Below are 72,089 nucleotides of genomic sequence, written 5' to 3'. Positions count from 1 at the left end.
GAAAGTCTTGAGAGTGCTTGAGCCTTGAGGAGGTGGACCAGGAAAGAAAGAGTCAAAGAAAAATGAAATTTGGAAGAAGACTAGGACTTACAATGCTTAGAGAGTAGAGAACCACTAGTCTAGGAAAGAAATGACTCTTATTTGCCTATTTGGTGTAAAGGTCCTTAGAAAGTAGGGAACCTCTCTTTTAATATTTCCAAAAATGCAAAAAACCAATCTTTCTAAAGGTGTGTAGGGACTAGGGACTAGGGATTTTGCTTGCCTTGCAATGCTTGCTATTAATGTCAATCCTAAAGACTACAAAAAATAGATAACTAAGTTAGTAACTAGAAAGAAGTAGGATAGAGATAACCTAGTTAGATAACTCGGTTTGGCTCGTTTTGGTTTTTATGTGTGAAAACTGAAACCAAACCGAATTATTGGTTTACCCATCTTTACAACCCAAAACCGACCAGAGGTGAAGAAAAACTGGCCAAATCGGATTGGGTCAGGCCGGGTTGGTCGGTTAGGCATTGTTTGTGAGTAGCCCTAACAAGTGCAATAGCATTATAAATTTTACATCGAGAATGAAGCTAGCTTAATGTCGCTCTCTCTGTCAATAACTCCTTCCTGAATTGAGCAAGATACTTTAATAGAAATGCCTACCAATGCAGATTTGTTTATTAACTCCTTCCTTAGCTAGTAAGTCAAATAGAAAGTTGGTTAACTGCAAAACCGAGAAAAAATGTAGTGCCAAAAGAGTTTGCTAGTTACTTTGCTTCTCAAATATGTGGATAGGCTTAAACTTGACAAAACTTGGTTAACCTAACCTTAGAGAGCAATAGCTAAGTAGTAGGTCTGGTTCTTAGGTGTTCTTAGACTCAAAAGGGTTTATTTTAATTTAAAAGCCTAAGAAAATGATTTTTAGACTCAAAAAGTGATAAGAAGGTGTTTGTGAGCAAGTGTCTTAAGAGCAAAAGAAATTTTTAACTAAATCAATTCTTTAGTGGGATGAAATGAGTAGCCTCTTGGTTTAATTGTTTCTAACGTCGAATCTTTTCAAGTGGTTGAGCTTGTAGATATTGTGCATACTATTGCATTGATATAGTTTGGTTAGTACTCGTAAGCCAAATGTTCAGGTTTAGTTGACACCCGAGAATTTAACTAGTTAAGGTCTTACGAACACCCGGAAACTTTATTGATTGTAAGGTTTAGTTAGCATTTAGAAGTCTAATCAGATTTAGTGGAATTATTAAAATGTTGTTGGGGGAAAGGGCATAAGCCTATGTTTGGCCAAACCTCTATAAAAATCGGTGTACTTTATTTTTCTAGGATCAATTACTTGTTCATTTTTATTTGATTGTTATATTGTTCTATTATTTTTATAGTATTCACACACACAACCTTCCATTCCATCATGTTTGCATTCATCATCTTAAAAGGCATTAGTTGAAGGAAATCTTTTTAATACCCAATTCATCACCCTCTTAGGCTAGGATATATGTGCAATACCTACTTCTTAAACAAAAACAAGATAAGAAATTCAAATATAACTATAAATTTCAAGTTGTGCATGGTCATTAGCCCTTCAGAAAATAACTACTGATAAGACTTCATGCACTTTAATGATTTAACCTAACTATCTTGCTCAACTACAAACTTCTCAAGCTTTTTAACATGACCCTTTTGGGTTTCTTTATCATTCATATATGAAGTAAGTTCTTTTGAATAGTTAATTAGATGAACCCATTTAGGATAATTGCATGGTTTGACATTTGGATGGTTCCCCTATATACAAGAATATGAAATTCAAGACAAGTAGCAACATAATTATCATGACCAGTTAGAGCATCCCAAATTATTATAACATTTATAAATTTGGTAGGATAAGTGTAAAATAGTTTTTGTGAATTGGACACTGTCTTGCACACTCTTATAATACAGTTCTTGCCACAGTAATAATGCTTTGCCTTAAACTTGAGATCGCTTGGTGAATGATGTTCACACGTTGTTTGAGAACTCATTTCTACCATGATAACAAATACATTAGAAAAAAATGCATGATGCTTTTGTATAATTTCATAAATTTGTTCAAACACATTAATTTGAAAAAATTAGAAAAAAAAAACAGAAACTTTGCTTTTATTAAGGAAAAACAAGGGTTGCAAAAATTATCTATTTTAGGGGGGCATTGGATTGATTATTGTGGTTTATAAATTTCTCCAAAAGATATCCACTCCTAATAACTATTATGTGCATGCATCCAACATAGTATAGAGGAATAATATTATGCACTGAGGCTTAGTTTGGAAAGAGTACAAATACAAATATGTACAGTGCAAATACATACAAAATACAAGGCTTTGCACTCTACATATTTGTATTTGCACTCCTTACCAACTGAGCTTAATTAAAGAATTAGAACTTATAGACAATGGTACACAATCCAACCTATAGTCTTAGAATAAATATTTTGAGAGATGCCTAAGATTGTGGGTCCTAAATACAAGTGGATAAAAGATAATATCCATATCTTTGTCTTAAGACCTTATTGAAAGCTATTTCGGTAGAGTGATGAACAACTCATTCATTTAAGTATTGAGATCTTAGAATTTTGATCCTATAATACATGAATTAATGTTGTTAAAAGGAATAGAAAATTAAGCCAATTTCACCATTCTCAAAATTAAGCTTTGTTTTTTTTTTTTTTCATTGTCACATATTCTTGTTTCTTGGTGAAAAAAAATGCAAAGTATTGATAAGTGCAAATTAGACAAGACGAATCATGCTAATACATCTAGAAAAAGAACAAGATTTATAAAAAAAAAAAGAAAAAAAAGTAGTAAAATTCATTAAATCTATGCATAAACTGCTAAATAGAAGCTTATCCTTGTAAAATCTATGTACAAATTTACCATACAAACTATTTTGAACCTTAAGAATTAGTAATTGTGTTACCTACATGAATTCTAACACTTGTTCTAAAATCATATTAAACTCAACAATATCAGAGTGGATGACCAAAACAAAAGTGTTGTTGAAGGATGCACCAAATTTAGCTTCCATCCAAGTGTATGTTGAAGGATATGCGCCTTGCTTGCTTAACTACAGACTTGTTCACAAGTTGGACTGTGTCAACTTTGGGTCGGGCTTTGTCTCTATATTAACAGAATACATTTAGGGCTGAGCCTAATCCCAGCTTGACCATCAGACCTAAGTCTTGATCCCGAGCTTGGCCCTCATATAAAGCTTGAAACTCGAGCCTAAACCTGAAGTCCAGCCAGAAATTTGGGATATATATATATATATATATATATATATAAAATAATTATTATCAAGTCAAGTTAGGCTTGAAAAAGCCTGAATATGACCCAAAATAGAGTCAGGCTTGGTGTTTTTGGCCCGAACACAAGCCTGTAGGCCCAAATTCATGTTTAAGGCCAACTTAGAATGGGTTAATACCTTTACATCTTGTTGTAGTTCAATTATGAGAAAGAAGAAAGGGAAGATATTTTTAAGGAAAGCTGCGTTTATCATAATTGCAAGTAATAGAGTAAAATCATTCAAATAAACAAGAAAATGGTGATTGTAATTGGCCTTTTAGTAATGGAGGGGGTGTTTGTCTAAAAGTGGAAGTTCATGAGGGGTAATTGTTACTGACCCCATGGTAAGGGGGTCACTACTTGGAAAGTTGGAATAGATTCGGCCATAGATGCTAGGGGTGCTCATAAAAACTAAAAAACCAATCTGAACTAAAGAAACTGGTAAAAAAATCCAGTTAACCAAATTGATTAGTTCAGTTTTAGTTTGGTTTTTTGGAAAACTAAAGGATCGATTTGGTTTTTTATTAACCTATCAAAAAACCGACAATTAATCAAACTTACAATGTTAAATATTCTAATTTTATTTCCCCTATCGAATCTCAATCGATATTTCCTATTTTCCCTCCCCCATTTACCTTTTCCAATTTTCTCAAACCCAAACCCAAAAAACCCTAGTTCGACTACTTGCTCGAGATTGTTCGGTGGTTCCCCCTAAATCTCTCACATATCTCTCACTCTCTCAAACTCTCAATCAACAATAAGCACTCACCCTTTTAATCTCTCATTTTCTTAATCGAAACTCACCCACTCATGCTTTAAAACTCTCATTTTCCAAACCGTTCCCCTAATCTCTCTCATCTCTCTATCTTTGAGATTCCTCCCCTAATTTCTTTGATCTCTTTCAGTCTCACTCTCCCGTCTCTTCTCTCAAACTAACTAGGGATGGCAATTTTCCCCATTTCCCCAATCCCCGTGGGATCTACCCTGGGTAGGGATGGGGATGAATTTCCCCCCACGGGGATGGGGATGGGGAAATTTTCATCCCCGTTAGCGAGGACGGGGAGAGCACTCCCCGGCCCACAGGGACCCCAACCCTCACCCCATAGGATCCCCACTAATATATATGTATATATGTATGCATGTGTTATATGTATATATGTACACATACATCTATATATTAATATTTAAAAAATATGTTTGAATATTTTCTAATAGGATTGTAAATTTTAATTATTTTAAATAAAATAAATAAACAAAATGGTTAACTTTATAAAAAATATCGAGGAATGGGGATCCCGTGGGGACGGGGATGGGGATAACTTTGTCCCCGTTAGTGGGGATTGAGATGGGGATTTTCTCGCGGGGACGGGCCCCGCTCCATTGCCATTCCTAGAACTAACAAATGAAGGAAACAAAGAGACAACTTAGACAAGCCAAAAAATGCAAGGAAAAAGGACCGACTGATCGAGTAAGGGACGGAAACATTGTTGGGCCTGGCTTGCCGCTCACCACTACCATTGCTCTATATCTTTGTATCTCTTAGGTAACTAACCTTTGCTTTGACATAGCTAATTTTATTTTTCTATTTAGTTCCAACAATCTAAAAAAAAACCATAGGCCTTAGTCAATTTTTCTTTGGTTGTAACATATCTAGAAACCCAAAATCGACTTACTATATTTATGTTATGCCTCTATTAGCTAAATGTATACCATTTTATCTATTCGATTATTCCATGTAATGACATAAATATTCTACATGGGATGGGATATATAGGAAACTATTTCTGAAAATGATCTTTTGTTGTTATTGATTTATGATGTAGTAGTAGCACAGATTAGTAGATTCTACACCACCTATGCTCCCATATAAAATGCCACCTTACCTTGATTAAGAGCATTATAATAGATTCTGGATTCTAATTTATATTTTTCCTTCTAAAATAGAAGCTTTTCACTTTATGAAGAAAAGACAATAGAAAATAAAACAAAAATAAAATGAAGATTTGTTAATATGCTCATTTACAATTATTGATTAAACATTATATAAAGCATCCCATAAGAGTTAATCTATGGGATGGACCAAGGTTATGAAATAATCCATGGCATTATGGCAAAGTGGTTGGATTCCCCAAGTTTTGAAAAACAAAAATGAAAACTATACATATTCATATTTACACACATCACACATGTGAAACTTATATTATGTTAAAATAGGCCTTAATATATTTTTAACATATAGCAATAGCAAATGTATATGTATGTGTGTGTTTGCCTTCATATTTAGTTGTATGCATTGTTAGACAGTGTATGCCCTCAGTCCAATCAACATGATGTACATTATGACATTTATTGTAAATGAATAAAGTACATATTTGATTCATGTTATTATGGTGTATTTCTGTGTAATACCCTTAAACTGGACACATATGAGACTCGTGTTAATTTAGAATCTTCATATCTGTTGGATAGATCTGGGGAGATTTATCCTGCTAAGGCTGACACTGATGTATTGCCAAATTGGTTGGGGTGGCTTGTCTCAACTGCCAGGACGAGACCTAAGGTGCATACAGTGTGGGTTTTCCTGAAACTCTGAACCAGACCAAAATTCCAGTATTGCCCTGGACCTTGGAGATAGATGGGCAAAACTGGAATGTTACATTTGACCCCTAGACTCGATTATGATACTACACTAGATGTCGGATTGGGCTATCTTTGATATGCCAATCAGTGAGATCCTTAGAGGGGGTCAAAACCTAGGTATGTTGGGACAGTCCGAGAATTCATCTGAGTGGGTGATCATAGTGACAGGATCATCGCCTTTGTCGAACAAAGTGAATGATCGGGAATGCACTCTCTCTGATAGAAACATAAACTACCGGTAGTTGATTTCAACCGTTGAAATTTGTTTTGCAAAATATATTTATATAGAGACATACATATATATTATATATATTATATATATTATGGTTTCAAAATGTTTGCAAAAAGGTTTTAATTCCTAGGATCCATGTGAGTAGAAAGTGCAGCACTGTACCTTGCAGCTGAGGGAGAGGTCCTCTCTTGTCGGGCAGTGTTTGATCATTATGGGCTGAGAGGTCAAGTGTAAGACCATTGAGGGTTATACCTGATGGGCTAATTTTGCATCTACCCACAGTCCTTGGGCCTTCATAAGATGGCTGGACCCAATGACCATTTAGTGTAAATGCTGGGCCCATTAAGAGCCCATAGTGATAGACTCAGGGGTTCACTGTATTCAGTAGTGAATTCAGTTAGGCCTTGTAACAGAGGCTAGGATGAACCCATGTGACTGATGTGTAGATCAATGATAGGGTCCCACGCCATACAAAGAGAGCCAAGCTACCCAACATTAAAGTGAAAGTGAGCCTGAAAGCTTAATGGGCCTAACAGCCCATTTCGAACTGGGTTAATTAGATTAATTAAATAGGGGTAGATCTGGGATTTGGATCAACAGATAAGATAAGGAATTATCCTTATCAACTTAAAGAGTCCAGATCCAAATAAAGATTTGGATCAAAGAAACTCCTAATTTGATTAGAAAGGTTGATCTTTATCTACAGATAAGATAAGGGATTATCCTTATCACTTAAACAGTTTAGATCCAAATAAAAGATTTGGATAAGGAAACTCCTAATGAGATTAGGAAATTTTCTCTTTAAGGCTATAAATAAGAGAGCAGGGCGAACCTCCAAAGACACATTCGCTGAATATAGAGAGAAAACAACATAATTAGACAGCTCTTTTTTCTTCTTGCTCCTGCCGCCCTACCCTATTCGATCTCCAGTTCTTGGATTGGATCGAGATTTGATCTTGATATTGTTTCTTGCCAGAAGAAACAATTTAGAAGTTGTGCTCACTATCCCATTCGATTCTTGATGAAGAATCACAAGTTCTTGGTGAAGAACTATCTGTTGATCCTGCCTCATCCTAAGATATGTCATTTTCAGTGGAGGGAGGATTTGGTACTCTTTGGGCGTAAACACCTACGTTGGGATGAGCATTCTTGCGTGGATTTCGTATTAGGTATATCTCTCCCTTAATTTGGTTTCAGATTTGGTGCGATTTGGTTATAAGAACGAACCTTGAAAATGCAGTTTTCTAAACTGAGAATTTGATTCCTAGATGGGAGAAAAGAAATTTTTGAAATTTTGCCCAACCTTCCTGCAGGGTTCGGCCATCCATATGATGGATCTCACATCCCTTCATGCATACCTATTTTCATATTTGAAACATGATCTATGAAAAAACCATATTCTTTAGCTTTCTCATAGATTTCTTATTGAACATTTTACAATCATTGGGGCTTGATTACTTCTATTAATCGGCATATGTGGGCTTACTATTTGACCCTTCTATCAACTCTTGAGTTACATCATGAAACACCATATTCACACATTTTTCATGTTTGTAAATTTAAACCAGTCAAAGCCATAAATAATCAACCAAATTACATGTTATTGTTCAAGGTGTTTGGACTTGATTTTGGACATTAAATGTACTTTTTCTTTTTTCTGAAGTAGGATTAGACTTGGTTTTCCGTCCAAATGTTGTATTGAGAATGAAGTCTTGTAACAATTATTTGTGTTTCTTACTTCTATTATATTTGCAATTATATAAGGAATATAGTGTGTGATTGATTGGTTCATAGATAACACTTTATTATATTACTTTATTAAACATATAATTTTTTGTTTATCAAATGTCAAGTATGGGTGATAACAACACAATAACATGGAGTCAATGTACCAATCCTCCACCTAGAAATAATAGCACAAATCCTCATATACCTCTAAGAAGTGATGTTAATGCATCAAATCCACATATTCTAGATGTTGATTCAAAGGTTAGTGTTTCTTTTATTTCTAGGAAAAAAATCATGGGTGTGGGATCATTTCACTAAGATGGATTGTGAGGTTAAAAGTGATTAAAGAGCAGCTTATATGGTATTGACTTAGCTTATCCTAATGTAAGTGGTACTAGTTGCTTGATTAATCCCTTATCTAGATGTAAGAAATACCCTCTTAATGCGAACAAGAAACAAGAAACCTTAGAGGCTTAATGTCAAAATGTAAAAGAGGGGGGAAACACACTATCACTTGTGTCTTACAATTTTGACCAAAATGATTGTAGAAAAGCACTTGATAGGATGATTATTGTAGATGAATTGTCCTTTAAGCATGTGGAACAAAGGGGTTCTGTGACTTTTGTGGCATGATGCAACTATGATTTGTAGTTCCTTCATGTTACATAGTAACTAGGGATTGTTATGAACTCTTTATAGATAAAAAGAGGAAGTTGAATAATTATTTTAAAATTTTCATCAAGGATCTGCCTCACTACAAGCATAAGGACATCATGTTATTAAAATATGCTTGTTTGATTAATTAAGGCATTTAAAGGGCTTTCATTGTAATAGTAGACAATGCAAGATCAAATGATATGGGGATTAAGTACTTGAAAAACATACTCAATAGTTAAAAGAGATGTGTCTTGAAGATTGAGTTCTTACACACGAGATGTGGTGCACATATTTTGAGTCTAATTGTCAATGAGGGATTGTTTAAGTTGAACGATTCTATTTTCAGGATTTGTTCTACAATGAAATATGAAAAGTCTTCTCCATCACGATTCCAAAGGTTTAAGGATTATGTGTAGAGAAAGAAAAGATAATGAAAAGGATTCTTGTTGCTTAAATGTTGGAATTGGGTGGAATTCCACTTATTTGATGTTGTAATATGTTTTAGAATTTTAGAAGACATTTGATTTATTAGAGAATATTGATACTGAGTATATGCAAAAGATTACTAGTTCAAAAAATAAAAGTTTGCCTAGTGGTGATGATTGAGAATATGCTCATGGTTTGTTGCCATTTTTTAAAGTTTATATGAAACTACATTGAAATTGTTTGAATTACTTTATATAATTGGAAATGAATATAAAAAAGAAATTTATGATATTGGAATTGTCATTTCTAAGTGTAGTAGTGATGATTTCAGTATTAGTTTGATAGCTTCTAAGATGAAAAAGAAATTTGAAAAGTATTTGATAAATGTGAAAAATTCAATATCATGTTGTTCATTAGGGCTGTTCATAAGAATGCCCAACCCGACCAAACCGACCAACCCAACCCGAGTCGGCTGGGTTTTCATTAGTACCGGTCAGTTTTGAGTTGGGCCAATATATAAACCGATATATCGGGTTGGTTTCGGTTTTATTGTGTGAAAACCGAAACCAACCCGACCTAAACTAGTCTTCTACTAGTTCGGTAGTTCCTAGTTTGAGTAGTTTCCTACTTAACTATAACTAGTCTTCTACTAGAACTAGAAGGCCCATTAGGCAATTACAATTAGAATAGGTAATCTATCCTAGTTTCTAACTTTCTATAATCTTTTACACCAAATAGGCAACCCATTAGGCAATTACAATTAGAATTCAATTAGGTGTCATTTTGTACAAGAGCAAAACCGAAACTGACCCAAATTGACCCAACCCGACTCAAACCAACTTGGTTGGTTTGGCCTATTAGTGGGTCGGTTTCGGTTTCCACCTCAAGTAACCCGACCAGGTTGGGTCGGTTGGAAAAACCCCAATAAACCGACCCAACCCGACCCGTGAACATCCCTATTGTTCATTATGGTCATTCTTGACCCTCGATGTAAATTAGAGTACGTGGATTAAGTTATCAGTGAATCATATGATGTTGATAATGCTCAAGTGTTGAAAGAGAAAGTGAGATAAGTTTTAGTTTCCGTGTTTGAGTTTTATCATTCAACTAAGTCATCTCATAATATGTAATCAAGTAATCAAACTCAAGATACAAACGAGATGGAAGTTGATAGTGTGGAGGATGTTATTGATTTTATGAATACTCTATATAAAAAGCAAAAAGTGGGCCAATGAGGTGTAAATAACAAAACAGAATTGGATTGATATTTAGGAGAAGAATGTGAATATCTAAAAAATAAATCATTGAAATATTAACTTGGTGGAAAATTAATTCCTCTAGATATCAAGTGCTTTCTATGATGGCTCGAGATTTGTTAGCCATGACCGCATCTATAGTTAAATTTGAGTCAGCTTTTAGCACTAGAAGTTGTGTGCTTGATTTGTTTCATAGTTTTCTAACTCCAAGAATGGTGTGAGCTATCATTTGCGGACAAGATTGGCTACGAAGATCACAAGACTATCTTCATATAGAGGAAAGTTTAGATGAACTTGAAAGTATGGAACCAGGTAAAGTTTTTTGTTTTTTATTCTTTTTTCTTGTTCATGACCATCAGAATTTTGATGGCCCAAAAAGTATGGCTTTATTCATGGCTATCTTCATATACAGGAAGATTTTGATGGCTCAGAAAATATGGAATCACATGGATACCAAGCCTAATTTGCACTTTTCTTAATCTTTTTTTTGTAGAGTATTCATGTATCACTGAGGAACATCCTCTTGTTAATATTGATGATTGAGTGTTGGTGTAAAGAAACCAAAGTGATTCTTGTTGAATGTTTGATATTTAACTTGAATTTTATGGTTGTAGACCTTGATTAGTTTATTGGTTAGTGGTTACCAACTTATCACTTTTATGACATAAGTTTATTGGCTAATACTTTTATGATACAAGTTGAATGAATGAATGGTTAATACTTCTATGGTACAAACTGAATGGTTAATGCTTTTATGATATAGGTTGAATGGGTAATACTTTTATGATATAGGTTGAATAAGGGATTGAAATTGTACCCTACCCAGTGGGTATCTGCCCCTACCCTCCCAGACAGGGTGGTTTTTTTTTTTTTTTGTTTGAATGGCGGGTTTTGGATTCTACAACCTATACAAGTACATGTAGGGTACTGTATTAGGCTAAACCTGACCCTCCCTGACCCGCATATTGTTGAAAAGCATATAAACTTTATGTACTAGGTGCTGAATTTAATAATATTTTGAATTTTATGTGAAGGATAATTGATAGTTTATGTGTTTTCAACATGTCTTAATCAAATAATTGGAAATTTTGTTGTATATTTGTGTTATTTTACTTATTTATTGCTTATATGTGACAAGAAATAATAGGAAATTAGATGCGGGTTCTAAACCCAACCCACCCCTACCCTTGAATGCGGGAGGGAATAGTTGGGGAGGGCTTTGCATTTTCATGTGAGGAGGGTTTGGATTCTCAAAATCCAACCCACTATGGGTTTTGGGGCGGGTATGGGTTGGGAGTAGGGCTGTTCACACTAGTATAAAAACCGAACAAACCGACCCAAACCGATCCAACTCGAACCGATGGTGGTCGGTTCTCAAACAAGCCAGTTGGTTTCGATTTAGAAATAAGCATAACCTGATTGAATGGTTCGGTTGCAGTTTATAAATCTGTAAATCAAAATAAAACCGAACCGAACCGAGTACATGTTAATAATACATGTAACCTTAACTTAACCATTCCCATGTTTCAGTTCCCATTTCCCAATTCGTAAGAGGCAGTCAATTCTCATTTCCCAATTTGTAAGAGGCAATCAATTCCCACTTCCCAATTTGTAAGAGGCAGTTAATTATTGATTGGTGTGAAGGTCTGATCCTTAGGCATAGCCCCTAGACATTGTATAAGTGAGACCTAGCATAGCCCTTAGGCATTGTATAAGTGAGAAGTGACTTGACCCCTAGTCTCTAGGCATTATTATTCTCTTTCAAAAGTCAAACCTATTAGTTGTTCTCTCTCATATCTCATATTTATTCTTGATTTACTTAAAAAAATGATAATAATAATAATAATATGTTGTTTTGAGAGAGAGATTAATAATTAAATAATAATTAATTATAAAGCAATAATATTAGGTTTTTTAGGGGTGTATAGGTTGTACTCTCTACCCATTGTCTAAACTATTAACAAAAGAATAAAATATTTAGTTATTTACATGTTTAAACTCTGAAGAGATCAGTTTCCTTGGATTGTGGGCCAAATCAAATCAAGACTAAGGTAAAGAGTTACTCGGTTTGGTATAAACCGATCAAACCGACAAACCGAGACATACTATTATACTTCGGTTCTTGTTCTATTCCTGTTGGTTTCGATTGATGTAACAGTCAACCTGAGATGTTTGGTTCGGTTGGAAAATTTGTGTGCATCCGAACTGAACCAACCCATGTACAACCCTAGTTGGGAGGCTTAGGAAGGCAAGTAAGGTCTAGAATTTACAAAATCCTCTTCGAACTCGCCCTGTTGCCATCCCTAGGTTGAATGTTTAATGCTTTTATGATACAAGTTTATTGGTTTTGGGTTATATTGGTTAAATGTTAATGTATCATGTTCAACAATACAAGTTAATACATGTACCTGTTTGTTTTGTTAAATTGATTAAAATTGTGCATGCTGATTGATTTTTTTGGGCAAATTTCAAAAATTACTCCTACTATTTAGCTAAATTGAAAAATTATACAGTTATTGTTTCACTATTGTCTTAAACCACTCCTACTATTTCTTTCTCACAATTGAATAGTTCTACCCCATCATTAATGTTTGTTAATGTTTTGTCAAAATCCGTACAAATCCGACACCTCTTGACATATAAATCTTTTTTAAAACCCAATAATACCCTTCATCTCTCAGCCCAACCAAAATCACGAGCTTGTCCAAAGCCCTTCTCTTTTCCCTCTTTCTCCCCTCCTTCTCTATCGTAGCAAGGTGCCGAATATTAACAAGATGTTCATAAATAAGAGCTCCATCTGTTGATATTTCTGATTTGACTTTCTTGTTAAGAGATGGAGCCACTGACTTTAGATATGTTTGAATATCTGCAGTTCAAACAAGGAAATGATAGTAAAATGAAACGAAAGATCTGAAGCCTTCACGGGGATCATGAATTGGTGGACTCCGCCATCTTCTTTATTTTTATTTGCACCATTTTATTTGTAACAGGAAGCGCGATGAGCAGAGATGACGTTTTTGTAGGGGATGGATAGGAGGTTACGCTCCTCGGCCTCCACAGTGGCCGTCACCTTTTCCACGAACTTGACCATTTCTTCATATCGTTTTACTTGTTTGGTGAGTTTCACCATGTAAACGTTTTTCCTCACAGCGTGCATGAAAAGCAACAGACGCGACAACCATTGATGAGATCTGATCTGTGTATTTCACTCGGTTTGGTTTGAGAGAATGCGAGGAGGTTTTGCAGAAAAACGTAAAAGAGGAATGAGGTTAGAAGTAGAATGAGAGAATAGATAAATGGAGATGGGGTCCAAAATATAGACGCCACCACCAGTGTCGAGTGCTGATGGTAGATGTAACTAACTCGCTAAGACGTTAACCACCCTGTGTCTGGTCTGTGATGAACCCAAATATTGATAGAACAAGTTTAACCCAATTCAAAGTCGATTATGAGGGGAGATAGGAAATCAGTAATTTTTGGATTTAAATGCTTTCTCTACTATGTATTTGGGTTTTCTAGCTTTTAAATTTTCAGATCTATTAGTCAGGAAATCGTCACCCAAACCAATGGTTGGTTGGGTGTTGGGTATTGCACCGGCAGTGGCTGAACAGGGGAAGTGAAAGAGTTGGGGGGGGGGGGGGTTATGGTTTGGTTTTAATCATCTGGATTTTGGCTTGTATCTAAGGAAGAAGGAAGCTTTGGAATGAGTCATTTTGATGTCTAGGTGCTTGTTCATAATTGAATTCTGACTAAAAAAAGGAAAAAAAAAAAAAGCCAATCTTCTCATATGCGTATTTCTTATTTCATCAGAAGTCACTAATAAAAAGGTGGTCTATAGTTTAAACAACTACATGCATGCATCCAACAGTCCAAAATGAGCTAAGGTAAGACTCACATTCACCATGTATTGTACACCAAAAATTTTGTAAGTTTGAACAATCGGCTTTGTTGCTTCCCCTTTTGTCTTGAGCTCAACCCTAGTTCTACATCTATGTCAACCCTAGTTCTACATCTATGTCAACCCTAGTTCTCTCTTTCCCTTTTTCCTCTTTCATATTAAAAATTGAAGGATAATGGGTAAAGTAGTCTTTTTCGTCTCTCTGTTAACCGATGTTAATGGAAATGAGGTTTTTGACAATTCTCAAAAAATTTAGTATATGTTTGGCATCGATGCTGCAGATGCATTTGATGTGTGGTTGGAAGCACCGTTTTCTTTGCCTTTATTTTTGTTTGGAATGGTTGCTGCCAGGTAGGACATTACTTGGAGCAACAACAATTTTTTCTATTTGGTACCAATGCTTTAAGGAAACGTTTTCAGCACTGGTACCCAGTATCCAGTGCCACATCAGTGCCATATCACTGCCCTATTGGCAGCAATGAGCTATAGCTCCACGAAACGCCAAATTTAGCGTTGCTCCAAGCCATTGCTTTCCGATTTCCAAGGCGTGGCTTGGAGCACCAATTTTTAAGGAGAAACGGTTCCAAACAAATGCCCGTTTCTTAGAGCACTATTTTTTTCGATGTGGCACTGATGTGGCGCCGTTGCTCCAGGAAATGACAACGATGCCAAACATCCGCTTAGGGGATACTTTAAGACAAAATGTAAATAGTAAAGGCAGAGAGTTAGTCAGTTAACTAAGCCATAAGGATAGTTTAAGAAGTTTGCCCTTTTTTATGATATATATGTATCATGTACAACGATATAGGTTTCAATGATAAATGTATCATTAGATTCATTAGATGTTAATGGATGCATAGGTTTTTCATTTTTGGTTTAGATTGGTCAATGGATGATCATGGATGTAGAGGTTTTTTTGAGAGAATGATGAGGTTGATTGATTTTTTACGGAAAAATGTATCATATAAAGCAGGTTGATTTTTTCTGCTATTTTGGAATGAAAAAATTGATTTCAGGTGAATGGATTGGTTTATTTTAATAAAAATAAACCTGCTTGTTTCGGTTCGGTTTACCGTAAGAACCGGTGCATTCGAAAAAAAACAAAATTGTAAAACCGGTGCGATTAATCGAACCGTATAACCGAACCGTGAGTACCCCACTAGGCCACTACTAGACGCAGGCAATTTTGTACGTAGACGCTAATAACTGTCTATAAACCAACGACAGCAGCCACCAAAGCTTTCTTAGGGTTTTAGCTAGATTAGAGTACTCAGACATAAAACCACAAAACTGAGTCGGACGTTAAAGCAGAAGAATTTTTTTTTTACGTTCTACTGTTGCTGTTCACTTGTTCTTCCCAAAACCTGATCGAGCTCGCTTTGGTGTTTGTTTCCCGACTTCTTTCCATTTATTGCAGATTTTTATTGTGTCGACTCTGTGACTGGTTCTGGCTCGAGACGAGAACATGGTTAGTGACGTGATTGATTCTTGGCACAGAAAATCGAAACTCAGTTTCTAATTTTCTCAGTGCAAAACAGAAACTTAATCCTTTTTTCTCTAATTGTCAATCTGCAATTCTCTCAATTGTAGGTGGAACCAGGGGCCGAAGACCTTGAAAGAAAGAAAAAGAAGGAAGAGAAGGTCATCTACAATTCCCATGTTCATTTCTCGTACACTCACTATGTCATGTGCCTTTGTACACAAATTATATCTGCAATTGATTTCTGATTACATAGCTGTTGGTGTTTATTGTTTTTTGTCCTGAACTTATGGCTTTCTTATTGTTAATCAATAGTAAATTCAATAAAAGAAACTCATAAGCAATTTACCAGGATTATGCATCTATTATTTGTTATTCAAGATGTTTGAACACTAGCAATTTTAAGCACTAGATATTACATTTGCTATCCTTGTAAAATACCGTAGGTTTTTAGACCTACAAAAGTGAGCTGCTGAATTACGTTTGGATCAATTTTTATCTGAGTAGGCCAAGTGAAAAACCGATTCTGTGTTTTTTCTTGCTATGGGATCTGGGATTTGTATGGATTGCATATAGTAGGTGGAGGCACTGTCACACATTATCATATTTCCAATGTTCCTAAAACAGAGTCTGCAAAAGCCCCAATCCCCATTGATGACTTTCACATTTAAATAACCACTTAGCGTCTTAGAACTGCAATGACAGTTCAGAGTGCCAATAATTCTGATTGGACCCGTGGTTGCTTGTTTTGTGTATATTTTAAGTGTCTATATAATATATATTTCAATTGCAGCTATGTGATTGATGATGCGTCGCAATATTTTAACGAGGACAAAAATGGACAATATTTTGTGGATCAGATCTATCTGAGATGGATTTAGAATGTGCAATACCCTCAAACAAATGTCCGCTAGGTGTGGCATGTTCTGGAATCAACTGATACACAAAAAATTTACATTAGCAACCACACTCTAAGTGGTCTAGCATTACTTGGCTGTTATTTTACTATGATGTTTGCATTTAAATTGGCACTTAGGTCTTAGTAGCCCATAAATGTAACCGGACAAATCAATCTTTTGGGTTGAACCTGTGGTTGGTAATTCTATGTGTTTGATAATCAACATATCTTTCAACTGTAGATCTCTGATTGATTATTTTTTCTTTTTAGTGCTCTGTAATTACTTGGTTGTTGTTTTACTATGATCATCCACTTCAAAGTGACTATGATGTTTATTTCCATGGCAGGCAAAAGAGAAAGAATTGAAAAAACTAAAGGCTGCACAGAAAGCAGAAGCAGCTAAACTTCAGGTAAAGATAACATGTTTTATGATGTTTCCTATTATGGAATAACTTATGGTTCTGTGGCTTTCTGGATGGACATACCTTTAATTTAGAGCCTTTGATGTGGAAGTCACTGCCTTTATTGATTATTAAAAGCAACTTGTGTATTTGGTATTTATAATGGAACATGGATTATCCTTCTGTGGTATTGACCAGGCACAAAAGTCATCCAGTGCCCCAAAAAAGAGCGAACGGAGAAATCCAAAGAGAGATACAGGGGAAGAGAACCCTGAGGATTATTTTGATCCAGAGACTCCCATTGGTGAGAAGAAGAGACTTTCTCGTCAAATGGCAAAACAATACAGTCCAGCTGCAGTAGAGAAATCGTAAGTATCAAGTTATTCTCTTCCTTTTGTATGTTATATCAGCTCATGTTTGTAATCTCTTTTATTCCTTGTGGTCCCCTTTCAATGATCTAGATGGTATGCATGGTGGGAAAAATCAGACTTCTTTGTAGCAGATGCAAGCAGCTCCAAACCTGCATTTGTGATTGTAAGTGCTAGTACTTTTGGTTTGCATTATGATCTTAGATGGAATGCTGGACTTTTTGCATGCTGGAGGGGGTTGTTGAAAAACAAATCTGTGGCTAGAATCAAAATTGAAGATATGAACTGCCTATAGTTTTGTGAAGATGACATGAACATATTTTTAATGGGAGGGTACAGAGTGCTGCCACTCACCTTGTACATAATATTCTTTTTATTGAATTCATAGATAATCTTAGTTAACATTAAAAAATATTTTTACTAGGAGGTGCCCATGGAGGGCTATCATGACTATTTTCCCTTCTTTTTCACCACATATCATGTAAGACCTCATCATGTGATGAGATTTGAGAATAGTTGTGGTGGGGAGATGAACCTTTGTACTAGGCCTACACACTAGAATTTATGCCCTATCCACAAACAGAAATAAAAACATTTGTTTGATGCTTTTCTTTGCCAAAGGAGGTCTTTTTTGGGATTTGGTCTTAGAAGAGATTTGAGGGACTCTGAACATGTATGTCATTAATTTGTATGGTCTCATCATGGGGTTAATTGTGATATTTTTGGAAGACTTGTGGTGGGGAGATGAACCTCTGTGCCAGTATGCCCTACTCACAAACAAAAACAAGCAAAACCATTTTTTTTTGACAATTGCAAAACCATTTAGTTGATGGTTACCTTTGCCAATGAAGTCTTTCTTGGTGTTTTGGTCTTAGAAGAGATTTGGGGGATTCTGGTTTCAAGTCATTAGTTTGGTGGATAGAACAAAATCAGTGTTGAGAAAACCAGACTGGTTAAATGTGAGGGCCCTGGCCGGTTCGTTCACAGCCCAAGAACTGTAATAACTAAAAACCTGGTGAAAACCGGTTGACTGGCTGGTTTAACTGGAAAACTAGTAAACCAGTTCCGGTTTCATGAAACCGCTTGGGTCATTAAGTAGTTGAAATTTAAAATGTCTGTAACCAGTGATTTAAAAGGCGCGCCTAGGCACATAGGTGAGGCGCATTTTGGGGTATGCGCCTTGCCCAGGTCCTAGGTGCACCCCTTTCAAAAGGCGCACGCCTGGTGCGCCTAGGCGTGTGCCTGATGCGCCTTGCGCCTCAGCCCAGGTGTGCACGTTTTTAAAATTTTGCGCTTTTTGCTTTTTTTTTGAGTCTAATGGCTGGGCCGGGGGCTCCGCTCCTGGTGACAAGTTTAAGGCTGTTCCTTGTTTAGATCAGATTCAACAATAGGCTTCAGCCACAAGTATTAACAAACAAATAAAGAAGGGAAAATAGAAGAGGAAGCAAGACTTAATTCTACTATAGCTGCTGGCTGTGGCAGAACCAGAAAATAAAAGAATTCTTTATTCAATTCAATGGAATAGATTGCTTTTTTCAAGATCTGCTGATACCTTTTTATAGACACAAAGTAGCACTTCCAACTCGTAATTGGATTCTAAATTCCAACTCTTAGACTCCAAGGTTCTAACTCCTATTTGTATTCACACTTAAAACAAAAAGTAGAAAGCCTCCTTTTCAAACTAGGACACACTATAACTCCCTAATTCCACTAAGCATAAGAAACCCAAAATTACTAAAAATAATGTCATCTTTTACTATAAATAGTAATGACGAAAATTTCTATAAATATTGGTCAGGTTGTTGACTAAGACTTTGACCATGACTTTCATAACACAAAATCCAGCCAACTTGGTCTTTAGTTGGGGCACTTTCACATGTTAGATTGAGCTGAAATTCTACAGTATTGGAGTGTTAAAGTGTACTTTAATGCCACCCTTTGAACCAAATCAAACAATGTTTGACAGGTCAAATAGTCATTTCTTTTCTCGTTGATGATGTAGTCTACAAGGGTCTGTTTGATTGCTGAGAAAATTGGACTGAGAAAGGATGGGATGAGAGAAAGGTTGGGATGAGAAGAGGAAAATTTATTTTCTCAATTAGTTATGATGTGTTTGTTTGCTGAGAAAATTTTTGTGAGAAAATCCACTTTCCAGTGTTTGTTTTGCAAGAAAATTTATAGGAGAAAAATCATGCTAAACTATAAAAATGCATGTAATTTACTTTTATGACAACTTGCACCCCCCAAATGTATGACACATACGATTGAACTTGCCACGTGGCATGATAGTGTTATTAAACTTGCTCATTCAAAAATTTTACTTAAAAAGAGTAAGAAATGCTTCATTATTTGGACTTGCTCATTCATCATAGAATTTGTTCATAGGTCTATTCAATGTACTCATCCATAAAAAACTTGTGCATGCATTCATAAAAGAAACTACTAGAAACTAAAATTGCTCTATTATTTGGACCTGTTGGTACATCAAAGAAGTTGCATTCAATAACCTATTTCATTCAAAAAGTCATACATACATCAATAAATCATTTGAATTTGTCTTTAACCTGTAATTAATTCATCAATGCCAATAGTTCAACCTATTCATTCTATGTAGTCATAATCATCCATATACCAATAAATCCATTGTGGTAAAATATAACCATTCATTCCACCTAATACAAGTAGATTGACCATTGCAAAAAAAAGAGATAACAATCAAATTGCCAATGCATCCCCAAAAAATATACAAAATGGATGCAAAGGCTCAACCATCAAAACAAGCTTTTGTCATATATAATTAGTACCTAGTTTGTTAATAAATGTGAGTTATAATAGTTTAAGTCTTTTATCCATCCCTTCAATATGGAGGCCCTAACTTCATTTGAAGCCACGCCTTCCTCAAATGTGGCTCCACTCTGTAAAATGTCATAACTCGACTTTTAGACTCAGCTAAGAAGTCATTTGCTTTCATAAAAAATGCCACTGAACATCCTTCTAGGCTCATAACATTGGCATACACCTTTTCCTTGCTAAAAAAACCAAACCCTCTCTCAACTGCAGATGCAAGTTTCCCGAGATGTGCAGCAATGTCTTGCACTTGTTCAGCAACAATTGAAGCATATGACTTCCGTTTTCCTAAAATTCTTCCTTCTGAAAAACTACTTGCCTCCACCGGCCTTGCTTGAAGGTTAGGATTTCCAAAATTCTTAGCCTCATCAATGTCATCAAACACATGCTCAACATTCGGTGTTGCACTAGTGGCAGTTGCAGAAATTGCATCTTGCTTATTTAGCTCCTTGGCTGTAAAGGCGCCATTTCTAGTCACTTGATCATTTCCACATACCAATGCCAATTGGTCATAGTTTGGAATGCTTTTTCGTCTAAACTGCTTTGCCTCTGGATGTGCCTGCTCATTTACCATGGGAGTTCCATAATAAGTCACCTTCCGTACTAATAAGTCATCTTTCATATAATTTGTAAACCAAGTGTTTAGAGTAAGTGTTGTTAATCTATTCTACCTCAATATATGTAGCCCAAACATCAGGTGTTGCATCTATTGTCTTGGTTGAATCATTCCACGCAAAGCCACTTTGATTCAAAAGGTTTTTTAATATTGCAAAATTCCGCTTGATTGTTTTCAACCTATTTCGTATGTGTCCTTGAGTACATTCAATTGAAAACTTAGTGCTAATAGCACGCGCCGCTGCAGTGTAAGCCGGTGATTTGAAACTTTTGTCAACCTTGTTTTCAAGGTTGACCTGCTCAGCAAATGTGTCAATGAGTAAATTATCCATGTCCTGTGTCCAACTCATATTTGTTTTTCCATTCTTGTTTTTAGGACGAGAGCTAGAAGAGTCCATTTCTGTTTCATGCCAATCAAATGAATAATGCAAATCAACAATATATATCCATAACACTAATTAATACAAGGTATTTTTGTATAAATAGCAATAGGCAATTAATAAAGTCGAACATCATAATTAGTTAAAGAAGTGAGCGCATATAGAAAAAAAGTTATACAACAAAAGTTATATTAGAAAGAAAGAGTTAGACAACAGGAAGAAATTAATGTCGAGCCCTAGATCGATACAAGACGTAATCAGCCCACATTTGGGTAGCTATTTCTTCTCTGAGACGAATTCCTTCCCTTGATTGTTCATTTTTACTAGCTTGTTGAGATAGTTGGGAGATTTGTGTATTGTCTGCTCTATCATCATTTAAATCATCAATTCCTGCATCATCCTCAGTATCAACTGCTTCTCGATCATACTGACGCATGATGAAATCATACGGATTCACACCCATGACATGGTTGTGTAAGATGTAGCATGCAGACACAATCTTCACCTGTGACTTAAAAGGGTAATGTTGCTGAGATACCAAGATTGGAAAGCGTTTTTTCAATACCCCAAAAATCCGTTCAACGACTTTTCTAAGTGATGAGTGTCAAAGGTTGAACAGTTCTTTTGGGTTCTTAGGTTGATGTGCACCCCATTCCTTTAGATGGTATCGTGTGTTTCGATATGGTGTAATGAACCCAGTCTTTAATGAAAATCCTGCGTCTACAAGATAATATTTACCTATTTAAAATATAAAAAGTTAGAAAACATGTACATACTTACCTATTAAATAAAAATGTCTCTTGTGAGAGTTTATTACTACCTTGAGGGACCTCTAATTTGTGCTCTTTCCTCAGAGCATTGTTAAGCATGTGAGAGTCCGATGCGGCACCCTCCCAACCAGGTAATACATATGTGAACCGCAAATTGAAAGTGCATGCAACAAGGATGTTTTGTGTGGGATGAGATTTACGACCTCGAAACCTAGCAACATCAGTAGAAGGGACTTTCACAGGGAGGTGTGAGCCATCGATTGCCCCAACACAATCTTGCTAGTAGATTTAAGTTTTTTATTATTCATTTTATGGGTGTATATGTCATAAAGAAGACTTTATCACTTAATTACCTTGAAATATGGCCAAAAATCATGCCGGTTTCTAATTTCTGGAGGTGTTTCAGTACCACTTGGTTGAATCAAGTACCTATCCTCCAAGCTCAACAAAGCATTCAATACATTGTTGAAATGATGACTCAGTCTCACCAGACCGACTGAAATGAAAGCCCGCTGTTCTATTCCTAATGTTGTGTGCTAGTATGTGTAGGAAGCGTGCCACTTGTTCTTCTACCGTGCACCTCATTGTAGCATGTAGTCTTCCTGTCTCACGAATAATCTTGTATAGCCTTGCAAAGGCTGCTTTCCCCATTCTCAATTGGTTATAACAATCTATTTCTTTTTGTCCATATAATCTATGCAATAAATCCCTTCGTTCAAAATCCCGGTTCACAGATGGTTCCCTATCAATATAATCCACATATTCTTGCAACATTGAAAATGTAACTGCAACCGTAGCAGTTGCAGCCCCAACAATTGCATAAAGCAAATTTTGCTCCATCTATTTATAGAAAATAAATAAACAAACAAATAAATAAACAAATAAATAAACAAATAAATTGGGGAATTCATTCTAGAATGCCTATATAATTTACATGCTGGAAAAGTAGTCAATGAAAAAAAAAAGAGCAACCATTAACCATGAATAAGTTTACTTCTTTCACTGTTACTAATCAAAGCTACATGAAAGCACACATTACACTTTTTTTCTTTTTTGATAGCTAAATCATCATAATGATGCATACATACTCGTATACATGATAAAGAATTAGAGTCTCATTTCAGAATTTTTGATAGCTAATCTCATTAAGAACTGATAATCAATGAATTCCACAAATGCGCTAGAATTTAGTTATATAAACTAATAACTAGTATTTATTAACAAATTCAGTTACCGAAAATACCAGGGATGTCCTTCATAGTCATTCAAAATTTACTAATATGATTGCTGTTGCTGAGGCAGTGATTGAAGGGTAATGGGTTTGGCCACTCCATTATATTGTATGGGCCCTTTCTTGATAAAAACAACAAACAATGAACCATTTATTGTGTGGATTCTTAGAGCCTAAACCTTAGAATGTTCAATCAGAGATATGGTTCTATTATTTTCTTCCCTTTCCCTTGGCTGGATCTCATTGAGTCATGTCCTTTCCCCTTTACTTTTTTTTACCCTTCTTTCCTTCATTACTGAATAACAAACAATAATTGCATTTTTTAAGTAGATTGATTGCTTTCAACCTAAGAAAGATTATATGAAAGTAAAGAACTAAGGATCCCTACCTACATTTGCGTGTACAACAAGAAGTGGGGTGGGGTTCAATTATCTGCCATTCATGTGGCACTGTTTTAACTCAGTGGGTCAACTGGTGGTGGGCTCTTGTCCAATTGGAATAGTCTTGAATGAATGACTGCTGACAGTTGGAGTTGGACTTGGTAATTCATCTGAGTTACTCGTAGGACTCAGCCCTCCAGACCATTTTCCCAAATATTTTTATGCTCTTTGTTTTTCTTAGCTTCAAGCTTTATTCTTCCTTATTGGGTCATCACTGTTGCACACATGAATTTGTAACTAGTTAGGCATCGGTCCGGTCGAGTTAATATTTCCTTTCTTTGGTCAGACCGAGTTATTATTTCCTTTTCCCTAAACAAAAATCTGATTTGTGTTTAGAAATCAAAATATACAACAGTCTATGCACACCACCACAGATTGAGTGGTCTTCAGGGATATGGACCGGGTACTGTCCTAACCTTTGGCATTTTTTCGCACAAATTAGCCATCCTCGGACTCAAACCTATGTTCCCAGGCTTGCCAACCTGACCGACCACTGAAGTCTGAAATCAGCATACTCTTCCAAATTAACCAAATGCAATTAGTTTTCTTTATTACCTTGTAAACTTTTGTGGCACTGTTTGTTTCATTCCCTTATTAGTGGGTGAATTGTTTTTGTTTCATTTTGGGAGGGGGCTGTTTTTGTTTGCAGGGTCCAACAAACTGCCCTGTTTTTGTTTGCAGTGTCCAACAAACTGTAAAATAAATGTTTGCAAGATAATGAGTTTGTTTGTTTGTTTGCAAGATAATGAGTTAATGACATAAGAAATGCTCATTCCCATATATAAAACTCAGGTGGTCTCTCAGTCGAATGTAAATTAATGTTTCAAGTCTCATATTTCAGAAATGTGACATTCACTGTATAAGTGCAGATACTAACTACATAAGAAGGACATCATATATCTACTCTTACTATAATGAGTCCATTTATTTTCATTGAACTTCATTAGAAAACACCAAAAACCATATCATCCAACCTTGAACATTTTTCTACCCTTATAGAGAAAAAAGAAATAACTTCCATTTGATGATAACTAGATAAAGATGGAGAAAGTTAGTCTAATCAGATTAATTATTCCTTTTTTGTACAACTTCACTGCCTCTACTACATTGAAGGGTTATGGACAAATTCATCCATCAGATAAGGGATACACGTTCACTTTCCTAGTCCACACAAGACTTGTATCCTAGTCCACTGAAAATGCTTATTTTGAAAGCAGGGATTTTCTGATAAAATTGACCACATGAACAAGGGGAAGTAAGTTAAAAAACATTTGGCCATTTTGGAGACCCAAACAAATTTCTTTTTCATTTAAAGACTTTTCTAAATGACCAAATTAGCAAATGCAATGAGCAAATCATTACTTCCACTACAGTTGGATCCCCTTTTGTACCTATTTTTTGTTGTTAGTGTAAAATATTGAATTGTATTAACCAAAAGACACAGTTACAAAGACCCCTGTATACTAAGGCACCAAATATTGGGAATGTACAATAGGATCTATATGGCAGTATGCATTCCTGTTTACAGAAAGCACTTTACAAGAGGAAAATTCTCGACCCTCTGAAACTTTTATGAATAGACAGCCATGACTACAGCCTTCTCACCAGTTTCCTTGCCAACATATCCTCTGAGATGCACTATGTTCAAAGATGTGACTGTTCCTTTTGACCAAGAGGGTCCAACAAACTGCCAAAGGAGTCATGTTTTACACTGGTCTGCTTTCTTACTTAACCCCTGCCAAAGGAGTCATGTTTGCAGGAAAGGACTTTTTGTCTAGGCCCTGTAGACATTTAAACCATACTTAGCTAAGAAGTCAGCAGCCTTATTGGCACACCTAGGTACAACCTGTATAACCTTATTATCCCCTTCAACATACTCAGAAGAAAGACCAAGCTCCCAACCAAACTGAAGAGAAACAACTTCTGTTTCTAGAAAAATTGAGCTTAACAAATCCACCCAGAGGTCTACTCCTGGAAAAATTAAAAGAAAAAACACCAAAAAAAAATTGTGCAGTACACATCGGTTTGATTTGCATTAATCAAATCCTTGTGTTATGTAAACAGCAAACATGTAAAGATCATGGAGAAAATGATTTACATTTGGGTTCATAGTCAATCATAGAGACCACTGTACCAAGATAAATCACTATAATTCTGTACAAAAGCTACTGGTGCAAGTCTCTGAATACAAGCTGCTTCAGATCGGAAAATATTAATCATCCAAATATTTACATTTGGATGCCGATGATCAGAACAAGGGGACATAAGTCCATCAACAACTGCCAAGATAAAGTCAAAGAAACAATTAAAGGACTGAGCATCATGACTCATGATGCTTCCCAGAATAACCCCATGGTTAAGATGATTAATCATAACTCATGAACACTTTATTCAAGACAAAGCAAATGCAGCTCATGTTATCAAAACATTCAAATGGATTTATGAGTTTTGTTTTGCGAAAGAAATTTGAAAAGAGAAAAACTTCAATCATCAAAGTTTTCTTACTTCAGACAGAAATAGCGTTGTCCAAAGCTGGAGCAGAAGTGGAAGCTTCTTCACCTAGGAGGAAAACTGGCTCCTTCTGTATCCTAAACCGGATGAGAGGGAGAAACTTGGATTCTTCGTAAATCTTTCCTCAAGGTTGAAACTCAAAAAGAAAAAAAAGTAAATCAGTGAAACCAATTTCATTCTTTAGCACTTCACTTCTTACAAAAAATGAGAGAGAAAAAGAGTGAGTAACGGCATAAAGAAAATCTATTGGATTCGAAGTTTCAGTGATCTACGCAAATGGGGTTAAAATGTTAGATCTGGACATGGATGCATGCTCGTGGAGAGTGTGATTTTATTTCGGCAAAACCTTTGCCGGAGACAATGAAGAAAATGGCTGAGCTTCCAGCCACTGAGGGGAAAAACATGGGGTTGGGGAAGAAAGAACCATGGACCGAAAAACAACAAAAAAGGGTAGAACAGGACCGCTAGAGAGAGATATTCATGGATCTTGTGTTACCTTTCAGAGAGATGGCCGGAGAAGCTACCGGAGATATGGCCGTTGGATTACTACTTCGAAGGGAGAGGAGACTGTCGACTTCTTGCTTTGACAAAGCCCGAGCAATTTTCTTAGCTTTTTCTTTTCCCACCGGGGTCACACTGTTTTGGTGCGATCCCGCTCACTTCAGTTTGGGATCCCGTGTCCCTCTTGTTTCTCATCCCAAAACACTATTTACCAACAAACAAACACAAGAAAGGGAGAATCATTCGGGAATATTCCCTTTTCTCATCCCTTTCTCGGTAAACAAACAGACCCTAAGTGTACTATTTGACTCTTTTTCTTCAATTTATTTTGTTGAGGTTTACTTAAAATCTTCTTATAAGCAGTTGCATCAACAGGTAAGAGAAAGATAACATGGTTGACAGATAAAGTTCATTCGTATCCCTACTTTGCCCCTCCAGAACCAGCCTATCTTGGCTTTTTTGTGGAGATAATCCATTCTAAGCGTTTATTCAAAAATAAACTCCCTAAATTTCCCTACTTGTCTCAGTTTTTTTTCCCCTCCTGTTCTGCATATTTTCCAAGAGATAATGATAGAGATGAATGCAAACATTCATTTTTATTTTCAGCAAACCGTTTTATAACTTTTTGTTGAAGATTTCTTTTTTTACTGGATATTTTCTCATCATTTATTTTTGTGAGTATGAAAAGTCGAACATTTCATTAATAAAATGAGGAAAAAAACCACTACATAAAGGAGTATAGGATGGGCATATAAACAAAATGAAGCAATTCCATCAAAATCTATTCAAACATTACAACATGTACAGAGGTTATATGGTAATGATGGCCCACTATAATCTGCCAGCATTTTGCTCTGATCCCTAGAGATCTATCTAAAAATATGAAGGACAATTTCCAGGGATATTTAAAAGAAATGTGGTTTTGCAATTGGAAAAGAATTAATGATGGTAAAAATCTATCAGGGTTTTGAAGAAGTCTAATGTGGTTTGAAGATTTCAATAGCCAGAAAATTCCTCGAACAATCCAAATTTGAAAGGTGTTTTCAAGATTGAAGGGGGTTTGTTTGGAATTGGACCTACTAAGAAGATTAGCAGAAGATTTTCCTATTTAAGCTTGTGGAAAATTGAGGCTTTTTCTTTTGGTCTTTGTAATTTAAGGCTGCATGTGTGTGTCGTTGTGGTGTTTTTTGTTTGTTTTTTCTACGAGTCTTTGTATGGTGTGCTGGAATTGTAGGCCTTTTCTCTTCTATTGGGTGACTACCGGTCACCTTCCTTTGTCCTTTCTTTTTCTTTTTTAATAAAATATTTCTTTTTTTATTACCGTAAAACAACAATTTCCAAGGATCTTTGAAAGGCCCATCTAGGGGTGTCTGCAGAGTCTTCGTAGTTTCTAGTGACAGCCCTTCTAAGTCATTATCCCAACTTTCATGAAATCTACCTTCCATTGGGTGTCATATTTTTTTTGATGAATAAGGATAGTTTTATTACTTCAAAAGAAAAAGAAGATCTCATACAGCAGCCCGTGAAGATGCGCGTGCTGCATCCTCTCTCAACTGATTACAAAGAAACTTAAAAGGAAAAGGAAAAGATGAACATTATAGCTGAGCCCAAAACAAAACTTCCCTATTTGTCCCAAGCCATCAGCCAAAGCATTTGCTGATCTCCCCACCCATTGTGTACCATTAAGTATCCAGTTGGAGCATTCTTTTCTGTTAAATGCGTAATCGTTTTGTTTTTCTTTCTTAGATTGTTGAATGAAAGTATTTATTTGTTTTTGCCTGAAGGGTCCAATCAATTGTCCTTGACTTTTAATTTCTTTGATTACTGTTGCAGGTTTTACCACCTCCTAATGTAACTGGGGCCCTACATATTGGTCATGCTCTTACTGCTGCAATACAGGTCAAATAATTATCCCATTATTGTTTGTTTTGTTCTCTAGGGAAAGCTGTCTTAATACATATGTTCTTCTATTGTCTTTACTATATGCAGGATACAATTATCCGTTGGCGTAGAATGTCAGGTTACAATGCTTTGTGGGTGCCAGGAATGGATCATGCTGGGATAGCAACACAGGTTCTATTTTTTTATCAAGTTGAACTGGATTATTTTTTGGGATGGGCATGATAGTTGTACTTTTTCTTTACTTAATAAGTGTATCTCTTTGTATTAATCTCCTCTCCCCCATGGGTTGGGAAGGGGGTGGGGGGTGGGGGGTGGGGATGCCTTGTTTGGAAATTTGAATTAAATGATTTTGACCTCAGAACTTGTAGTCCAAAAAATAAAAAGGATGATATCAGAAATGAAGGCATTTGAAGGAACCTAGGAATTGCTTCAATAGGTGATAAAATGAGAAAAAGTAGACCAAGATGGTTGCTAACATGCATAGAAGACCATCTACAGTACCTGTAAGAAGAACCGGTTTGATGCAAGTTGAAGGGGCTAGAAGGGTTAGGGTAGAGGGCAGAGTAAAAAGGGACATGGGTTGGAATAGTAAGAAATGATACAAGTGCTCATATTTGTGTATTGACACTGAACAGAACAGAATAGCGAAACAGGGTTCATGTAGATGGTCTTATATAATTAGGACAAAGCTTAGATGATGAACTGCTTCCTCTCTATTCCTGGAAATGAAAATTGCATTTTTGCATGTCTGGATTATACTCTTGAGGATTATGTTATATAAACATATTATCTGTTTGTATGCATCTTTACAGATAAACTATGTTAGATATAGTATATTGTTTAATGATATAATGAGGGGCTGAGGGTTGCTAGGCAGAGGAGCAGGTGGTAATTGATGGAGAGTCAGAGCAAACTGAGCTTGGTTTGAGGGAGAAGATTGAGTCCACTGTTGCTGGACAGGTAGTAGGATTGGGGAGGGGATGGCTAGGGAGGAAGAAGTTAATAGTGAGAAGGACAATGGTGATACATCTCCAGGTGGTTTTGGATTGAGGGAGGTGCGCACAACAAATACTGAAAAAGGTTATTGTTACAGTGGAAGAGACAGAAAAGGTTGTAGGAGGAAGTTGCGACAAGGTCTATAGCAAGAAGAGAAGATACAGAACGAAACCTCTGAACAATGTTGTAGATAGTGACTCTAAAGCTGAGGATGAAGGAAACCAAGAGGAGGAGGTCATGATGGACGAAACACACATGGTAAGAAGCTCAGTAGACTTGGAAATAGAGAGAAAGAGAGAGGTAGAGGGAGGAGGGGAGTTGTGATTAAATATGGGGGAGATGTCTGACATTGAGGTTGTATTTTTTCTTTTTGTGGTGATATCTTATCGCCTATATGCTATGTTGTAATATCCTTCTACTCCTTTCTAATAAATTTGCTTTTTAATTTATCTTAAAAAAAGACTAAACCCTCTCTTCCCTTCCTGAAACCTTCAATTTATCCTGTTGCAACTTCTCTATTCAACAGCTTGCTCAAAACTTCTGCAACCAACACAAATAACATTGGAGAAAGAGGAGGTCATGATGGACGAAACACACATGGTAAGAAGCTCAGTAGACTTGGAAATAGAGAGAAAGAGAGATGTAGAGGGAGGAGGGGAGTTGTGATTAAATATGGGGGGGATGTCTGACATTGAGGTTGTATTTTTTCTTTTTGTGGTGATATTTTATCACCTATATTGTAATATCCTTCTACTCCTTTCTAATAAATTTTCTTTTTAATTTATCTTAAAAAAAGACTAAACCCTCTCTTCCATTCCTGAAACCTTCAATTTATCCTGTTGCAACTTCTCTATTCAATTGCTTGCTCAAAACTTCTGCAACCAACACAAATAACATTGGAGAAATAGGATCCCCTTGCTCAAAATTTCTGTATTTTGATGGTAGCAGCCAAGGCAACCCTGGTCCTTCAGGAATTGGAGGGGTTATGAGAAATAAGGAAGGACAAATTGTTGCTTTGTATTTGGAACCAATGGGAGTGGGAGAGTTAGTAAGGGCTGAGATGATGGTGGTCTTGCAAGGTGTCCAGATTGCACATCAGCACATGAACTAAATATGGAAAATTTGGTAGTTGAAGGTGATTCTAAGTTGGTATTAGGATGGCTAAAAGAGCCAGAATAGCACTCTGAGGTTATAGAAATGAAATGAAGGAACTTAAGTGGCTGACAAGAAATATGCCATTAAGAATACAATGAGTGAGAAGGTCAGGTAATGCTTGTGCTACACTAGCCAAACAAGGGGTAAATAGGGGCTGTTTGTATTGGACTCGTGTTATTTTCTTGCTATAGAGTTTTGGGAGAGGCTGCAGCTTGCTCTTCTCCTTGGGATGCTTGTAATGCTTCAATTTTAAGATTAATGAAATTATCTTTTACTTATTGAGAAAAAAAGGATCCCATTGCCTCAACCCCTTTGATCATTCACTCGACAACCCATTGCCATTGAGCCATTTTGTATCGAATCTAGAGAATGAACTCCTTCCCCAAACAGATATACCATATCATCCCTACCTGTTCCATCCTCAGTGTATTACAAAGTAGGAAACTGATGTACCTGATTCACCCCTTAAACCTTACCTGAACCACTCAAGAATGACAGATTCTTACCTGAAGGCAACCAGCCATTTACCAATTGATTGAATAACATTCTCTTTTGACTGATCAGTATCCCTATCATCATTTATCAGTGAAGGTGACAGGTTATGGGGGTTTACCTCTTAAAGACTGAAACCATGCCTGAATTGCTCCCCCACATGAACACAAAACTCACACACATAATGCCCTCTATGTGCCCTGTGATATCTTATAGTCTATGCGTGTCCTTGTCTTCAGTCTGTTGAAGTAATTGGATAACTTTTCTATGCTATCCTTCGCTGCTTTTGATGCTTGCCTTCCATTCAACAGGTTGTTGTGGAGAAAAAGATAATGCGTGAGCGTAATTTAACAAGACATGATATTGGTCGGGAAAGATTTGTATCCGAAGTGAGTCTACATACAGTGAGTTAGTTTCAGCTTCATGAGAAATTTCAGTGTTGCTAATCATGTCTGCCTCAACATTCTTGTGGTGACTAGGTCTGGAGATGGAAGGATGAATATGGGGGAACCATTTTAAATCAGGAACGTCGGTTGGGTGCCTCTCTTGATTGGTCTCGTGAGGTTAGTGCTCAAAACTGTTTTTGAATGGAAAAGAATGTTTTAATTATAACTTGGACAAAGTAACTATTCTTTGGTGAGTTGTTTACAGTTTTACTAGATGCATTCTTGTTTATTGTTCTTTGCTTGATTATTACTAGTGCTTCACAATGGATGAGAAAAGATCAAAGGCAGTTACAGAGGCTTTTGTTCGTCTTTATAGAGAAGCTCTTATCTACAGGTATGAGGCATCTCTTTGCTATTTCTTTTTTTGAACATGCATGCATTTCTTAGTTCTGGTTGACTTAATCCTTAACATGTATATGATGGATTGAGGTTAATTGACAAAAGTAAAATAAAAAAAAAATCAAAAGATGGATTGTCTCAGTGCTTAATAATTACTTTTCAAAAAGAATCAATGCTTCATAATTACTGGAAAAGAAATAAAATGAAGGGACACTCCTCTTTTGTCATTATCTTCATTCTTCCTCATAGTTGTCAAGGCAATGCTTAGATGCTTTGGTCATACCCAGGTGACAAGGCACCCTTGGATGGTCACCTTGCTTAAGCATCTAGCTATTTTGTATATGGAACTGTAAAATATTTATATATTCTTTTGTTTTTTATATTGTATGAATAAAATGGACATTATTAAACAATTACTCCTTTTGTGTGTTTATATACTAATTTTTACTATTTTCTTATTTGATAGGGTTCAAACAACTCATATAATTGTTTATGCTAACTTAAATCCTTGGAAGACTTCAAAACCTGAATCAATAAGCAAAGAATGTAAAAATTTGTCAAATCAAGACATTCTTATCACCTACCCCATTGTAATACTTTCTTTTTTTAATAATATTTTACTTTGCTATCTTTTGCGTGAATAAGGATAAAGCCCCTGGACTAGATGGTTTCTGGATGACTTTCTTCCCAGAGTAGGAAATAATAATAGTTTGACCTTATGGATGTTTTTGAGGATTTTTTTTGACAGAGAAGTTATCAACATCGGGGTGAACTCGCATCCTTACAAGAACAATCCATTGGCTGAAAACATTAGATATATTTTGATGATTTCTCCTTTGATGACTTGTGGAGGAATTGGTTAATAATAGCTAACACTTCAACAAAGAAGAATAAAATCTTGTCAGAATGGGTTCTGCCTTTGGAAGGTGTCATCAAGTTGAATTTTGATGGAAACAGCCAAGGTAACCCCAAGCCTTCAGGTATAGGGGGTGTCCTGAGAAATAAGGACAGCAACATAATCTCCTTATTCTCAGGATGGTGGGAGTAGGGGACTCCACAAGGGCAGAAATCCTTGCTGCAGTACAAGGAATTCAGATTGCTAACCAGCTTGGGGTGGAGCATCTCCTAGTTGAAGGGGACTCTCAGGTGTTTACAGGATGACTTCTAAACCCAGATACTACCATTTGGGGCTACAAAGATTTCATCAAAAAAGTAAAGTGGTTAACCAGCAATATGAGAGTTGAGGTAAAATGGGTTAGCAGGTCTGCTAATTCTATGGCTGATTCTTTAGCCAAACAGGGGGTTTCCAGGGAAGGCCTTTTTTGTGCTACTTTGTAAACTATTAGTAATCTGGAATTTGTACTTAACTAGCCCGGAGAGGTTGCAACTTGTGTCTCTACTCGGGGACTTTGTACTATTGTCTATTGCTCATTAATAAACTTATTTCAATTATCAAAAAAAACATTGGGGTGAACTCCATGTTTATTGCTGTTATCCACTTATCCCTACGAAATTTGGAGCCACCCATTCAGGCCTATTAGCTTGGTTAGCAGCCCCTATAAGATAACTGCTAAGGGCCTGTCCCTTAGGCTGTGCTTGGTTTGAAGGAAGAACTATATCTCTCAAGGTGGATCTACCAAACTACTAGTTTTCTTCCTCTTGGTCTTGAAGGTTCTAGTTTCAGTGGCAAAAGATATAGAGAAAATCATGTGGATTTTTTTTTTTTGGGATCCAGGAGACTCAAAAAAAAGTGCCATCTCATAAATTGGGAGATAGTGAGTAGAAGGGAAGAGAATGAGGGTTAGGGAGTAGGAAAGTTTATATGGAGGAATCTTTCTCTTCTGGTAAATGGCTATGGGAATTTCCTCTAGATGTGGACAAACTGCAGCACATTGTGATCAAGACTCAAGAATACCTATGGGTTGGACCCAAAGGGATGGGATGCAAGGTCTGTGTCTAGGAGCTCATTCGCTGCCCCATGTATATCTATTTCCAAGATCTTACCTGATTTCTTAGCTCAAATCTATTATAATGTGTTAGATGGGAAAAAACCAGATTTTTGAAGGACCTTTGGTGGGGCAAGTCATCCTTGAGGGATACTCTTTCCTTGGTTTAAAAGAAATCTTTCATTGCTTGACCACTTTATTACCGAGCCCATTTGGGATCTAGATTTAAGAAGGGATCTTAGGGAAAATGAAGTCTCTGAGGCCATTGACATATTTTAATCTCTTTCTGGACTATGTTTGGGCCCTGACACTCCTGATAGCAGAATTTGCTCCAATCTCCTTCTGGATTGTTCTCTGGTGCTTTCTCTTTTCAGGTTCTGCTTCTCCCTTACCCTACTACCAGGGTTTTTCCAATGAAGTCAATTTGGCTTGGCCTTACTCCACCTAAAATAGGGCTTTCTGTTATGAGGTGTATCATCAAAAGATCAACACTTGCGAGGTTCTGGAGAGGAGTCCAAAGTGGTGCCGTTCACCTCATGTCTGTTGCCTATGTTGGTCAAGTGGAGAGACTACTCTACGCTTGCTAATCTCCCGCCCCTTTGTCTCTAGGATTTGGGGGCATTTTCTAAATCTTTTTGATATAGGTGGACTCCTCCAAATGGTGTGGCTAGTCTCTTTGATCATAGTTTCTTTTATCCAAGTACTAAAAGGGCTAAGATACTGTGGGGATGCACAAGAGTGGCCAGGATCTTTAAAGATGAGAACCATACAACAGAAGCTTTCATTGGAAACATTACTATTAAGGTGGTCTTTTAGATAAAAACAACAGCTCTCTTTGATCCTTTTCCTATGGGCAATATAATATGAGGCTCGAAACAGGTTGCATTATCCTCATTTGCCAAAATCCATAAGAACATGAATTTGGTTCCTTTCACCTCGAAATAGCATTGAACTAAACTTTGATGGGTGCAACCTGGGCAACCTTGGTGTTGCATGTATTGGAGGTGTTTTGAAGAATCATGAAGGTACAATTTGACAAACTACTTGTTTCCTATTGGCCAAGTTAACTCAGTTAAAGGTAGAATTGATAGCGCTAGTACTGTAGTAGTGCAAGGCTTGAGGCTTGGGAAAACATTATACTATAGTGATTTGGTAGTGGAAGTGACTACGCACGATCATTGGGTGGTTGAACAGAAACAACAAAGGTCCATGGTGCTATAGACACAGCATACGCGAAGCAATTGGGTTAGCAAGGGAGCTGGCATCGCATTCCATTAGATAAGCAGAACAGCTTATGGGATGGTTGATGCATTTGGCAAAACAAGGTGTCAGCAAGGGTGACTACATCTGAGGAACAGGAAAATGTTGTATATTTGTATCCTAAATAAAAAGAAGGGTTATGGGGAGGGAGTGCAGCTCTCCCTTTGCAGTGCTTTTGGCACACGCATCCGTGTACACATTTAATATTATTTTCTACAAAATCAATAAAGTTTTCAAGTTACCTATAAAAATATTTCTTTACCATAAAAAGCATATAATAAGATGTATCCAAGGTTCAAAGAATTGATACGTATCGGCCTGTAGATACCATGTCGATGGCTTACCGATATGCCCCTCCATGGGTTGTATTGGGTCAAACATTGGTTCAGAGGGTAGCCGGGCCTTAAACCGACCCCTCTGAACCGGTTTAAAAAAATTAAACTTAAAAAAAAGTACCGATACATGCCGATACGCCCTACTGGCATATTGTCCTGTGTCAATACTTTGAACCTTGGATGTATCTTCTGACATACTTATAGTATGCACTCATGGTGATATTTTATTTTTGAGATGTGATAAAATTTCAATGAGTTTCCCACCTTGTAATTTTTGTTGCATGGGATGGTTCCCACCTTATAACTTGTTTTCCAATAGTTCATTTGCCCTTCCCAGCACAATTGCTAGCCAGTTGAGGCATCTCCTCCACTGATATCTGAGAGGATAAACCTCCAAATTGGCTTCGAAAGGATGGGAGCATCTTCTCCTTCAACTCTTCTTGACTGGTGATCCTCCTACCGTTCTCATACTTTTTACCACCCAGACCCACTCACTGTCGTCTTGGGTCCCCCTAATTTTTGTTTGGTTGGTCCTAAAGGGATTAAACCCTTTCTTCATCGAAGAGAAAGAACTATTTTCAAAAATAATTCCAGAAAAACACCTTTAAATATTTATTTATTTATGATAAACTAATTGCATTTAGGCTAGGACTCCTTTCACCTTAGGGTGCCTTGTTTCCTATGGGACACCTAGGTGGTGCTAAGAGGCCCAGGACAACTTTGATTTGTACTAGAGTCCCTAATCTGGTCAAAGCTTTTATATGGTTGATCTTTGTTGATAAGGTGCTTACTATTGAGTATTTTAACAATAGGGGAATGAAAAGTCACAACTGTTTTTGTTTTTTTGATCAATAACAGAAACTTTTCATTGAAAAACTAAAGTTACAAACTAGGGAGAAATAAATTGTCTCAACTCTCCCCAAGAAGGTCAATAGGCAACAATTTTAATATATGCCAAACAAGTAAGAGTGGGCCCACACCATTCAGATTTGAGAATATGTGGCTGTCTCACCCTGGTTTTGTTGAGCTGGTTAAAAATTGGTGGAATGGCACTAATCCTATAACCAATTGGGAGGGTATGAAATTTCATTGGAAGTTGAAGGAGCTAAAAGCAAAGAATAAGGAGTGGAATATCCTTTAGTTTGGTAGGATTGAGGAGAGGAAACAAGTTTTGATTAATCAAATTGAGGAGTTGGATGCTAAGGAAAAGTGGGGGTACCCTTGGAGAGAGGGACAAGCAAGAGAGATGGGAGCTTAGGAAGTAGTTAGAGGACATTTTGTACAAAGAAGTTAGATGGAAACAAAACTCCAAACACAAGTGGGTGAAAGAGGGAGATAGAAAAACTAAATTTTTTCATGCAATGGCACTTTAAGTCAATTTATAGAAGGCCCTTAAATAAGAGAATTTGGTTAGAAGGTCTGGATTGGCCCAAACTATCTGAGGAGTCTAAGAAGTGGCTTGAAAGAAGATTTGAGGTGGAGAAAATAAGGGAAACAATTTTCTCAATGGAATGATCCAAAGCACCAGGATCATATGAATTTACTATGGCTTTTTACCAGGATTGTTGGGAAATATTGAAGCGGGATATTCTTAAAGTATTCAATGAATTTTTTCAAGGGGGGGGGAATAAATTTGGGGATGAACTCAACTTTTATTGCATTGGTCCTAAAGAATGTTGGAGCAAATCATCGAAGAGATTATAGACCTATCAGTTTGGTTAAAAGCTTGTACAAAATTATTGTGAAGGTCTTGTCTTGAAGAATTAGAGAGGTGCTTCCAAGTTTAATCTCACAGAATCAAGGGACATTTGTGGGAAGTAGATAGATTGTGGATCAAATTTTAATTGCTAATGAATGTATGGAGGATCTGAGGGGAACAAGGAAGAAAGGGACAAGTTGGATCTAGAGAAAGCTTATGGCATGGTAGATTGGTCCTTCTTAATGCAAGTGATGGGTTACTTTGGCTTTGGAGAGTAATGATGCAAATGGATCTTGGATGTATTGAGACATGTCATCATTCAATCTTGGTGAATAGAACAATAGGGGATCTCTTTCCGGCCATCAGGGGAATTAGACAAGGGGACCCCCTCTCTCCTTTTCTCTTTACTTTGATTGCAGAAGTTTTGGGGAGACTAATAAAGAAGGCGGATTCAAGGAACTTAGAAAGGGGAGATGGAGGGTTGGAAAAGATACCTATCACCCATCTACAGTTTGTTGATGATACAATTTTTTTTTTTTTTTTTCGTGAAGGGGAGGATATGAGGTAGGTTAGGAATTTGAAGTTGGTAGTTCAACTTCTTGGAAAAAATGTCAATTATGAAAGTGAATTTTGATAATAGTTGTGTGGTGGATTAATATGGAGGGGAGAGATATGATGGAAAGGGCTGAAATTATAGGATGTGTGGTGTCATAGTGGCCTATGAATTACTTGGGGATGCCTTTAGGGGCTTGGAAGAAGGTTAGCCTCTTGGAAGAAGAATTGTTTTATCTCTGGGTGGCAGAACCACTTTGATAAAGTCTACATTGTCTAGCTTGCTAGTGTATTATGTATCTGTTTTTAGGATCCTAGAAAGAATAAGTAGAGTGTTGGAAAAACTAATGAGAGATTTCTTGTGGGAGCTAGGGGAGGACGGGAAAGATCATAGGGTGAATTGGGAAATAACCACTAAGAGTAGAGCTGAAGGTGGCTTGGGATTATGTAATATTCGGAAGAAAAATGGAAAAATGAAGCTTTGTTGGGAAAATGGTTGTGGAGGTTTAAAGGGGATAGGATAAGTTGTGGACTTAAAGTAATTTTGAGTATTCATGGACAGGCTATTCTTGGAATCCATAGATGCCATTGTTCCATCCTTTCTGCAGCACATCAGGAATGACCTTTGTTCTAGGAATCAAGTAAAATTTTGGGAACACCTTTGGGTAGGTGATGTACATTTGAAAGATCAGTTTCCCTCCTTATTTTCCCTCTCCCAGTGTAAAGGGAAGTCTATGTCTGATTTTTTCTTTCCCTCTGAGGTTGTGGAGGTTTAAAGGGGATAGGATAAGTTGTGGACTTAAGGTAATTTTGAGTATTCATGGACAAGCTATTCTTGGAAATCCATACATGCCATTATTCCATCCTTTCTACAGTACATCGGGTATGACCTTTGTTCTTGGAATCAAGTAAAATTTTGTGAACACCATTGGGGGTAGGTGATGTACCTTTGAAAGATCAATTTCCCTCTTTATTTTCCCTCTCTTGGTATAAAGGGAAGTCTGTGTTTGGTTTTTCTTTCCCTCCGAGTCAAACTTTGGGTTTAATTGGGATTTGGGTTTTAGAAGAGGCCTTAGGGAGTCAGAATTTGGAAATGTTCTGGAACTAATTCAGTTTTTGAATGGGGTGGTATTGGATCCTTCAAAGAGGGATAGTAGAATTTGGACCTTATCCACCTCTAAGGCCTTCACCTGTGCTTCTTTCTTTAAGTCCCTGGTGCAACCTAACAACAACTTTGTACAAAGTTTTCCAATACTGGAAGTCTGGGGGTGAGTCGACCCATCCAAGGATTGGAGATTATTTGTTGGGAAGCCTTCCTGGAAAGATGTAATACTTGTGACTTACTTTAGAGAAAAAAGGCCTAATTGGTGCTTGTCTCCAAGTTGGTGCATCCTCGCTAATGGTGAAGGCTCCTACCACTTGTTAATCTTTTGCCCTTTTGTTTCTGATATATGGGACTGGTTTCTTTCTTTATTTGGTTGCAGGTGGATCCCTCCGCCAGATATACAAAGCTTGTTTGCTACTTCTTTCCTTAGATGGCCGAAGAAACGGGGTAGGATTATGTGGAGGTGTGTGAGGGCTGCCATATGCTGGACTTTATGGGAGGAAAGGAACTCAATGACCTTTTCTAATAAGGAAAGGAATAAAGAAAGTATCATTGAGGTAATAACAGTTAGGGTGGTGCACTGGTTAAAATCCTTGGACCTGTTTGTTGACGTCTCTAGGGATATTCTGCTGCAGTTGGTTGGAGGTGGCAAACTCTGCTCCTATTCCATCAATTGTCTGTCCTCTATGGTCACCACCAGCCCTGGGTTTATAAAATTAAATTTTGATAGTAGTAGTGAGGGCAATCTAGGGCCTTCAGGAACAGGAGGTGTGTTTAGAGATGGGAATGGGAAGGTGGTTGCATTGTATTGAGGCCCCACTGGGGTTGGTGACTCTTTCAGAGCTGAGGTATATGCCTTAATGGAAGGTCTAAGGAATATAAAGGAGCTGAATATCCAAAGGCTAGTTGTTGAAGGAGACTCAAAGTTGGTTTTAAGTTGGTTACAGAAGGACAATGGACTCTGGAAATATGCCAATGAGAGAAGGGAGGTTAAGTGGCTAACTAGGGGGTTGGAAGTTCAGATTCATTGGGTGTAGAGAACTGCAAATGCCTTTGCAGATACTTTGGCAAAGCAGGGGTTGGGAAGGGATCAAATGTTTTGGGCTATAGTGTAATTCATTTTCCTGTTCTATTGGGGAGAGTTAAGTCATTTTGTCTCTCCCCAGAGTGCTGTATTTATCTTTTCTCTTAATAAATTGAGTTTTTCTGTTATTGATAAAAAAATTATCCCAGACAGGTAAGGTTAGTTGAGAATCAGAGACTACCTAGGGATGATGGGATGCTTGGAAAAATCTCCTTCATATGGTATCCATTCTTCACTATGTCTTCAAGTAGAGGATGGTATACCACAAAGAAGGCTATAGGTTCTTTACTAAATCTCTCTGCTTTCATTCTTGTCAATAAAACCTCTTTTGACTTGTGAATAAGCCATTCTACAGGACTTTTAAGTGTTAACAATGATGAATTTGAAAATTTTTATTTCTGCATTAACTGGTCTTTGCCTATTTTGTACACACTGAGATCCTCAATTTATTGCTAATGGCAGTAATCTGATATTTTTATGTTCTTAGTAACTTTCTTCTGGATCATATAATACATTTTCAAAATTTTATATTTATAATATCATCTATGTTGCAGGGATCATCGGCTAGTGAACTGGGATTGCATCTTGCGAACAGCCATATCTGATATTGAGGTATTCTAAGAAACTTATATGTTTTGTGTTAATATTTCCTGCAGTTCTAATGGCTATTTGGTGGTTGTAGGTGGACTATAGGGACATCAAAGAAAGAACTCTGTTAAAAGTTCCTGGGTATGAAGATCCAGTGGAATTTGGTGTTCTGACATCTTTTGCTTACCCTCTAGAGGGAGGGCTGGGTGATATTGTTGTTGCTACAACCAGAGTGGAAACAATGCTTGGTGATACTGCAATTGCTATACATCCTGAGGACAAGCGGTACAGTCATTTACATGGGAAGTTTGCAATTCACCCATTTAATGGACGAAAGCTCCCTATAATTTGTGATGCCATACTTGTTGATCCAGAATTTGGTACTGGTGCTGTTAAGGTAAATGAAATCTGTTTTGGTCACTCACTACCATTATTGAGCCTTAAAGATAATTTTCTTCTGATTTCTTTTGGTTTTGATTTTGCATTGTCATTCACATACTTATTGCCTAAACATTCATGTCATGGGTTTTATCAGATCACCCCAGCACATGACCCAAATGATTTTGAGGTTGGAAAGCGACATAATCTTGAATTCATCAACATTTTCACTGATGATGGGAAAATAAATAGTAATGGTGGTTCGGAATTTGAAGGGATGCCACGGTTTAAAGCACGTACAGCTGTAATTGAAGCATTACAGAAGAAGGTATTAGTATTCTGATACACCAGAAGTTGCATATCTTTACATTCAGAATCAGTAATTATAATTTCAGGCATTACCTTTGGTTTCATGTTCTTCTATCTGTTTGCTTTGTTGACTAGCTGGGCAGGAGTGGAGGGGATTATCAATAGTTATAAATTAGCTGAAATCTGGATATGGTGTGCAGTGGGCTTTGCAAGTTTTAGTTAGACATACTAGAGTTTTGGGAATTAGTCTGAACTTCTTATTCAGGTGAATTCCCAGTTTTGCAAATAGTATGGTTGACTCTCTAGCTACGGTTGGAGTCTCCTGGGAAAACTTGTTTTGGGATGAGCCTGGATTGTAGGGATCCTTGTAAGGTAACTAGTTTAGAAGGCAGAGATGGAAGTGACTAGCTTTATGCTGTTTCTCTACTTTATATGACAATATCTTGTACAGTTCGTGGGTAGTTCTCATTGTTAACAAAATTATGAATTAATGTTTCACCTAATCAGACTGAATAATTTGCAATGCTTAACATTCCATTTTGTTTCATGGAGATCAATGTTTTGCTTATTGATGCATTGCATTTTGTTTTTGGTTTTTATTCACTCCTGTTAGCTCTGAAGTTTTCTAAAACTTTAAATCTTTGGTTTGTATATAGGGACTCTACCGGGGTGCTCAAAATAATGAGATGCGCCTGGGCCTTTGTTCGAGAAGCAATGATGTTGTAGAACCAATGATAAAACCACAGTGGTTTGTCAATTGTAACAGTATGGCAAAAGAGGCTCTTGATGCTGTTATGGATGATGGAAATAGAAAGGTGGAAATCATTCCAAAACAGTATGCTGCTGAATGGAGGAGGTGCGGTCACATACCATATTTCCATTGTTGGTGAAATTTTCTTCATTTTTCCATGGTGACACAAATATTCCACTTTCTGAAAATTGTGTCAGAGTCCATGTCATATTCATGAATTATAGGTTGTGCAAAATGGAAGGGTGCATCCAGAGTCTTATGTGACAGGGAAACACTACTTAGGCTCAAAGGAAAATTTTATGCATTGGTTGCAAGGCCAGCAGTGTTGTATGGAGCATTGTGTTGGGCTGTCAGGAAACAACATTCAGAAAACGAGAAGTAGAAATGCAAAACAAGATTCATGTAACTGACCCCATATAGTTCAGACAAAGCTTAGATAATGATGATGATGAGACCATGTCATTTTCAACTCTTAATCTCTTACTTATGTATCACATTATTGTTTTTACAGATTAATCTGTTCAAAGTACTTTATGATCATTCTTACATTGCAATATGAATATAAGTCATGACATATGAGAAGTGCTGATTTGGGCACATCGAATTTTTTGGTAATCTGGCACACCTCTTTAGAAAAGATGATAGATATCCCACTTTATAATGATTGAAAATTAGCACAAAACTAGTTGTTCCCATATACCTACCTAGAATAACTATAACTTATGGCTGGTTATACCTGCCACATTGATTTTCCACTAGTTTCTTTGTCAGACATCAGTATGGGAAGTGAAAACATGATTGTGTCCATGTTATCTAGATGCTACTGTTTAAAGATTAAGACACTTCCACGATTGTTCCTGAAAACTCCTATTCCTGAATTGTTTGGATTACTAATCTACAGTATTCAAGGCTCAGCTTGATAAGTTCATCCATAGGAGGGGATCGATGAAAGCACCAAGCTCTTAGCTGAGGAGGAACAGGGAACACTCTTCCAACATCTAATAATATATTCAGTAGAAAATGGACCAAACTCAGCCTTTGATTTAACCTAATCAATAAGTGCTTTGGGTTGTGTTTTTTCTTCATTTATCCTTGCATTCTTCTCTCTTACATTGTCTACAGTATTGCAGCCCTTGTGCATCTCCACATGAGTCTTCAGTAAAATTGAAGAAAACTCATCCATGGATTTCTTCTTCAAACATTGTCTAGTAATTACTAACTTGTTGCTGCTAAATATAACAGATGGTTGGAGAACATTCGGGATTGGTGCATCTCAAGGCAACTTTGGTGGGGCCACCGCATTCCAGCTTGGTATGTTTTGCTTGATGATGACCAACTGAAGGAGTTTGGTGCTTACAATGATCACTGGGTTGTTGCAAGAAATGAGGAAGAAGCTCTGTTAGAGGCAAACAAAATATTTTCTGGCAAAAAGTTTCAGATGACTCAAGATCCAGATGTACTAGATACTTGGTTTTCTTCTGGTCTCTTTCCATTATCTGTGCTGGGCTGGCCAGATGAAACGGAAGATTTGAAGACATTTTATCCAACTTCAGTTCTTGAAACTGGACATGACATATTATTTTTTTGGGTTGCTCGGATGGTGATGCTGGGAATGAAACTTGGAGGTGATGTACCTTTTAGAAAGGTGAGAAGAATTTATCTTCCATATATGCAGAACTAAAAGCAATCAAAATCGAGAGAGAGCAATTCTTTACATTTACAGGCTGATATATAAAACTGGATCAAAAAGTTCTGGACGATACATAAGCCTATTTGTTATTAAAATGGACTTACAGAATTTAAATGAAAGGGTTCTTAGAAAAAAAATTATTAATTGATCTTATTCCCAGCTGAGTGAATACAGAAATCAGCACACCTGAAGTTCAACCCGTCAACCCAACTAAAGCACCCCTTGTACTTAAAGAGCCCACTCTCCAAATACAATTCATTTCTAGCTTCCCATCCCTATGTGAGCATGCATTGTGGAGAGAGGATCCATTAATGTAGATTCAAAGAGACGGTTTTGTCCATCATTGTACATAGCATCTCATCTACACATTTTTTTGCCATATAATTCGGTTATATTTGCTTTTATTCTAAAAAAGATATGGCCTTTCAAAGTATATAATTACTTGTGGATTTGCATCAACAACCATGTTCTGCAGGTATGTTACATGGTAATTAGCAGCCAAAAGGATGTGTACCTAATTTAGGAACATACAGAGGGAATGAATTCCTTTAAGGTTTATTGAACCTCTAGATGCAAGCTTTAAGTCATTAGAGAAATGACTTTAAGAGATGGTTTTATCTGTTCAATTTTCTGTATGGCTCTTTCTTGTCCATGCATGAAACATCACATAACTTTTTTACCAATCAAAAAAAAAAAAAAAAAACAAAACATCACAAAACTTATTTTTTTTGGTGACGGATCTGTAATGGAAGTATAGTTTTTCATTTTCCATTGTACTTTACTCAATGACTAATATTTACTTTAGCATGCTTGTCTGCATGAAAGATCACACATCGTAGTATATTGGTTGGTTTTCCATGATAATTAAAGCAGAAACAAGGATTCACTTAGAAGTATTTGCAGGTTTACTTGCACCCAATGATTCGTGATGCACATGGCCGTAAAATGTCAAAATCCCTGGGAAATGTTATTGATCCACTTGAAGTAATAAATGGAATATCACTGAAAGGCCTCCATAAGAGGCTGGAGGAGGGTAACCTTGATCCAAATGAGCTGGCTATTGCCAAAGAAGGGCAAGAGAAAGACTTTCCAGATGGTATTGCTGAGTGTGGTGCGGATGCTCTCCGCTTTGCTCTTGTCTCATATACTGCACAGGTTGTCTTTTAAATTTATTTCTCCTAGGTTTATTTTGAATTTCCAATCAATTAAAACTTCTTATGCTTTCTTGCAGTCTGACAAGATAAATTTGGATATCCAAAGAGTTGTTAGCTACCGCCAGTGGTGCAATAAGCTGTGGAATGCTATCCGTTTTGCCATGGGAAAACTTGGAGAGGATTATGTACCTCCCATTAGTCTATCTCTTGAATCCATGCCATTCAGCTGCAAGTGGATACTTTCAGTTTTGAACAGTGCCATATCCAAAACTGTATCATCCCTTAATTCATATGAGTTCTCAGATGCAGCTACTGCCATATATTCATGGTGGCAGTACCAGTTATGTGATGTTTTTATTGAAACCATTAAACCCTATTTTTCTGGTGCTGATACAAAGTTCGACTCTGAAAGGATTGCTGCACGATATACTTTGTGGGTTTGCCTGGACAATGGTTTGCGTTTGCTCCACCCATTTATGCCCTTTGTTACAGAAGAACTGTGGCAACGCCTTCCTCAAGCAACAGGGGTTACCAAGAAAGAATCTGTCATGATATCCGAGTATCCATCAGTTGTTAAGGTAGGACCAATTTCCACAATTGATAAGAGAAAATCTAAGAGTTACTTAAGGACAATTAAGATCTGAGTCCAATTAAAATTCATATATATATGCAATAAAATTATGTATATAATATTATGATATTATATATAATTATAGAAAGTTTATAATTAATAAAAGAGGTCTTTGCCCAATATTGGTTTCTGCAATGTAGAGTCTTGGTTCTCTTGGAATGGATAGACTAGGTATGGTCCTGTCCTCAGACATGAACCTGCTTTCTAATGCATGGCAGCCCAAGATTTTATAGAAGTTTATAATTAATAAATTGATTCTTTTATATGTATATAAATTTATAAGTTTAAAAAATAATTATTATTTTTTGAATCTTTTAAAATTTTTGTTATTCTAAATGAATTCAGATTAAGTCGAAATCTGATCTAAGTCCTATAAATCAGATTTCAGATTTAAAGCTTCATTAATTGGACTGGATCCAGATGTGCTGGATCTGATCTGATTCTTACCCAATAAAAGTCCCAACTGCACTGCATCTTCTTGGGTTTTTCCTCTAGGATCTCATAGGTCAGCTAAAGATGATCACGGTGACTGAATGCTGAAGGGTGCAGGCAAAACTTTGGCAACTATATCCATTATGTAACCGATCGGATAGTGGGCCCTATCCTAGTTCATTTATATAGCATACACTATATGCTGTTACTAGGCCATCCTTGAGTGTCTCTTGGTTCTTAACTTATTTCTGGCTTTTGATTCCCCTATTGTTTGCTTTAATAGGAATGGACAAATGAAAGAATAGAACAAGAGGTGGATCTAATTGTGTCAATTGTGAAATCTCATAGATCACTCCGGTCGTCATTGCCTTCAAATCAAAGACTTGGAAGGTATATACCCAAATTTCTTTTTTGCCTACCTTAAAACAATTAATTTATCTTGTTCTTCACTTTATTCTTTATTAACTTTATTGGTTCCAAAAATAACTCTAATATTCCTTTCATCTTCAGACAACCGGCATTAGTGCTTTGCTTGAAGGATGAAGTTAAGGAGATCATTGAAGCTTACAAGCAGGATATTATAACACTTGCGAATTTGTCATCTTTGAAGGTATGTTTTGCAGATCTCATCTTATGCTTTTCTTGGACTTGTACTTTTTGATAAGTGTCCTTTTTATTAGTAGAAAATAGGATTTCACTATCATATGCATATAGTGATTTAAAAGGCACACCTAGGCCCACATGCAAGATGCATTTCAAGGTTTGTGCCTTGCCTAAGTCCAGGCGCAGCCCCTTTGAAATGGTGCATGCCTAGTGTGCCTTGTGCCTCAGTTAAATTTTGTACTTTTTTGAAGCATGGTGTCTGGGTATGGCATTCACCCCCCTACCATGCCCCTTGAGGCAAGCCCAACTGGAGTGGTGTAGAACCCCCTTATTGTTAATGTTCATTCATTCTTCTTAATACAACAAATTTTTTCAAATGTAATAAACTATAATTAGAACTATAAAACCTTTTTTTTTTGTACGGATTAAGACCCTAACATGGACTTGTTTGGGCTTACCACAAGGAGCTTGGTACAAATGTGGTTCATGAAATTAGGAATGAATTTAACATCACAGTAGCTATTTGAAGTAATATATTGATAAAAAAAGCTATTTGAAATAATATGATTGGGTAAGAAATAAAGAGTGGAAACTTTGGCATCCTTGAATTGTTGATTCTTGAATTATTACTGATAAAAAAAATGTTGATTCTTGAATATATTTTATATGTTTGTTTTTTTTTGTTTTTTTTTTTTTGCATTCTCTTTGAATTGTTATATATTTTAATTTGAGATAATAGGCTTTTAAAACATTTTCTTTAAAATCATTGTTTGCATTTTTTAACTTGGGCACAAAAGGACCTTTGCGCATTGCTCTTTTAAACCATTGATGCATAGAACTTATGGGAAAAATAACAGAGGTTAATGTGGAATTCATCTAGAGAAAAAATTTGTACTAAAAGACAAAGGTACTTATACACCCACGTCAAGGTTTCCCAGTCCAGTGAAAACTGTCCATTTGAAGATAATATATATCCATTAATGTTGTAAAGATCATAATCATATTGAGATGGTCGATTAAGTCAATTTGTGAACCATATTGCAAATCATAAAATTATTTCCTTGTTTCCCCTTTCCTCTTGCAAATCATAAAATTTTTTCTTTAGGGAAATTGTCAAAAACTCACCATGAGTTTTCAGTATTTCTCTTAAACTCAACTTTTCAAAACGTCTAAAACTCACCATGTCACTAACTTGATGTTAAAGAGACTAACGGCTGTTAATATATTACTATTTTAACCTTCATAGAAAAATATAAAATATATACATATATTTTAATATTTAGACATGAAAAAAAGGAAAAGTTCAAAAAATATTTTCAAATATAAAAACACAGAAATTACAAAAAATATAAAAAATTATAGAAATTGCACACAAAATAAAAAATTATTTTCAAATTATAGAAACTATAGAAATTGAAAGACAAAATCAGAAAATAAAAATTGTAGAAAAAACACCAAAAATTATAGAAAAATATGGAAATTTCAAATAAATAACAAAAAATACAGGAAATTTTATAGATGGTAGAAAATAGAAAAATGTAAAAAATAGAAAAATATAAAAAAACAGAAATTATAAAAAAAACATTAGAAATTATAACAAAACACTAAAAATGTAAAAAAAAAATAAAATTGAAAAATGAAAAAGACCCTTTTCCTCCAACTCGCCATTCAAGGGTGATTTGGTCATAAAAGTTGTTATTTATGCTGATGTGGACACCTCTGTTAATAAACATTAACGATGTACTAACGGAAGGTGAGTTTTGGAAAATAAAAACTTACTGACATGGTGAGTTTTAGATGTTTTGAAAAATTATGGTGAGTTTAAGAGAAATGCTGAAAACACATGGTGAGTTTTAGACAATTTCCCTTTTCTTTATGATTTGCAATATTATCAATAAGACCTCCCCTTTCAACTAATGTTATGCATCTTTATTCTTCTTAATATAAAAGATTTTTATTAAAAATAAAGAAAAAATGAGATCCCCCTTTCCTCTTTATCCTCCTCCTAACCCCCTCCTCTTAAGGAGGCTTATGCCTCTTGCGTTCTGAACTACACCTCATGCCTCTAGATAGTGGAATGCCTCACGTCATGCCTCTGTTTTAAAACATTGATATCAAGTGTAGTTCCTTTAGTGGTGTAGATATGGAGTCACTCAAACTAGTGTCATGGAATAACTATATAAGGGGTCTAAATTCAGGTCATAGGAGGGTGGCTGACAATGCGTTTTTGAAAAGATGAATAAAATTGTTTTGGGTATTGGGATGTAATGAGCAGAGAATTATATATATCCTCTGTTCAGTTTCCCATTGTACGGAGGTCTCATTGTATTTTGTCTTTTGATTTTTAATGAATACTTTACCTTACAGTCTAAAAAAATTGTATGTTTAAACAGTTATGATATCCTTGTCTATCTCTGGAGTTGGGATATGCATGTTTCAAAAATTCTTTCCACTGTTCCTGATTCCCCAAAACAATGCAAAATAACCATCTCTTGTGAACTTATTTTTTCATAACTTAATGTAGGAGAAGGCCACGACAACATTTTCATGAGTTGCCACTTCTTGTCTCTTGTTGCTCATGATCTGCTTTTGGGCAATGTTTTTGTTTTATTTGTATTCTAAACTAGACTTCTTATCAAGTTAAGTTGTGGGGGTTTTATAAAATGTTACATTTTCTTGTTAGCCCTGCTTCTCTCTAGTATATTTCTATTTGCTATAGATTCTTTATAACTGCAAAATACTTCTTGCAGGTTCTAAGAGAGCATGATGCCATGCTGGATGAATGTGCAGTTTCCATTGTAAATGAAAACCTTTCTGTCCACCTCCCATTACAAGGAACTCTTAATGCAGAAGTTGAACATGAAAAGCTAAAGAAAAAGAGAGAAGAGTTACTAAAGTGAGTCCTCTATGGTTTACAGCTGTCTGAAATTTTGTTTTAGTATATTCTTAACTTTTCTGAAGTGAAACTAGGGGTGCAACTCGGGTTGGCCCAAGTCAGCATTTTACACTGCTTTGGGCTCGAGCTTTGGGCCAGACCCATTGAAATTTTGACAAAAGCCTAACCTGAGCCTGCCCAAGTTGCACCTCCACTTCTGTGTGAAATTGATGACTTTTCCTCAGGCTCAGTTTGGAAAGAGAGTACAAATGCAAATATGTACAGCATAAATACATACAAAATATAAGGTTTTGCACTCTACATATTTGCATTTGTACTCCTTCCAAACTCAGCCTCAGCAACAAAATAGATGGTGGAAACTCTTACACATTAAGTGGAAAGTGTGCTTTGTTTACCAGTGGTAGAGTTGCATTATTTTGCGGTAGATATTTCAATTGAAGATCAGTCGTGTTAGATGACATAGCCATTGTGATATGACCTAAAACCAGATACACTGTTGTCATATGCAAAGATTTTCTCAACTGATTCATTTGGGTTCGACATTTCATCTCCTAATTCAGTACCGTTCAAATCTGTACTAAATTTCCTTTTGAGTGTTAAAGTGAGTCTTTCTCTATGGTTTATAGCTATCTGAAATTTTGTGTAGAGAGAATAAAAGAATCTTGTAGATGCAATGTGATAGATATTAAAGAGGGTATTCTGCCGCATCTTGGGCATTGATTCAAAAAGAACTTCATGTCATTAAGCATTGGGACATTTTTAAAAACCTCCTACAAGTTCTTTATCAGAAAAGTAGAAAAAAAATCCTACAAGCTTTAGAATCTTCTCTGTTCTCAAAAACTCCTATTAACTAAAATCAACTCCTTAGGTGAATTGTACCCCTTCGGAAACAGGGATTTATTGGAAGATAGAGATGGCAATATCATTTGGACTTTCAGGGAGCCAATTGGTAATTACCCTCGAAGCTAATTGAGATATAATTGTAATTGGCGTCTTATAATCATGTGATGAGATGGATCTCCAGGAATTTAAATGAAATTGCTGGTTTGACAAAAAAAAAATGAAATTGCTGATAGGCTAGCTAGGTCAGGGGTTAACAATGTACAGAGGGTTCACATTTCGATTGTCTTGTGGCTGTTCGTTTGATATTCATCCTAGACGCTATGATTAGAAGCCTAAAGAATTAGTATTCTTCTAGAAACAAAAAATTATGGCATGTGTTTGGGGATATTCAATTATTTTGTTGGGTATTCATGAATGTGAATTTTCCTTGCACTATTGCGTTCAACTATATAAAATGTTTATTTATATGTATATATATTTATGTATACTATTCATTTTCACCATGATTAGAAGCCTGTGTTGATTTCTGAAGGACTCGGTTGTAGATCACCTTGTGCTACTGTGGCCAAAAGTAAATTCAATTGGATGTTAGGTCCTAATTACTTGATAGCTGGGTATCTTCTATGTGAACTTGCATACTCTGCACCACCAATCAATATCAATCTGGCACACCAATGGTGTGACATCATCTAGAAAAAAGACTTTAAGTTTTGAAATGGGGAAGGACAGTCTAGTTGTGGCAGATTTCTATTGGTTTAGTGCAGAGGACGTAATTCTTCCTTCCATGCAACTCTTCAACATATGCATTGTCTTTGAGAAGAAAAATGCAGGTGTTATTCACATATAATGAATGACTGATAAAGATAATATTGGACAACATTATTATTGGATCGAAGCATAGCATGTGAAATTTTTACTTGTATAGTTTATCTATCTTCTATATTAATAACACCACATCGTCATTCAAATTTGTATTGGCAGGCAGCAGGAAAATTTAATGCAGATGATGAATAGTTCTGGTTACAAGGAGAAGGTACCAGTCCACATTCAAGAAGACAATGTGGCAAAGCTTAAAAAGCTGATGGAAGAACTTGACATAGTTGAAAAAGCAGATCGTAGGTTGGGTCGTGAAAATGCAAATGGCATTGAAGAAAACAAGGATAGTCTTTTCTCCAGCTGATAAATAGAAAATAGCACCAGAAAAGGATGTTTTTAAGAATACTGTGGCAGGCTGACAAATTGTGTTTTTTTTTCATGAACTTGTGCAATTTATTCAAGAGCTGGACTCTGGTGGTATTATTGTAGAGAAGAATCTCTGTAATTTTTTTTCTCAAAGAAAAAGGTCTCTGGGCATTTATTTCTAAATAAAAATGTTTGTGCATCCCTGTGCCGTGGGTGGGGTTGGGCAGTGGTAACTGGTAAGTCTAAATCAATGTTATCAAACTCGGACCAGACAACCATTTTAGGCTTTTAGCGACTGGGTGATGGGTCAAATGGGAGATCGGCTTCTATCAGGGCAAACTTGTATGGTTGGATTTGTTTAAATAGAAAAAAGTCTGTAATTTATTATGATTCTAGGATACCTTTAAAGTTGGTCGAAATCTGACCTGGATAACATTTCGTAGAACCTGGTTCTGTTCACCCCAGTTGTCTGCTACAGATGGCATCATTGTTTTGGTCTGTTTTTGGTCATAGGTTGAAGTATTTTGAAGCTCCAGGATGTATTGACCTGCATGAGAAGTTGGTAGATGCCAATCTAAGAAGAGGGTGGTTTTCCCTGTTGTGAACGCAGATACCATTGAAGTAATATGACTGTCAAACTTGCACAAGACTTGTGGGCCATTGGCCCTATTTCTATTATTTCTTTTGTGAACATTGGGTCTCACGACAGATCCCAACTTCTCTTGATTGAGTCCACTCCCTCGTAGTTGAGACAAGTGTCTCTAGGGTTTTTGATTCCTCCTAAGAGCCTTGCCACCAACCGTTGTTTCTATCTAAGTCAAGCGTTATGATAACATGGCCAGAGTCTAACAATCTTGATTCCCCATGCAATTTGAGTCAAAACATGTACATATAAATAGAAAATAATTTTATTTGGAATAAGAAAATAATAGTATTAACATATTTTGTGTTGTGTGTACATGGAGAAAACCCATCCAACGATGTAAGCTATATACATTGGCCAAATGACTTGCACAGTTGCACTCGAGGGCCTATGGCCACTCATCCCACCATCTCCCACTTGGCCATTAAGGCCCGAAAGATTTAAGGTGCTGACAGCCCCATTGAAGATATGTGCCCTCTAGGCTCTAAATTCCTTCACGGTAATGGGCTTTGTAAGTGGATCGGCAACTATATACTCTGACACCACTATTTCTTTTAATCTTTTCGCTGATAGACATAATGTAACTCAATGTGCTTCCCTTTGGGTCCTATTCACCATTCTTCATGGTCTGAACTGCTGCATGGTTCTCATTGAATAGTGTGACCGATCCTTGTGGAAAAGGTTCACTGTCGAAATATTGATGCAGGTTATCTAAAAAATACGAGAAAGTGGAAAAGGTTCATTGCAAGTAGGGGTGGATTCAAGCTGAGTCGAATGGCTAGCTATTCGAGCTCGGCTCCCCAAGGTAGTACAAGGTTCGACCACGAGCTTGGTTCGAGCTAGAACCTTGAACTCGAGCTCGGCTCGATTAATAAACGAGCCTGTAAATTGGGCTCAAGCTCAATTGAAACTGAATCAAGCCGAACTCGAATAGCTCGTGAAGAGCTCAGCTCGTTAAGAGCTCGGCTCGTGGCCACCCCTAACTGCAAGCTGAGTATAGTGATTTGATAGAGGTTGCACATGATACCATCAAATGAACTTGGAAAGAATAATCAAAACAAAAGCAAAAAAGAATCATCAGCGTGGTATTCTTGGGAACTCTTGAAGAAATGGTCAATCCAACTAGTAAATAGTTTCCCATGGTGGCTAGTATGAGGCACACTCCCCTTTAGGCTTTAGCTACTTGTCTTCCACCATAAGACGATCATAAATAGCCTTGGCGCGATCTTTCGAATGAGACTAGACATTAGACAAATAAACCACCGGGGCTTGACCGATATCATGGAGGCTAGTGAGAGTTCAGACATCCTCCAAAGTTATAAAAAACTTTCCCCAATTGGTGACAAAAGTGTCTCTAGAAAACTTATGTCATATCATTCACATGGTTTTCAAAACCGGACTGGATGGTCGGATCGGAAAACCGGGGGCTGGTCAGGTGACCGGTTCTGTTTTCCCCCAAACTGGATTTTTGTCAAAAAACGTTGATTTGATCAGCAAACCATTGACCCGGGCGGTTGAACCGTTCAACGGCTTTGACCAATTTTTGTTTTTCTATTTTTTTGTCAGAATGGGCTGACTGTTAGGTTTGAACTGCCAGACCATTCGACCCAAGAACCGGACCCCTGACCATCTCGTTGTCCGGGTCGGTTTTAAAAACCTTGATCACTCATTCAACTCTCATATGTGTGCTAAGTGATAGAATAGGGTCTAGCCTTGGTGAAAGTTGTGGAACACTTGGTGTCTTGAGATTAAGGAAATTGGCAATCAACTTTGGAGGAATTAAATTGAAAGGGAGCTTGCCAGTAGGTCCAACAGTGATATATAGAGGAAGATAGCGAATAAGAGAGTTTAGAAGATTAGAATTTTCACCAGACCAGCCTCGTCCAAGTTTTCAACAATAATAACAGGGTCTAGCAAGAAAATTCTAGATCCCAAAACATCATTAACAATGAAAAAGCTTGGAATGCGCCATGGTTGCAAATGTAAAGAACAAGTAGACAAACAAAGAAAACGAATGTACAGAATTTTGGGGTCTAAGACCCTTTCAAAAGCTCTTGAGATATTTGGGAGCTAATTTTTTGAAAATCTCTTCAAAATTGGCCAATTTGGGGGAAGGGCTAATCTTTCAAAAAATTCTTTAGAGGTTAGGCCTAAGCGGGATGGATCGGGGTAACCCAGGCCAAGGTTGGATCACACCTGGGCTATCCAAGCCCATCCGGAACTTAGATCAGTACTGAATTTTCTGGCGTAGGCCCAATCCTCAGCCCAAAAACTTAAGCCCAATCTATGGAAAACCTTAATTTGGACCCACCCAAGTTGAGGCTGTAGCTAGAATCCCTCACTCGTTTATTCTTAGATAATGTTATAAACATTGCAATCTTTATGGAATCTCAATGAGCCACACCGTCACATTTTCTAAAACAAATTGGCTATATTGCTCCATTGCCTTCAATAACTTCCCCATGAACATTACCTGAATTATCTCTTCTTCTTCTTCTTCTTCTTCTCATTATGAATTTTCAAAATATTAATTTAATCATCCACCATCTCCGGCTAGTAAAACATCAATCAAGATCATCATTCTTTACCAAAATAACAAAGACCACCAATTTTTTTTTTTTTTTTTTTTGTGATTCTAATTCCTTTTTTTAAGCTAATAAAAAATGAGCTGATATTAAATGAAAAACTACATAAAAGCGAAATAAATAAATAAAGTAGGAGGATACATGTAAGACACCTCACATGGGTTTTCCTGCCCAAATGATCATCAGATCACTAATGTGTTTCTGTGAAGATGATGAGTTCAAGAGGATGATTGCGTTTCATTTGTAGTTCTTCTAGTGGTCCCGTTTGTAGGAAGGTGGATTGTTGTGGTGGTTCAAATAATTTACTGATCTTCTAAGGGTGATAAGAATCTGGACCAGACATGTTGATGGGTCGGGCTTGGGTTGAAAATTTTCCAAAATTTAAATACGCCCGGCCTAAAATCCGAGCCCAAGGCAGTGTAAAGCCAAACTCATGGGCTTCCCACGAACAGGTCTAGTCTGGATCTGTTACCCACAACACTACTCACAAGTGACTACAATTGCATATTGGAAATATCTCAGTTGTCGTCGTTCATGGGAAGTTCACAATACATGGCTGTAGTGTCTTGTGGGTACATGTGTGTAAGTCCCGATATACCACCCACAAGATGCTTCCCATGCCCTACCCACAGGGACTATAGCCATATGCATCCAGAATATCTCCTTTACTTGTATGTTGTCATTCATAGCGTCTTGTAGGTACATGTGGGTAAGTCCCGATATGTTACCCACAAGATGCTTCCCATGCCCTACCCATAGGGACTATAGCCATGCATCCAGAATGTCTACTTTACTTGTATGTTGTCATTCATGAAACATATTCTCAATGTGGGGCTGTAGCGTCTTGTGGGTAGCAGATCCAAGCTCGAAATTGATTGATTGATATGTAAGAAGTTATATTATTGTTATTGTTAATGTAATAAAAAATTGGGCATTATTGATGATTATTAAAAAAAAAATGAACAAGATCGATGAAGTTGACTATTTTGATAATATGAAGATAGACACCGAATTTGATGGCTTGGAACACTAAAAAATAAAGATAAGATGGCTCCTCTAATGCATTATCTTTACTTAGCCTTAGGTAGATATATATGGATTTTTGGAAGCTCATTCAATAGATAAGAATGAGCTTCCCAAAAAGAGAAGATAAAGAGTGTGGGTTTTCTGTTTTTCTTTTTTTGAGAAAAAAGTAATGTGGGTTTGGATTGTATGTCAATTTATGTAGATGAGTGGCTGAATTAGTGTTTAGAAATAGTTAACCAAACATGATATGGTGATTTGGAATTCCACAATGAGAACTCATAAGGAATCATCCAAACAGCATTCTAAATTTTATAATCCAATTTCCCAAGATATAATTCTGAAAATGCTTAGAGCTAGCCTTTGTATCCCTCCTAGAATAGTAAGACTATAATGGATTGGATGGAATTCAGATAGTGGCATATACAAATCTGATTTGATAAGAACATTGGAGATCCGAATTTGATTCGATATATGAAGGAGGAGGTGTCAAATGCAGATTTGGAATCGGTTTATTTAGGGGATGTTCGATAACATGGTTGATTTTGTCTTTGAAAATATAAAACAACTGATGGCGATTGATTTTGTTTTCAAAAATAAAACCAACCATGTTATCGAACACCCCCTTATAGGAAGTTTCAAAAAAATCAAAACCATATGGTTTGAAAACAATTTGGTTCTTAAAACAAATACACAGAAAATGTGTTGTTCATCATATATTTGGTACCAAAAACAAATACACAGAAAATGTGTTATTCATCATATGCTTTTTTTTTAAAGCATATAAATTAATTTATTTTTGTTTTTGTTTGTTTTAAAAAGCATCACTTGTTAACATGAATTGCTTTTTTAAAAACAATAAAAAAAAACTTGTTTTTGTTTTTCAAAACAAAATTACAGTTGAAGAACATGTTTTTGTTTGAGATTTTGCATTACTGATGTGGCAATTTTGAAAGAAAAAAACTAAAAAAAAATGTTCATGTTGTAGAGAATCACCTCATGAATTTAAGGGTGGATGTCAGTGTTTTAAGGGTTCATGCAGAATTTTGTGGGGAGGAAATCAGGGCTCCATTTATCCCACTAACAAATCCATAGGATTAGCGGAAAGGCTGTCAATGGGTTGGTTCTGCCTGACTGCCCAAACCAAACCGAACTGATTATATTGGTCTGGTTTTATGTCATTTCTGGTTCTTGCTTGTCTTAAACCGATTGTCTTATTAAATTATATTGTTTTTCTGATTTTATTATCATATTTCATGTCTGAAATGGTAAATTTGGTAGATAGTATTCATTAAAAATGTTTAATTTATTAATATATAAACAATTTAGTACTTTACTATTATTAAGATTATATTATCAAAATTTATGTTTTAAGTGATTATTTAAATAAATAAAGTTTTCAGAATAATCGGGTCTATCGGGTAAGACCCAATAGGACCCGGCTATTAATGTAAACGGTTTTAAGTCCGTTTCTTTATCCTGATTAATAATTGGTTTGGAATTAGTTGTATCTAGAACCTACCCAGACCCGACCCATTGACAACCCTAATTAAGGGGGTGTTCAACAACATGGTTGGGTTTGTTTTTGAATGAGACGGTGTGGCTCCTGAAAGGGCTTTGAGGGTCTTAAAAAAATCACATAAATAAAAAGGACACTAGCTACCAAACACTCCCTTAATCATTTTGACCTGAACCCACGCTGCTTGTTCTAGGGGTTTCAATCAGTTTGTTGGACACTTGGACTCAAATCCAAACAAACTAGTGGATTTGAATTCCACGTCCTTTGAGTGGAAATTGAAAAAACTGCCTACAGAAAGGAATGTGTTTGCCTGAAGATTCCATGGCTGGAACGCCAGCCAGCAATGAGCGAGTCTTCTTTGTTCCTATCTCGTTCAATCCCTTTCTTTCTCTTGTCTTCTTTCCCGATTCCAATTCAAACTCTTGAGAAATGCCACGTGTCAGCAAGCGAAGAATATTGGAGTTATTTAAGAAACGTGTGGAGATGAGTGGAACGTTAGATTTTTAAAATCTCGGTGAGAATGAAACATGTCATGATTCATGAACTGAACTGAAAGGTCCACCCACTTTAACGTGTCGCTTTGTTGGTGATAGGCTTGATTTGTGATTAGAGATCAATTAATGTGTGATCCAGATCACGGGCTCAAATATTTTCACCTACCAGATCATTGCAATTGATATCGGAAAGTTTGGCCGATGACCCGTGCATATGCTCAATTGGTGAAACTGAAACCTCATACTTAAAAATTATACTGCACTCTATCTTAGAATTCTAAATTCCATTCTAGATCTATAACAATTTAAAACTTTAAATACATTCACCTATAACATCAGTACCCGCTCATGTATTGGTATTAATTTTGATTTAATTAATATCTACCTCAACTGTACGCTAAAGCTAAGATTTATTGGGGTGGATTGAACAATAAAAAAACCCTGCTTTTAATATGTGGTTAATGAGCCTCACATGCATCTGATTATATATATGGCTTCGGTTAGGGAAAATCCATGCCCACACCATTCTAACATCCTGACTGAAGCCAAACTCCAAATATGGGAGATGTTCTCCATGCACGCTGAGATGTATTTGTAGGGAATTTTTGGGACACATTCTGTAAAGAACAGATGTGAACTCCAAATCGAATATCCATCTTAGGCCCCTACTTGTGGGTAGTAGATCCAAACTCCCCTTGTTGGCAGCTGAATAACCACATGGATGTATGCATATAGGAAATCCACATCTGCGGTGAACAATTGCTAATAGCCAACACTATTCTGCCTATCGGCATTGGACAGATGTCCACTAAATATTGGGATGAATTACCCAATTTTGAACCAGTCCAAACAGCTGTCAAATGCTGATAGTTAACATGACATTCATATAATTGGGTTTCATTTATAAAAATCCAATTATCAGAAAAAAAGTTGGGTTCTATTTATAAAAATCCAATTATCAGAAAAAAAATACTTGTTTATCGAGTATATCGATATATAAACATTTCACTGTTTTACTGTACTTTTTATTAAAGTTATATTATAAAAAATGAAGCTTAGTCATATAGATTTCCAGTATAACTGGATTTAAACCAACCGGTCAGACTCTATTAGCATGATTAATAATTTGTTCAGTTCTGGATCTATCTTATAAAATCAATTCATGATTGGTTCAGGACTGATACACCTGTCCCAAACTAGACCCAAGCCATTGACAGTTCTAAAGTCATTATCTTAATTGTCTACCAATCTCCTCCATGAATTGTATGTTTCTCCTCTACTTCAAGATAGAGGTGTCATCTGATGATGTAAATCAAGTTTGAGATGAATGAAATTTGCCTTAAAGTCCTCTATGAAGAAAAATCTAAGCATATTTGAAGAAACCAGTGCTCAACCATTAATTAAATCAATATGCCAACTACACTAAAACCTAAATTTCTTACTAATCCGATTTTTTTTTTTTTTTGTGAGAAAAAATGATCTGTTTGATGCATAAAGTCATAAAATCAAGCTTTAGCCTTTACTGTGTTTTTGTGCTCAGTGGATCTCCTGTAAGGAGATCTACTTTTTCCATCTTTTCTGGTAATCTTTCTATGGTTTAGCTTAAAAATGTTTTTTTTTCCTTTTTTTTTTTAATTATTTCCACCCATTGTTTCAAGAAAACTAAGTGCACTCAAGGGCTAATTAATGTTTCTCCACTAAATCATATAGAACTATTCATCTAAATTAATGAGCCATGAAGAGAAACAATATTATTTTGTTCCACATACTTCCTCCTCTCTTTGCATAAACAATACTTTAATAAAAAAAAAAGAGGTAGTAGGGTTTACTTCCTTTTAGTTTCTTATTTTTCTTAATTCTATACTAAGATGTTCTATCTTATTTTTTCTACCAAAAAAAAAAGTTTTAAAGTAAACAATCTCAAATGCTGATCAATGTATGATCCATATTTGGTCTGCAGTGAGCATTATAAGCCAACTAGCACTGCCTCAATGAAAAGTGGTGGATGTGACACATTGTTCATTACTTTCATTTTTCTATGGTGGATGGCCATAAAAGACCCCTTTATATGATGGGAGAACTTTTTGATGTTAGATTGAAATCCAGACACCCTTTTCCCTATCTTGTATTGTCAATGTCCCTTCTGCAGCCAAGTTGTGTTTTGAGAGAGGCTTCTCATTAACTCACCACCCTTTTTCTTTTAACCTCAGCTAGCAGACAAACCAGTAATGTTCTATGGCTGAAATGGTTTCAATAAAGCTGAATCTAGGGCAATCTCAAATGTTGGGTGCTGGCTGATTTAATATCCATTTGATCTACATATGAGAATATGACTAATAGGAGGAAAATTTTTTCTTTCTTTTTCTTTTTTATCAACACATATGGACTTTTTTTTTTTCTCACAGTTAGATTTTTGCACTGGCAATACAAACTGCCTCATATTCTAAATACACATGTCACAATATAATAATGCATAGGAGGATGAATGGCTCCATTTTTTCTTCATAGAAGAGGCATAGAATTTTTCATTCTGAAATATTTCAACTATATATATTGTGAGGCAGGAGTAGGAGAAAGAAATTAGAGGAAAATTTTGTGATTTTTCAAACAGATTAGGACCCATGGTGTAATATACCAAAAGAAAAATAAATAAATAAATAATAGAAAAGAGTCTTTATTAGAACACATCCCACCAAACCAAACGGATTATATCAGTTCTGGTTCTATGATTTTGTCCTGATTAATAATTAGATCGTTTCTGATTCTTACTTAATAGAAATCGATTCAAATTCAAATTGATTATTTTTTAATAATATATAAAAAATTCCTAATTTTCTTATAAATTTTATTATATTTTATGTCTAAAATTATAAATTCGACAAATAATATATAAGATAATTTTAGTTAATCAGTTTACTCAGACCTGACCCATTGATAGACCTAGGGAACATATGCATTGAAAAGACAGGTAGACCCATGAACCCTGTTACCTTACTAGGGGGTAATATTGTCTTTCCACGAGGGATGTACCCCATCCATCAAAAACTGAGGGTGTGCCCTGATCAGGCAAGAGCAAAAGCCAAAAGGAGCTGAGCAAGACATTTTGACAAACACATGGATGAAAGGGGGGGGGGGGGTGTTTTAATAGAAACGTGCACACTTTTGTATCCACTTCATTGTGGGTTTGTTTGGCTATTACATCCAAGCAGCTGCATTCATGATTGGTGGCCGTATGGAAGCTACGTAAATGGGAGACAATATCATCACTGCTTCTGATCTGGTGATGACGATTAGTCATTTTGTGGTGCCCCTTTTGTCCACTCCATTCTTCATTTCGTGAAGGAAGCAACCAAGAGACCAGAGCTCCATTTGCACCAGCTTGGGTTGTTTCTGTCCAAAAGAGTCCAAACCAGAGAAGTTTTTTTTTTTTTTTCTCTTTTTTCTTCTGGGCGTGGACAATCGAGTGGCCTTACAATTGGATGATGAGAATTGATGGGCACGTCCGGATTCAACCCATTAAAATGAATTTGGTGGGGGTGGGTGTCCTAACAGCTGAATGGTTCAGATTGCTTTGTCCAAACTAGATGTGAATTCTTTTCTAGGGGTTGTCAATGGAATGGGTCCATTTAAAAGTTTTGATATGCCTGACAAATGCAGCCCAGATTCGAGTGATACGGATTGGTTTGGGTCTATTTGATTCGGTATTTTGGGAAAGGAAAAATTCACAGTATTCTTCAATTTTACTTTTTGAGTTATTTTCTCTATTCTGACTTGGGAAAAAACAGGGGGAAGATTGATTCTTTTTAAAATATTTTTTTAATTTATTTATTTTTTTTAATTGGGTAAATTGCTTAAACTTCTCTTGAAGTTTGAAAATTGCAATCATCTTCTTTGAACTTTATGACATAGTTGTAAGTGGACCCTCTTTGTTAAGAATATTCTGAAAAGAGGGTATGAAATTTCAAAATACCCCCCCCCCCCATGCAGTAACTTTTAACCAAAATGTATATTTCAAATTTTCTCTTTTTCATATGAATCACTAGCCCAGACCCTTCCAATCTTTTTTCTGAAATTGACTTATTTTTAAAATTTGCCCTTTCTATCAGTCACTAAGGTAAAGCTACAACTTTAACTCTACTTTTTTTGTTTGTTTATAAACTTTGTATTGTTTTTTTTTTATTATTATTTTTGTAGAAACCATTCTCAATGGTAATTACATGGGTATTTTGGACATTTTTGTACCTCTTGTCAGAGGATTCTAACAGAGGGGATCTACTTACAATTGTGCAAGAAAATTCAGGGGAAGTGATTGTACTTACGAAATTTTCAGGAAAGTTTCAGAAATTTCAGGAGAGGTTTCAGGAATTTACTTTACCCTTTTTAATTTCATTGTTGCTTTTTTTGCATTCATTAGTATTGGCTGCAGGTTAAATCCAAATTTCAATCAATCACATTAATGTCCTTGTACTCTTCATTTGTTCATATCACACCGGGGGCAAACGGAATTCAATCCTGGTCTTCATTACAACGAGTAGGAGACCTTACCAACTAGATGAATGGCATCTTGCACCTCCATTAGCATTACAACAGGAAAAAATAGATGAAAAATGTCCTTGTGCACATCATGTGATGTATAGACATTTTTAAATGCCCAAATTACCTTTTCCTTATATTCTTCATTTCATATTTAGGTAGAATAACATGGCTAAACCCAATTAAGTGAAATTATCTGCCCTATTTATTGAAAAAAAAAACACCCAGAAGGGTGATTTGAGGGACATTTTCATTACATTTTTTCTAAAGGAATTTTAATAGAGGTACTTATTTGCTTAACCTATTATATTTCAGGGGGGAATTTGGCAAAAATGAAGTTTAGGTAGTAAAATGAAACACCCCAATAGTATAGGGGGTATACAGAGTTTACCCCTTTTATTTCCTTTTAGAAATGAAATCAGAAACATGTGATTGAACTTTTGGTTTGGATTTGATATCATGTTTTAATAAGGAAATAATAATCAGATAGAGATTTTTATTAACTGGATATAATTCTCCTTTTTTTTCATTTTGTTTTTATTTGTAATTTGGACCCAAGTCAGTTTAGATGTGACCTGTGGTTTTGTGTGATCCACATTCTTTTAGTCCTAGTTTGGAAAGACTGCAAACACAAATATATATATATATATGGTATAAATATAAGGTTTAAATATCAGGCTCATTTTGGAAAGCGTATAGATATAAATATATACAGTATAAATACATACAAAATAATATAAAATATAAGGTTTTACATTCTACATATTAATATTTATACTCCTTCCAAACTGGGCCTTAAGCTGCGTTTGGAATCGATGCAAATGGAATATAAATCCTGATTCAGGATAAATTTGCACTCTGGTTCACTTTTGTCTGTATTTGGCAACATTATATTTTTGCATTGACAAATGATAGATCAATTCATATTTACATTGATAATAAGATGTAAAAGTACATCAATAAAAAAGAAGTAAATTTGCATTCAAATGGGCTTTTGATAAAAAAAATAATAAGAAGAAACATATGCTTTATTGGAATTCGTATTTGCATCAATTATAGTTAAAAGTCTGTTTGGTAAGAAGGTAATTTTGTCAATGCAAAACTAACCCAACTTTGCAATTTATATAAACCGTTTTACATTCTAATTTGCATTTACACATATTTGCATCACTTCCAAACGCAGCCTTAGGGATAAAACATGCAAAAGGGGATTAAAAATAATTTCATTGTGAACACACTGAATAATAGCCCGAATTTTCCTTTGAAAATTGAAAATTTTCCATAATTAAACCAACTTTTTCTTTTTGTTTCTTTTCATTTTGTTTTGAGAAAACAATAAAGTTTGAACATGTCATTGTATTTTTGGTTGACACTGTATTTTAAGAACAAGATAAACAAAAACATTCATGCCGAAGAATAATCCTGATCTTATCTTTTTCTTTTCTGTCTTCATGTTAAATTTGGATTGTATGCAAGAGAAAGCAACCAATCTTGCTAATGCTGCATGTGGCATTCCTTAAGAACTTATTTCCATTTTGTAATTAAAAACTCAGTTATTTTCATAGGGGCATTTTAACAATAAAAAGGAGATAAGTCTTAAAATAAGTTTTAAGGCAAGAATGAAATTGGATAATAAATAAGATAAATGTTTTGTCAAGGAAGCATGAAACAACAACGTTTACTTTATAATGTTAGTCCTCACCATAATGGGGTTTCAAGAAGGGTGCACTAGATACAAACACCTAAGCTGATAGTCCAATTTGGATGATCACTCGGTGTCCCTCCAAAAGAGGAGATATGGGATCAAACCCGTATAATTGCAAGCTCTCCATGACAAGATCAGTGGTCACATGCATAGGAGTGGCAACAGGGTGGGTTCGGGGTGGGGATCATCCCTATCCTTAATTCTGAAATTAACCCCCATCCCTGTCCTTGATCCCCACGAGGATCCGAATCCCTGAATTTTTTTAGATAACAGTATTTTTTTGAAAAATAAATTTAGTTAAAATAAATAAAAATTTTAAATTATAAATAATATTTTATATATGCTTTGTTATATATAATATAAATAAAAATTAATAGGAATGCTTGATCGGGGTGGGGACCTTAATCCCCATCCCCGACCTCAATCGGGGATTCCTATTAAACCCTATCCCTGTCCCCACCCCGCCAAAACAATCCCCATCCCTGACCCTATCAGGTCAGGGAAGTTGGGTCCCCGTTAGGGATGGGAAAAAGTGTCATCCCTACGCATGCACTCTCCATGATAAATACCAAAAAATGGCAAACCTAACCTTTGACCATTTTTTTGTGCCACCATTGAATCTCAAACTCGAACCCATATTCCCAAACTTGTTAGTCTTAGGCCATGTTTTGGAATGCTTAAAAACATGTGCTTATTTGGGCCATTAAGAACTTATTGGTATTTGGGAAATAAGCCCGAAATAAGTGCTTATTTTTAAAATAAGGGTGTATTTTTTAAGCCCAAATTTTCAGCTTTGTTTTAAGTGCTTATACAATACCCCTTATAAAATTATCCCTAGTTGAATTTTATGAAAGCACTTTTACAAAAGCACTTTTATAAAAATACTTTTGTAAAAGTGTTTTCGTAAGGGTACTTTCTTAAAAGTGCTTTCGTAAAAGTACTTTTGTAAAAGTATTTTTATAAAAGTGCTTTCATAAAACTACTTTTATAAAAGTACTTTCATAAAAATGCTTTCAAAGGGTATATTTTAAAATTTTGAAAGAAAATGAAAGACAAAATAGTCACAAATGCTTTTCAAAGGGTATATTTTAAAATTTTGAATAAGCACTTATGTTTGTGGCAATTGAATGCCATATGGCTAATAGAATTCATTCTCCTTCATTTTATTTTATTTTATTTTTTTATGCAGATAATGCAATGTTTTCATGTTCAATGCAAGGATGTTCTAAAAATGAATTCTGAATTAGAAGGAAAATTTTGTTACAAGGCAGGTTTTGAGGGGAGGAAGTAAGCAATAAGAATAACTTCAGTGGCTGTCTGTCTAAGCATCTCAACACTCGAACAAAACAGTGATTGATTAGGCCGGTGAGCGGGGTTAAGAAATTAAAGGAGATGGACAGGTCAACAAGTTTGACACGTGTCAAGATTTCATGGAGAAGAAGAAAGAAATTTTGTAGGCAGAAAAAGAAAGGGACGATGGACAGGCTTTCTGTCACATTATGTGTCAGATACATTGAAACTCTTTTGAAACATATATATATATATATATAATGATAACAAGTGTATCCTTGCGGCTCTGTCCCACTATTTTATTCAATTAACACAAACATATGGACGATACGAGAGCAATGACCAAGTCCCATAAGATATCGTCCAAAACTCTTTCTGCGGTGATTTGATTCTTCTCTCGCAACTTTAAATTGCATCCACAACTAATTCATGCCTCAAACAGACATTGACCTCATGTTGGTCATTTTTTTATTGAAGATTAATCACCCACCCTTAGACCTTATTGATATTTAATTTTTGAGGAAAGCGCTGGATTCCTAAAATATGTGGCCTTGATATGGTTGCTTGCGGAGAAGCCAACCGATAATAGAAAAAGAAGGAACTTTGTTTTATCGGGTTCCATGTTTTAAGTATGCCGAGAGGAGACGGTGCAACTTTTTAATCTAAGAGGGGCCGGGGCCCCTCGCGTGAGGTCGTGCCCTTCTTATATCGTCAAAGGTAACATTGAGCTGCTGCTTTCAACTCTGGCTTTCAAGGATTTTCATCCAACACATCTCTTCTAGGATGATTTCCGTGTAAAACCCACATTGCAAAGCAAGATGCCGCTGCATGAAAACCCATTTGGAGCCCTCGCAAATACCTCTAAAAATTTTATTTGGTGAAGATTCTATTAAACAACATAGGTCCTCTGCACGATAGAATTAATATGAAACTACTCTAACTAGCTTTATCCACAACACAGCTTGCCCCAAATACAAAAGCCATCCCAAACAGGAACTAAACTGAGGAATTCTGGATTGAATGTTAAGTTGGGTACCTGAGCTAAGGTTAGAGTTGGGGCTTCAAGTTTCAGCACTTGGCTTGGACTTTGGATTAGGTTGGATAAAAAAAAACTAACTATTATAACTGCTTATCAAACTATTAATCCATCACTCAGATCACCATCCAACAGAAAACAAGCATCTCTCATCTCATTAGCCTTCCAGATGTCATTCATCTACCAACCCAAATTCATGGTTTGACGGGACCCACTTAAAATTATCATCTCACCAGTCCAACACATTAGAGTGAAAAAAGCATATTCAATGTATTTGTTTCCATCCAAACACTCACATCCACCTACAGTGCACATACTTCACTCATCATATTTCTCCCCCAAAACCAAGCCACCAAAGTTAGTGAAAATTAAACAGAAAAAATAAAAAAAAAAGAAACAAATAATTACAAACAACACCTAAAGTCATGTGTGAGGACATTTTTGCCATTTTCTTTTCCTTCTTTTTCTTTTCCAAAATCTAAATAATATCCTGATATCTTCTTAATCTTACCCTCTAAATTAAGCATATCAAAGACACGTGATAAAGTGGGACTAGCACCTGCGAATCAATCGGAGCATTCGGCCCAACCTTCCTCCAGATCGTGCTGCTGAGACCTCTTGATCTTCAGCACCCGAGAGAGCTTCGCCTCGCCGAGTAGGATCAGCTTGGCGGGCACTCCGGATATCTCTTCCAGCCTCTTCAGATTTTGACACGTGGACGCAGATCTGCCCTCGCATAGCTTCAGCGAGAACCAGAGAGAAGCAGCCAGGGAGGCCCGGAAGGGTAATATGGTTAATTTACGTAGACAAATGCCGAAGGCGTGCGAAGCGAGACGGACGGAGCAGATATTCTTCAGCCCCAGTTTTCTGCACCAATTTACGAGAATGCCCTCCGCATTCACGTCGAGGCTTGCCGGAGCTCTCGATCTCGGTACCTTCGTTCTCTTCTTCATCGTTTTCTTCGACGACAAGTCGTCGCCGGAAACCTCCGTAACCGAGCTCAAGCAACCGATCTTGTCCTGCCGCCGTCGATCAAAATCGATCTTCTTGGGTGGTGCAACAGCGCGGGACTCAGAGCTGGAGATACAAGCCGAAGATGACGACGAAGATGAATACTCAGGATCCTCATCGCCCGTTTCCGGTGAACACGACCGGCAAACCGATTGCACGGGCCGGAATCCGACGCCAGAGACGCGTTTCCCGTCGAATCCTTTGCATTTGATGCAAACAGTCCGGCGGACATGCCGAGCAACCAAGAAATTCGCCTCGTGAACCCTGGCATCACAGTTCCAACACAGAAAGGCCGAGTCTGACGAGCAGTAGAGAGAAGCTTCTCCACTACACAACTCGCAGACGCTCTCTTTCATCTCCAAAAGAAACCCTAAGCCCACTTACACGCTGCAGCAAAACCCAAACCCCGAAACCGCCTACCAAGAACGCACCTTCGGACAAGTTTCCCGGCGATCTAGACGGGAAGAGCCGCCGAAATCCGCCAATGATCCGGCCAGAACACGGCGAATTGGAGAAGATCGCGGGAAAACGAGAGGAGAGATTCTAGGGTTCCGCCTGAAATCGAAGTTCCGAATAGAATGGAAAAGGGAGAGAGAGAGGTGAAGAGAAGAGAGGGAGACTTTAAAAGAGTGAGAAGCGAGAAAAGCGGTATTTAGAGAAAACCGGGAGTGGTATTGAGGAGACGGTTTTCGGGAATTTGAGGAAAGAGAAGGACCGCTTCGTTTAGCTATATACGCTCTGCCTCTCCTTATCTTCCGCCTTCCTTGTTCACATAACCTCGTCCCCCTCGAACTGCTCAATTTTATTTCTTTTTCTTCCTTTTTATTTTTCCCAAATCCCAATTTTTAATTAAAAATTTCCTTGCGACGAAATCGCCACGTGTCAACTACTCAATAGATCCTTGGTCAAATTTCGGTATTAGGCGTGGGTGGCCCTACCAAGAGATTTTCAAGATCAAAAGGCGAGGATTGAGCGGATGTCTCTGTGGGTCCACTTGATTGCATGTTTTCCACGCGGCACACGTCAAAGTCTTTAGCTTGCTTCTAGATCTGTGAGCAGCAGGCACGGTCTGCTGCTGTTGCACAATATTTTGATAATTAAAGAAAGAAAGAAATAAGGATAGAGGATTTTATTATTTTTCGGGATGAAAATTTAATTAATTATTGTACGAGAAGTTGGTACCACCAGAAATATCTTCTTCACCAATTGAGTGCGGGGCCCACGGGAATTCGTCCTTGGGAGGCTTTGCAACATTTTAGGAGGACACGTGGCAGAATGCAACCACGTCCCAGTTACGAGACGCGTCACGACAAATCACCAGGAGATCTGCAAAAAGCAATAAATTCACGAAATTGCCACCGAATCCTCTACTATTGAATATTGATTGATGGACATGGTTCATTAAAACTGAACCGCTCTCTCTACTGGCCCCACCCCAACCCCCCTACGTCTTCAGAAGTCAAGATGACGAGAATGCCCTCGTAAAAATGAAGCTATTTCAGATTCGAACCGGACACAAACATTTTAATACAGGTGACATGGCTGGATGGATCTTACCCAATTATTTTTAGGGGATATAAAAAAGACAGAATGGCTTCCAGTTCCAGTTCTAGTTCTAGGGTTTCACTTCACAGTTCGGTTCGATCATTATGCTTTGGGAAATATCCAGTGGCATTATGGTCATTCCGTAGAAGGGTATTTACGTAAAAGCAAGTGTTGCGGTTTTGCTTTAAAAAGGAAAAGCGTGGAGAGAGGGGGTGGGGGAGCAATTGCAATTGTGGTCAATTTCAGTCCAGAAACAGCAAAAGTGGGGGACCTACATGACGTGGCGAAATCGGAGCCGCCCACAGAAAGGGGGGGGAGTGATTAGTTGATTACTTGTGGAGTACACAAAGGGATTAATGGCCACAGATGCCATGTGTGATTGAGGTAATGGAGGGTGGGAATGGGCGGTTGAGGGAGGGCCAGATTGGAAGGCGGTGGTTGTGCGTAGGGAGAGTACTGGCGTAACACGAGGTTGGAGTGAAGTTGGAATGATTTTGTGGGCCCCACGTCCGATTAGATGGGTGGAAGGGAGGAAAAGACGGGACACGGCTCGACTGCTGACTGCTGACTGCTGAGAAGAAGAGGGAGCCACCACCAAGAAGAAATAAAAAAAAAAAAAAAAAGGAAAATGTGTTGCCTTTTCTCTCTCCTCTCTCCTCTCGCTTTCTGGTTTCTCTCTCCTTTGTCCTCAGTCCTCCCTCTCTTTCCGAGCTGCATTGATAGAGGGAGGGGGAGTGAGGGAGTCACGGGAATGGAATTTTTATATTTTTTAAATATAGGGTGAGTGTGGATGCACGTGCGATGGGATGTGTTTGTCAGGTTGTAGCCAATCAGATTCGATGTTTTCTGGAAAGCTTGAGAGAAGAGGACGAGGAGGGGTACAGCAGGGATGGGCATGATGGGTCCCACACTCCCACTTAACCGATGGATGGGATGGATTTTGTTGACTGATGTGATGAAGTGGGTCCATGTTGTAGATTCTCGTAACTGAAAGATTGGGATTGTCAATTGTGATATGATCGCTGAGCAAGGCATTTATTGCCATTAGGAGAAGGGACGGGCCATTGGTTCTTTATTTATCCATCAATTAGGCTGTGTTTGGATTGTGGAATACACATTGGATCATATTAGTGTGAAAGATATCTATATACGTGTGCAAGTATTAATTATATATGATATATGATATTTAGATTTTTTAGATTTAAGTTATCTATTTTTTATTATATAATATAGATAGATGAAAATTAAAGGGTTACAATATCTATATGTTATTAATAATTTGAAATAAAAATGAATTTAGTATACTACTTGAGGCTCAGTTTGAAAGGAGTACAAATACAACTTTGTAGAGTGTAAAACCTTATTGATGTGGTACGATTCGGATACTCTTAGTTGGCTGCTGACTGATTCCTACTTGGCAATGGACGACACCTGAGAGGAAGAAGATGAAGGATTCCAGGGGGATTTGCCCGGCGGGAATACTCCGAAGCTTAAGTTAAAATGCCGGGAGAGAAAGCAAAGAGTGTAAGGAGGCTAAGAGTGTAGGTCGCGCTGGATCACTAAGTTCTCAAGATTAGCTCGAGAGCAAGTAAGTTTTTCAGATCGGATCTCTGATGTTCAAGAGAGAGCTTCCCTTTAACTAGGGAGCTCTTATATAGGCGTTCTTGTCAAATCGGGCGTAACCGCCACTGAGCTTTTGTTGCAGCCATTACCTGCCAGGGCTGTGCAGGTGACGGCTGCAAGGTACTACCCAATTCGGTGAGTGACACATCTTGGAAGGACAAGCACGCCACCATCTGTCGAGAGACGTGGGTGCAGTCTGTTGAATTGGCAGGGACTGCACCGTCAATCCGGAGACGTAGTCTGACAGGTACGGTCTTGTCAGATAGAAGCTTCCTAAAAGCATCGCGTCGCTTAGCCGCGAGCTACCTTGTAGCGAGCTATCCTGTCACGAGCTACTTTGTAGCGAGCTCCTAGGAGTACTTCGAGGTGACCCTTCTCAAGGTTGTCTTTGGGGCAGTTTTCCTGCCTAAGTGTTGGAGCGAGCTGGTTATCCTAGCTCGCGAACTGGGATAGACTTGTTTTGGAGTATTCCCTTTCAGTAGCTCGGGGGACCTCGAGCTCGCGTTGTAGTGAGCTCCCCTTATAGCGAGCTATAACGTAGCGAGTTGTCCTGTAGGCTCGTTACTTAGTCACAGTCAGGCTATGGTGTTGAGTCGTTTGCTCGTGCCGAGTCAGGTCCACGTGTCACTGTCCCAAGGGGTCAGGTCAAATCATCCTCCATCACTTATATTTTGTATTATTTTGTATGTATTTGCACTGTATATATTTGTATTTTTACTCCTTCCAAACTGAGACTAATCAACAAAATGAATTGAAAAGTATTTGCATCAAACTTGATCCTATGACAATTTAAAAAAACACTACATTTAAACCATCATTACTAATAAATACAATATAAATTTTATGGAAAAGTACGAACAGGCCCAATGCAGATTTCTGATTTCCACTGCAAATCTATAAACATTCAAAATATCAACAATCCACACTCTATGCATCAATGCCTACCTGTGAATGCTAGCATCTACCCATAAAATTTTAGACCTACAAATTCTGACCCTGGGCTGAACTATCATCCTCCCCAAATTTTAAGTATATATGAGTATTATATTTAAATTAAATCAAATTGGATTTAATTGGATCTATACATGTGATTCAATGGAAATTTAGAATTCAGTCCACCTCGAATATTTTTATTAGCTTTTGGGTTTTATTTACCAACAACTCCACCTATGATTCAGTACCCCTTGAATTTTGATTCATTCCCCCACCCGTTATTGTACCAACTGTACTAAACTTTATGGATGGACTGAACAATAAAAACTCTTTTGATTCAACTTTAAATGGTTCGATTTTGGACAACCAAATACCGTTTGCGGCCTTATCTCTAGTGGGATATTGACGGGAGCGGAATTAGATTGAAATCATGTTTCCTTTCCAACTTTCTTTATGATAGAATATTTAATCAAAGAGGTCATTTGGTCAGAGGAGTCCACTTGATAGGTTCTGATTTATAGATTTATCATATCAACTAGTTTTCCAAATCATGTGTAAAATCCCATTTCTATATTGAGAATATTGTTTTTAAATTTGATTTTCATCACAAATGGGTGGGATGGGTGATGGAATGCATTAGGATTGATTCGTACCAAATTCTGATTAATGGGATCCCAACTAGAGAGATTATTCCATCAAGGGGTATTAGACAAGGTGACCCCCCCCTCTCACCTTACATTCTTGTTCTATGTGTTGAAGCTCTTCCCCTCAATCTACAGAGGATGAATACAAATGTCAAT

General features: G+C 36.7%; 2 protein-coding genes across 2 annotated transcripts; one reads left to right on the top strand and one right to left on the bottom strand.

Annotated features, from left to right (window-relative positions):
* The first annotated feature begins 15,402 nt into the window (after positions 1–15,402).
* On the top strand, positions 15,403–51,538 carry TWN2 (valyl-tRNA synthetase / valine-tRNA ligase (VALRS)). The gene is made up of 21 exons (XM_010275291.3): positions 15,403–15,607; positions 15,730–15,780; positions 16,865–16,927; positions 17,117–17,286; positions 17,380–17,452; positions 28,415–28,480; positions 28,571–28,654; positions 31,438–31,515; positions 31,606–31,689; positions 31,827–31,906; positions 40,447–40,504; positions 40,575–40,877; positions 41,016–41,186; positions 41,824–42,023; positions 43,161–43,563; positions 44,512–44,763; positions 44,840–45,340; positions 46,109–46,215; positions 46,336–46,435; positions 49,179–49,324; positions 51,149–51,538. Exons 1-21 carry the CDS (start codon positions 15,605–15,607, stop codon positions 51,345–51,347), a joined length of 3,192 nt encoding a protein of 1,063 aa, XP_010273593.1. The 5' UTR covers positions 15,403–15,604; the 3' UTR covers positions 51,348–51,538.
* Positions 51,539–66,422: 14,884 nt separating this feature from the next.
* LOC104609079 (B-box zinc finger protein 32-like) lies at positions 66,423–67,981 on the bottom strand. Its single transcript, XM_010275292.3, has one exon. The coding sequence runs from the start codon at positions 67,542–67,544 to the stop codon at positions 66,744–66,746; it is 801 nt and encodes a 266-aa protein (XP_010273594.1). The 5' UTR covers positions 67,545–67,981; the 3' UTR covers positions 66,423–66,743.
* Positions 67,982–72,089: the final 4,108 nt, after the last annotated feature.

Source organism: Nelumbo nucifera, chromosome 8, assembly GCF_055504915.1.
Source record: "Nelumbo nucifera cultivar China Antique chromosome 8, China Antique-T2T, whole genome shotgun sequence".
Taxonomy (NCBI): domain Eukaryota; kingdom Viridiplantae; phylum Streptophyta; class Magnoliopsida; order Proteales; family Nelumbonaceae; genus Nelumbo; species Nelumbo nucifera.
The sequence above is the reverse complement of the archived record's forward strand: the minus strand, read 5'-3'. Positions and strand labels throughout refer to the sequence as shown.

Excerpts from the sequence above, each read along its gene's own strand:
- LOC104609079 (XM_010275292.3), bottom strand. The coding sequence starts at position 67,544 with ATGAAAGAGAGCGTCTGCGAGTTGTGTAGTGGAGAAGCTTCTCTCTAC.
- TWN2 (XM_010275291.3), top strand. Across the intron at positions 44,764-44,839 it reads TTGTCTCATATACTGCACAG|TCTGACAAGATAAATTTGGA; the intron begins GTTGTCTTTTAA and ends GCTTTCTTGCAG. Across the intron at positions 46,436-49,178 it reads CGAATTTGTCATCTTTGAAG|GTTCTAAGAGAGCATGATGC; the intron begins GTATGTTTTGCA and ends TACTTCTTGCAG.